This window comes from Oncorhynchus nerka, linkage group LG11 (genome assembly GCF_034236695.1).
Source record: "Oncorhynchus nerka isolate Pitt River linkage group LG11, Oner_Uvic_2.0, whole genome shotgun sequence".
NCBI lineage: Eukaryota > Metazoa > Chordata > Actinopteri > Salmoniformes > Salmonidae > Oncorhynchus > Oncorhynchus nerka.
Window position 1 is genome coordinate 40,180,165 of NC_088406.1, and position 57,487 is coordinate 40,237,651.

Sequence of the window (57,487 nt, forward strand, 5' to 3'; positions counted from 1 at the left end):
ACATTGTAGGACTGCCGGGTTGTTAAGCATATCCCAGTTTAGGTCACCTAACAGAACAAACTCTGAAGCTAGATGGGGGGCGATCAATTCACAAATGGTGTCCAGGGCACAGCTGGGAGCTGAGGGTGGCCGGTAGCAGGCGGCAACAGTGAGAGACTTATTTCTGGAGAGGGTAATTTTCAAAATTAGTAGTTCGAACTGTTTGGGTATGGACCTGGAAAGTATGACATTACTTTGCAGGCTATCTCTGCAGTAGACTGCAACTCCGCCCCCTTTGGTAGTTCTATCTTGACGGAAGATGTTATAGTTGGGTATGGAAATCTCTGAATTTTTGGTGGCCTTCCTGAGCCAGGATTCAGACACGGCAAGGACATCAGGGTTAGCAGAGTGTGCTAAAGCAGTGAGTAAAACAAACTTAGGGAGGAGGCTTCTGATGTTGACATGCATAAAACCAAGGCTTTTTCGATCACAGAAGTCAACAAATGAGGGTACCTGGGGACATGCAGGGCCTGGGTTTACCTCCACATCACCCGCGGAACAGAGAAGGAGTAGTATGAGGGTGCGGCTAAAGGCTATCAAAACTGGTCGCCTAGAGCGTTGGGGGCAGAGGATAAGAGGAGCAGGTTTCTGGGCATGGTAGAATATATTCAGGGCATAATGCGCAGACAGGGGTATGGTGGGGTGCGGGTACAGCGGAGGTAAGCCCAGGCACTGGGTGATGATGAGACAGGTTGTATCTCTGGACATGCTGGTTGTAATGGGTGAGGTCACCGCATGTGTGGGAGGTGGGACAAAGGAGGTAACAGGGGTATGCAGAGTGGGTCTAGGGGCTCCATTGTGAACTAAAACAATTATAACTAACCTGAACAACAGTATACAAGGCATATTGACATCTGAGAGAGACATACAGCGAGGCATACAGTAATCACAGGTGTTGAATTTGGAAAGCTAGCTAAAAACAGTAGGCGAGGCTAATCCGCTAGCACAACAAACAGCAGGTAAAATGGCGTTGACTAGGCAACGGGGCCGACAGGTAAGACAAACAAGCAGAAAGGAGTACCGTGATTAATGGACAGTTCAGCGTGCGTCAGCTATGTAGCCAAGAGATCAGTGTCCAGGGGGCAGCGGTGGATGGGCAGGGGGGCTGGGCTGGCGAGTGTTATCCAGGTTTTTTTTTTTTTTTAAACTAACAATGACTAACTAGCTTGTAGCTAGTTAGCTGGTTAGCGTCTGGAGGTTCTTGAGTGTGTCATAAAAATAAAAATAAGAGTAAAAGTAATAGCGATTCCGTATCACATTGGGTGAGGCAGGTTTCCGGAAGGTATAAACAAATTAAAAATCAAAAAGAGATAGAAAGTAAATGGGGTCAGAGAGTGATTGGGACGCGGTGGTTCAGACGGTTAGCAGGCCTGTGCTAACAAGCTAACAGTTCGTTCTCACTTTGGGCGGTGCATGTTCACAGTTGCCTCAACTCTGGTGCAGAGATGCTATCCAGAGGGGCCCTCTTCCACAGGATGGGAGACTGCACCCCTGGGTGGTAGCCCAGATATGGGAGAGGTTCAGAAGGGCCGACGTAGATCTTTACCCATCGCGCGAAAACACACACTGTCATCTATTTTTCTCGATGAGTGTCCCGATTCCCCCGATGGGAATGGAAGCTTTGGTGCAACAGTGTCCTCTGACCCTCTTTTATGCGTTTGCGCCAGTCGCTCTGACTCATTATCCTTAATTATTGTGGCTCTGTTGGCTCAAGTAGCCTTGGTTAGTGGAGATCATTCGCCTTTTAGGTAGGGCCCGTGGCAACTCCCATTGCACAGCACCCTGTTGACCAAGGTGCACGGACAGGTTTGGCACGAGAGGCCGGTGATTTGGTTCCTATTGGCCTGGCCCCTGAGAGGGCCAATCTGCTGGCTAGGGGTTTACTTCTGAATGTTATTGCTACCATTCAGTCTGCAAGGACGCCCTCCACGAGAGGGCTGTATGCGTATAAGTGATAACCATTTGAGCTTTGGTGCCAAGATAAAGGACTTGTTCCTTTTCAGTGCTCTGTGAATGACATCCTTATGTTTTTACAGGAGCTTTTATAGCAGGAACACGCATTCTCCACGTTAAAAGTATACATGGCCGCTAGCTCAGCATGTCATGTGGGGATTAATGGAGCCTCACTGGGGGCTCGCCCTCTGGTGGTGCGGTTCCTGAAAGGAATACATTGTCTCAGACCAGTATCTAAACCTATTGTGCCCACATGGGACTTGGCGCTGGTTTTTGAAGAGCTGTGTGCAGCTATGGCCTCGGCTAAACATGTTGTGGACCTTCAAGAGTTCACCCTTCCTGTATTCCTGTATTCAGTTTTCCCCGGGCAACATTGCGTCCAAATGCGGCCTTCTCCCCGAAAGTCATGGCTATGTTCTACAGGTCCTTAGCTTTTGAGCTATTTCCCTTTTCACCTCGTCCATTTGCTTCTGAGGAGCAACAGAGGTTAAATACCTTGTGTCTGGTGCAAGCTTTATGCACATACATTGAATGGACCCTTGATATCCGGATATGTGAACAGCTTTTTGTCTGTTTTGCTAATCCAGCTCGTGGCAGGACGCTCTCTAAGCAGCGTCTCTCCAACTGGATTGTAGACTGGACTCCCTGGCGTGTAGCGGCAAGGGGCAGGGGTTACCTAGCGGTGTATGCGTCTACTCCACCAGGGGTCTGGCGGTGTCTTGTTTAAAGGGTTGACTATAGGAGATATTTGTGCTGCGGCGAGTTGGGCATCACCACACACTTTTGTGAGGGTTTATTACTTGAATGTCACTGCTCCCAGTATAGCACACTGTGTGCTTACGGCTGGGAAAGGGGATAGTCACTAGGCAGCGTGCCGTGATCACAATACCCAGACTGCCTCATCTGGTTATTGTGTAAATAGCGTTTTTGTTTTGCTGGTCTTATTATTAAATGCTTTGTGTCACATGTTGTGTCTGTGCCGGTTCTGTTCTTTTTGTGACTTTTTTAGTTTGAGGCTATTGAAGGTTTTTGGTCTCTCTTAAGGCCTACGTTTGATAGTCATGGCTTGCCACTGAGTTTTTAGCACATTCTTCAGACGTTGCGTTATGGTCCCCTGGATGTTTTGTCTAGTTCCATGTTTGTCCCAGGATGTCCCAGAGGACAGTTTTAGGACAATCCTGCTCATGGTCCCTTGGATGTTTTTTTGTAGTTCCTGGTTTGTCATGGGGATGTCACTTGATAGTCGCAAAGAAACGTTGTCTACACAGGGCACGCGTACCCTAGTAGCATTACACATCAACCCTTGTTACTGTTGCCAAGCTCATCAAGTCCCTGATTAGTGAACCACTGGTCCATTCACAGCTCTTTGTTTTTTTGGCAATGTTAGGGACACCCAAACACATTGCTTTTACCATACAATTTTTTCAACGTACATATTTGACATGCTTTGACATACAGTACATGATTACATTGTGCATGTTCAGTTATACAGCAATATTCAGATATCCTAGTAGGTGGTGAGCCCTAGTAGGAAGTCCACTGTGTGCAGCTCACCCTGCACTAACATAAATAACATTAGCATGTCTACCTCTGCTAAGCTTAAACTGACATGCCTCGACAGCCACTGAGCGTTTTGAAGCACAAACACCAGGAGATTTGATTGAAAGTTTACAGCCATTCATATAACAACGCAGCCGCTGACAACTCGTATATAGGGTCTGACCTTTTCGTTTGCGCCTCGGACACCAACACCACCCGCTGGTGGGGGGGTCCTGAGAAACAAAGGGGGGAATAGTAGCCCAGACCCATGATGAGCCTCATCGGGGCCGGTGGGGGGGTCGAGACTACGGACAACACCATACGAGGCCGCCAGAGCATAAATCAAATCTAGTTGTAAACTCCCCTATGAGAACAGTGAGGAGCAGACAGGCCTCTAGACGGGGATTATCTTAGAACACATCTAAGATAGTACTGAGGTGTACCACACTGGTCATAAAGGAAGTGCAGTGGACTTGTCCACCTCCAAAACAAATGGCAACAATAATCAGTCCTTGCCATGTGTAGGTTCAACTACAATACAACTAGTAAAATGCTCCAATCATGTGTTCCGGTAGTATAATATTTCAGAATAAATCGGTAAGATAACTGGTCCCTTTGAGCACCAGTACCAATACCAGCAACAGTCAGTCTAGCTACAATCAGTAAGAAGGTTAGAGACCTAACCAATCAAATTACCCTTGACAACAGCGACATAGGAGTCACGCAGAGTGCAACACGTGGAAGGGAATCTCCAGTGCACTCTTCCAATGGTTAACACTCATGTCACTAATAAATAGAATCCTCCATTCAGGAGGGAAATTAGAAGTCATGAAAAGTCATGAAATTAGAAGTCATGAACCATGATCACACCACGTACGACTGGTCCATTACTTAAAGAGTACTTCCGTCGTGAGGTTAGCTCGTCCGTGAAATAGACTTCATACCTATCACCACTACAATAGTGGAAGACACAGTGACTTGTAGGAAAAAACTACTACAGACTCCCTCGACACCAATTCTGACTGACCTCCAGGCATTGACCTGAAAATGACCTGACTACATCAGACTCATTCTGAACAACTTGTAATCTGCCAGGATACTTGGTTTTCTTCCCTTGACATGCACGCTTGTGTAAGCATAAACGCACATGCACAACGGAACATCCAATTAGGATTTATGCTAGGATCACTTAAGGGTCCAAGCAAAATATCAGCCTTAGTAAAGTTGAACATTTACTTCTAGGCCTTTGACTTTACAGCACTCACCAGTTTTCTTCCCAGAAGTCCATAGGTCATCCCTGTAGACTGCCTAAAACTAGTGCCTTACAGCTGTTGACTTATCATATAGTTATCAACTTAGGATAGTGCCAAAGCAACACACCAAGTAGGAAAACCCCAGATATGGCATTAGAGACAATGCCATGATAGTAATTTTGCCAGAACATTGGACGTACAATAAATACTTATTTTCCACCATAATATGCAAATCAATTCATTAAAAATCCTACAATGTTATTTCTGGATTTCTTTTCCTCATTTTGTCTGTCATAGTTGAAGTCTACCTATGATGAAAATTACAGGCCTCTCTCATCTTTTTAAGTGGGAGAACTTGCACAATTGGTGACTGACTAAATACTTTTTTGCCACACTGTACAGAACGGCAGGCAGTCTCGCGGTCAGGGAAGGCAGAGGTCAATAATCCAGGGTGGTGTGAGAAGGTACAGAACGGTAGGCAGGCTCAGGGTCAGGGAAGGCAGAGGTCAATAATCCAGGGTGGTGTGACAAGGTACAAAACGGTAGGCAGGCTCAGGGTCAGGACAGGCAGAATGGTCAAAACCGGGAAACCTAGAAAACAGGAACAAGAAAAAGACAGGAGCAAGGGGGAAAACGCTGGTAGGCTTCACAAACAAAACGAACTGGAACAGACAAAAAGAGAACACAGGTATAAATACACTGGGGATAATGGGGAAGACGGGCGACACCTGGAGGGGGGTGGAGACAAGCACAAAGACAGGTGAAATAGATCAGGGTATGACACAAATAGGAACCTTTTCATAATGTTCCCTAAGGGACATTAAAATACCTTATTATATCGTTATACTCGGACCAAACTGGAATCTGTACTGAATGTCCTCTTATGCTCCCAAGGTTAACGTCATGTTTTAATGTTTGTAGAGTGGTCTCAGAACATCAGTCCTGGGGACATTCGGTGATGTTCTCATCAGGTCCCTTTAAGACAGCATTTCCCAAACTCGGTCCTGGGGACCCCAATGGTTGCACATTTTCGTTTTTGCCCTAGCACTACACAGGTGATTCAAATCAGCAACTAATCATCAATCTTTGATTATTTGAATCATCTATGTAATGCTAGGGCAAGAAATAAAACATGCAGCCTTGGGGTCCCCAGGACCGAGTTTGGGAAATGCTGTCTTAAAGGGACCTGATGAGAACATCACCGAATGTCCTTAGGACATCCTCAGTTTCCTGGTTAAAACATAAATAGACTGAGTAAAAATAATTAAATGAGTTGCTTGTCATACACTCTATATACTGTAGTTCCATCTCTATGGAATTGTTAATTGTTGACACTGAAACTACAATCCCATGTGATCATACACTATGGTATATTTAGAGGCTACCAGGACAAGATATTGGAGCAGTCTCCCCTGTCAAGCAAGAAGGCATTTCATGGACACAAGTTTCTTTATTTCTTTCACACCTCCGAAGTTTGTTAAGGTACAGATATTATCGGGATATTTAAAAAATAAAAATTGTACGAGTTTGAGGAAGGATGAGAATTTGTTTTGTTAAAACTATTGTGTTTAGTCTGAGCCTAAACAGAATCATATGATTCACTCTTGAATTCATTCACATCCATACACACTCAAGCCTTGTAAGGACTAAGAATTGCTCCATTGACCAGAGAAAGAAAATTAACTAAATCTATGGAGAACTCAACCGAAGTCAAGTTCTTTTATCTCTTTGGCTTACAAGAGACATTTATCAACAAATCGGTCTATTTTACCTTGTCTCTTATCACATACCTTCTCATCATCACTGTGAATTTGACTCTGATCATAACAATCATTCAGGAGAAAGGTCTCCATGAGCCCATGTATATCTTTCTGTGTAGTCTGTGTGTCAATGGATTGTATCGAACTGCTGGTTTCTACCCCAAGTTCTTACTGGACCTTCAGTCAGATGTTCAGGTGATATCTTATGGTGGATGTTTGATTCAAGCCTGTGTAATATACACATCTATCGCGTGTGAAATGTCTACTCTAACAGTGATGTCTTACGACAGGTATGTGGCAATATGCAGACCACTACTATATCATAACATTGTGACATCTTTAACTGTTAGAAAGTTACTCTTATTGTCTTGGTGTTATCCTTTATTTATAGGACTCATAGCACTTAGTTTAACAGTCAGACTTCCGTTGTGTGGATCTCGCATTGATAAGATCTTCTGTGACAATCCGTCTATACTGAAACATGCATGTTTACCCATAACCATCAATCAGATTTGGAGCCGATGTTTAGTAGTGGTTCATGTTTTACAGTTACTTTTCATTGTATTTTCTTACTGTCAGATTGTAAGGACTTGTGTAAAGTCGTCAAAGGGAAGGATTAAGTTCACACAGACATGTGTGCCACATTTATTAACAATTGTTATTTTCATCATAGTGACCCTGTTTGACAATTTGCAAGGGTGGAATAATGTAAATAGTACACTAAATATGCGTAATGCAATGGCTGTACAATTCCTTGTTATACCACCTGTCTTAAACCCTCTCATATATGGACTTAACCTCCAGCAGATTCGAAGGGCAGTTTTAAGAAAGTGTAATACACATAAAATCTTTGTTATGAGACGTTAGTTACATCTTAAACAACAGGGAAACTTACTAAGATCAGAAGTCAACAAAATGAAGGTAAAATCTTCCAAAACTCCTGCAAGGTTAAATGGCCCCTAATTTGTTGATGTCTATCGCCCTCTTCTGGGAAAGTGATTTACAAATATTCCAAGAATAGAGTAATTGTAGTACACCTCCTGAGCATGAAAATGCTTGTCTGGGTCCCAAATGGCACCCTATTCCCTTTATGGTGCACTGCTTTTGACCAGAACCAAAGTAGTGCACTATTTAGGAAATGGGGTCCAATGGATAGCACAAATATGTGACTCCTTATACAGTTAAGAACTTTTTAAAGAAGAACAGCAATATGCAAAGCTACTCCTTCGATCTATATTTTCCCCACTGGGTGCTTTATTCATAATACTGTTAACAAAAATAAATGATGTCATTAATGGTTGTGGTTACAACACAGTAAATATATAGCTTTTTTTAGGTTCTTGAGTTGTGATAATGTATATATGTGCTTATAAACAGGCGTCCACAGTGTATCTCTCAAAATAAATGTGTGTTCACAACCACTTTGGAAGGCAATTCATTGTTTAATTGGTGCAATAACACAAATATGCATGAAACTAGAAAGTAAGGTTGAATGTAGGCTACACATTTGGAGTGATTATAAATGGCATTAACAAGATACAATAAGTAGTGAACAGAAATATCACATTCTGAATTCCCATTGAATTGATTTACTAGACGTAGATTATTCTCCAGCGTATACATATTCTATATTAATATTCAATTTCAAATCATGTATTTTGACTGTCTTCTGGTGGTATTAATATACAAGTTATTGGAGCAGTATCCCTGTGTCAAGCAAGAACACATTTCATAGGCACACGTTTCTTTATATCTTTCACACCTCAGAAATCTGATAATATATATTATCGGGATCTTTTATTTTATTTTAAAAAAATAAGACTTTGATGGAGGATATGAATTTGTTTTGTTAAAACTATTGTGGACACATAATCAAATGATTCACACACATTCATTCACCTCCATACACACTCAAGCCATTTAAGGACTAAGAATTGCTGCATTGACCAGAGAAAGCAAATCAACAAAAGCTATGGAGAACTCAACCCAAGTCAAGTTAATTAATCTATTTGGTTTACAAGAGACATTTAACAACAAATCGGTCTATTTTACCTTGTCTCTTATCACATACCTTCTCATCATCACTGTGAATCTGACTCTGATCATAACAATCATTCAGGAGAAAGGTCTCCATGAGCCCATGTATATCTTTCTGTGTAGTCTGTGTGTCAATGGATTGTATGGAACTGCTGGTTTCTACCCCAAGTTCTTACTGGACCTTCAGTCAGATGTTCAGGTGATATCTTATGGTGGATGTTTCACTCAAGCCTATGTCATATACACATCTGTCCTGTGTGAAATGTCTATTCTAACAGTGATGTCTTACGACAGGTATGTGGCAATATGTAGACCACTACTATATCATACCATTGTGACATCTTTAACTGTTAGAAAGTTACTCTTATTGTCTTGGTGTTATCCTTTATTTATATCACTAATAGCACTTAGTTTAACAGTCAGACTTCCTTTGTGTGGATCTCGCATTGATAAGATCTTCTGTGACATTCCGTCTATACTGAAACATGCATGTTTACCCATTACCATCAATCAGATTTTGAGCTTTTGTATAATAGTGCTTCATGTTTTACAGATACTTCTCGTTGCATTTTCTTATTGTCAGATTGTAAGGACTTGTATAAAGTCAGCTAAGGGAAGGATTAAGTTCACACAGACATGTGTGCCACATTTATTGACAATGGTTATTTTCATCACAGTGACCCTTTGTGACACTTTGCAAGGATGGATTAGTAATAAGTCATCTCAATAAGCGTAGTGCAATGGCTGTACAATTCCTTGTTATACCACCTGTCTTTAACCCTGTCACATACGGACTTAATCAGATTCGAGTGGGCAGTTTTTAGAAAGTGAAATACACATAAAAGCATTGATGTGAGAGGTTAGTTACATGATCTTACACAACAGGGAGACTTCCTGATTGATATCAGAAGTTAACAAAAATAAAGTTAAAATCTGGCAGAACTGTTGCAAGGTTAAATGGCCCCTCATTTTTTTATCTATCACCCTCTTCTGTGAAAATTATTTACAAATATTCCAAGAATAGAGTAATTGTAGCAAATCAAAATGTATTGCTCACATACACATATTTAGCAGATGTTATTGCTGGTGTAGAAAAATGCTTGTGTTCCTAGCTCCAACAGTGCAGTAATATCTAACAATACACACAAATCTAAAATAGTAAAATAATGGAATTAAGAAATACAGAAATATTAGGACGAGCAATGTCGGTGTCTGGAGCATAAATATATATGATTTATACAGTGCATTAGGAAAGTATTCAGACCCCTTCCCTTTTCCACGTTTTGTTACGTTACAGCCTTATTCTAAAATGGATTTTCTTTTTAAATGTCCTCAATCTACACACAATTCTCCATAATAAAAAAGCGACAACAGTTCGAGGAAAGATGAGCAAAGTACAGAGAGATCCTTGATGAAAACCTATTCAGACTTGGTCGAAGGTTCACCTTTCAACAGGACAACGACCCTAAGCACACAGGCAAGACAACGCAGGAGTGGCTTCGGGACAAGTCTCTGAATGTCATTGAGTGGCCCAGCCAGAGCCGGGACTTGAACCCGATCGAACATCTCTGGAGAGACCTGAAAGTACCTGTGCAGCGACGCTCCCCATCCAACCTGAGAAGAATGGGAGAATCTCCCCAAATACAGCTGTGCCAAGCATGTAGCGTCATATCAAAGAAGACTCGAGGCTGTAATCGCGGCCAAAGGTGTTTCAACAAAGTACTGAGTAAACGGTCTGAATACTTATGTGAATGTGATATTTCCGTTTATTTTTTTATGTATATTTACACTTCCTGTCACGCCCTGGTCGAAGTATTTTGTGTTTTTCTTCATGTATTGGGTCAGGCCAGGGTGTGGCATGGAGTTTTTGTATTGTGGTGTGTTTTGTCTTGGGGTTTTGGCGTGTATTGTATTGGGATTGTAGCTAGTGGGGTTATCTAGCAAAGTCTATGGCTGTCTGGGTGGTTCTCAATCAGAGGCAGGTGTTTATCGTTGTCTCTGATTGGGAACCATATTTAGGCAGCCATATTCTTTGAGTTTGTCGTGGGTGATTGTCCTGAGTGTCTTGATGTCCTTGTTTGATGTTAGTTGACACAAGTATAGGCTGTTTTCGGTTTTCGTTTCGTTTCGTTTATTGTTTTGTAGTGTTCGTGTTTCGTCGTGTTTACGTTTGTTTAAATAAACATGGATCGCAATCGACACGCTGCAGTTTGGTCCGACTCTCCTTCACCACACCTAGAAACCCGTGACAGAATCACCCACCACCAACGGACCAAGCAGCGTGTCAACAGGCAGGAGCAGCCCAAAGAGGAGATACGGAATACGGATTTCTGGACATGGGAGGAAATCCTCGACGGGAGAGGACCCTGGGCTAAACCAGGGGAGTGTAGCCGCCCAAAGGTGCAGCAGGAGAGGAGGCAACAGGAGCAGCCCAAAAAGGAGGACAGTATGGACTATACTTCTTGGGAGGAGATAGACCGGTGGGCGGTCGACCCAGGGAATGTGCGGGAGCCCGCCTGGGATTCGATGGAGCAGTGCGCGGAAGGTTATCGGAGAATGGCGGACGGAAGCCCAGGAATCAGCCCCAAAAATGTCTTGGGGGGAGGCTTACAGGGAGTATGGCTACGCCAGGTAGGAGACCTGCGCAAACTCCCTGTGCTTACCGGGGGACTAGAGAGACCGGGCAGGCACCGTGTTATGCAGTGGTGCTCACGGTGTCCCCAGTGCAGGTGCATAGCCCAGTGCGGGCGGGCTAGATTGAGAGTCGAGCCAAATGCCATGAAGCCGGCTCTACGCATCTGGTCCCCAGTGCGTCTCCTTGGGCCGGCTTACATGGCACCAGCCTTGCGCTCAGTGTCTCCGGTTCGCCTACATAGTCCAGTGCGGGCTATTCCACCTCGCCGCACTGGCAGGGTGACCGAGAGTATTCAACCAGGTAAGGTTGGGCAGGCTCGGTGCTCAAGAGCTCCAGTGCGCCTGCACGGTCCTGTCTATCCAGTACCACCTCCACACCCCAGCCCTCCGGTAGCAGCTCCCCGCACCAGGCTTCCTGTGCGTGTCCTCGGCCCAGTACCACCAGTGCCAGCACCACGCATCAGTCCTGCGCTGTCGGAGTCTCCCGCCTCTCCTGCGCTGTCGGAGTATCCCGCCTCTCCAGCGCTGTCGGAGCCTTTCTCCTCTCCTGCGCTACCGGAGTCTCCTGTCTGTCCAGTGCAGCCAGAGCTGCCAGCCTGCATGGAGCAGTCAGAGCTGTCAGCCTGCATGGAGCAGCCAGAGCCGCCAGTCAGCATGGAGCAGTCAGAGCCGCCAGTCAGCATGGGTCAGACAGATTCTTCCAGATCTGCCAGTCAGCCAGATACTTCCAGATCTGCCAGTCAGCCAGAATCTTCCAGATCTGCCAGTCAACCAGGCTCTTCCAGATCTGCCAGTCAGCCAGACTCTTCCAGATCTGCCAGTCAGCCGGGATCTGCCAGAACTGCCAGTCAGCCAGGATCTGCCAGGATCCGCCAGTCAGCCAGGATCTGGTGGATCCATCAACCTGCCTGAGCTTCCTTTCACTCCTGAGCTTCCTTTCACTCCTGAGCTTCCTTTCACTCCTGAGCTTCCTTTCACTCCCGAGCTTCCCCTCAGTCCCGAGCTTCCCCTCAGTCCCGAGCTTCACCTCAGTCCCGATCTGCTCCTCAGTCTGGTGGGGTTCTGGGTGAGGACTACTAGGCCATGGTTGGCGGCGAGGGTGGACTATCTAGGGACGCAAGGAGAGGGGACTAAGACATTTACTGAGTGGGGTCCACGTCCCGCGCCGGAGCCGCCACCATGGACAGACGCCCACCCGGACCCTCCCTATTGATTTGAGGTGCGTTCGGGAGTCGTCCGCACCTTAGGGGGGGGTTCTGTCACGCCCTGGTCGAAGTATTTTGTGTTTTTCTTCATGTATTGGGTCAGGCCAGGGTGTGGCATGGAGTTTTTGTATTGTGGTGTGTTTTGTCTTGGGGTTTTGGCGTGTATTGTATTGGGATTGTAGCTAGTGGGGTTATCTAGCAAAGTCTATGGCTGTCTGGAGTGGTTCTCAATCAGAGGCAGGTGTTTATCGTTGTCTCTGATTGGGAACAATATTTAGGCAGCCATATTCTTTGAGTTTGTCGTGGGTGATTGTCCTGAGTGTCTTGATGTCCTTGTTTGATGTTAGTTGACACAAGTATAGGCTGTTCTCGGTTTTCATTTCGTTTCGTTTCTTGTTTTGTAGTGTTCGTGTTTCGTCGTGTTTACGTTTGTTTAAATAAACATGGATCGCAATCGACACGCTGCAGTTTGGTCCGACTCTCCTTCACCACACCTAGAAAAACGTGACACTTCCAGTCAAAAGTTTTAGAACACCTACTCATTCAAGTGTTTTTACTTTATTTTTTACAATTGTTTTACCATTTATTTTACCACCATATTGTATAATAATAGTGAAGACATCAAAACAATGAAATAACACATATGGAATCATGTAGTAACCAAAAAAATTGTTAAACAAATCAAAGAGAGATTCTTCAAAGTAGCCACCCGTTGCCTTGATGACAGCTTTGCAATCTCTTGGCATTCTCTCAACGAGTTTCATGAGGTAGTCACTTGGAATATATTTCAATTAAGGTGTGCCTTGTTAATTTGTGGGATTTCTTTCCTTCTTAATGCATTTGAGCTAATCAGTTGTGTTGTGACAAGGTAGGGGTGGTATACAGCAGATTTGGTAAAAGACCAAATCCATGTTATGGCAAGAACAGCCCAAATAAGCAAAGAGAAGCGACAGTCCATCTATTTATGTTTAAACAAAAAAAACATTATATTTATTTAACTAGGCATGTCAGTTAATAACAAATTCTTATTACCAGGGAACAATGGGTTAACTACCTTGTTCAGGGGAAGAACAACAGATTTTTGTCTTGTCAGCCTGGGGATTTGATCTAGCAATCTTTCAGTTACAGGTTACCCAACGATCTAACCACTAGGCTACCTGCCGCCGCAAGATGTGAAGGTCAGACAATCTGGAAAATTTCAAGAAGCACTATCGAGCACGATGATGAAACTGGCTCTCATGAGGACCGCCACAGTAAAGGAAGACCCAGAGTTACCTCTGCTGCAGAAGATACGTTCATTAGAGTTAACTGCACCTCATATTGCAGCCAAAATAAATGCTTCACAGAGTTCAAGTAACAGACATCTCAACATCAACTGTTCAGAGGAGACTGCGAGAATCAGGCCTTTATGCTGCAAATAAACTACTACTAAAGGACACCTAAAAGAAGAAGAGACTTGCTTGGGCCAAGAAACATGAGCAATGGAAATTAGACCGGTGGAAAGTTTTGGTTCCAACCGCCGTGTCTTTGTGAGATGCAGAATTAACGGATTATCTCTGCATGTGAGGTCCCACCGTGAAGCATGGAGGAAGAGGTGTGATGGTGTGAGGGTGCTTTGCTGGTGACACTGTCTGTGATTTATATAGAATTCAAGGCACACTTATCCAGCATGGTTACCACAGTATTCTGCAGCGATACACCATCCCATCCTGTTATCACTTAGTAGGACTTTCGTTTGTTTTTCAACAGGACAATGACCCAACACACCTCCAGGCGGTGTAAGGGCTACTTGACCAAGAAGGAGAGTGATGGAGTGCTGCATCAGATGACCTGGCCTCCACAATCACTTGACCTCAACCCAATTGAGAAGGTTTTGGCTGAGTTGGACTGCAGAGAAGGGAAAGCAGCCAACAAGTGCTTAGCATATGTGGGAACTCCTTCAAGACTCTTGGTAAAAGCATTCCAGGTTAAACTGGTTAAGAGAATGCCAAGAGTGTGCAAAGCTGTCGTCAAGGCAAAGGGTGGCAACTTTGAAAAAATCTAAAATCTAAATTATATTTTGATTTGTTTAACACTTTTCTGTATGTATAAAATAGTGAAAATAAATAAAAACCCTTGTATGAGTAGGTGCGTCCAAACTTTTGACTGGTTCTGTATATCACCCTCTTCTGGTAAAGTGATTCACAAATATATCAAGGATAGATTAATTGTAGCACACTTCTTGAGCAAAAAAAATGCTTTTTTAATGAATTTGCAAATGAATGAATTAAAAATCCTACAATGTGAATTTCTGGATTTTTTTCTCATTTTGTCTGTCATAGTTGAAGTGTACCTATGATGAAAATTACAGGCCTCTCTCATCTTTTTAAGTGGGAGAACTTGCACAATTGGTGGCTGACTAAATACTTTTTTGCCACACTGTACAGAATGGCAGGCAGTCTCGCGGTCAGGGAAGGCAGAGGTCAATAATCCAGGGTGGTGTGACAAGGTACAGAACGGTAGGCAGGCTCAGGGTCAGGGCAGACAGAATGGTCAAAACCGTGAAACCTAGAAAACAGGAACAAGAAAAAGACAGGAGCAAGGGGGAAAACGCTGGTAGGCTTCACGAACAAAACGAACTGGAACAGACAAAAAGAGAACACAGGTATAAATCCACTGGGGATAATGGGGAAGACGGGCGACACCTGGAGGGGGGTGGAGACAAGCACAAAGACAGGTGAAATAGATCAGGGTATGACACAAATAGGAACCTTTTCATAATGTTCCCTAAGGGACATTAAAATACCTTATTATATCGTTATACACGGACCAAACTGGAATCTGTACTGAACCCGGTCCTGGGGACCCCAATGGTTGCACATTTTTGTTTTTGCCCTAGCACTACACAGGTGATTCAAATCATCAACTAATCATCAACCTTTGATTATTTGAATGAGCTATGTAATGCTAGGGCAAGAAATAAAACATGCAGCCTTGGGGTCCCCAGGACCGAGTTTGGGAAATGCTGTCTTAAAGGGACCTGACGAGAACATCACCGAATGTCCTTAGGAAATCCTCAGTTTTCCTGGTTAAAACATAAATAGACTGAGTAAATATAATTAAATGAGTTGCTTGTCATACACTCTATATACTGTAGTTCCATCTCTATGGAATTGTTACATGTTGACACTGAAACTACAATCCCATGTGAGCATACACTATGGTATATTTAGAGGCTACCAGGACAAGATATTGGAGCAGTCTCCCCTGTCAAGCAAGAAGACATTTTATGGACACAAGTTTCTTTATTTCTTTCACACCTCCGAAGTCTGATAAGGTACAGATATTATCGGGATATTTAAAAAATAAAAATTGTACGAGTTTGAGGGAGGATGAGAATTTGTTTTGTTAAAACTATTGTGTTTAGTCTGAGCCTAAACAGAATCATATAATTCACTCTTGAATTCATTCACATCCATACACACTGAAGCCTTGTAAGGACTAAGAATAGCTGCATTGACCAGAGGAAGAAAAGTAACAAAAGCAATGGAGAACTCAACCCAAGTCAAGTTCTTTTATCTCTTTGGTTTACAAGAGACATTTAACAACAAATCGGTCTATTTTACCTTGTCTCTTATCACATACCTTCTCATCATCACTGTGAATTTGACTCTGATCATAACAATCATTCAGGAGAAAGGTCTCCATGAGCCCATGTATATCTTTCTGTGTAGTCTGTGTGTCAATGGATTGTATGGAACTGCTGGTTTCTACCCCAAGTTCTTACTGGACCTTCAGTCAGATGTTCAGGTGATATCTTATGGTGGATGTTTGATTCAAGCCTGTGTAATATACACATCTGTCACGTGTGAAATGTCTATTCTAACGGTGATGTCTTACGACAGGTATGTGGCAATATGCAGACCACTACTATATCATACCATTGTGACATCTTTAACTGTTAGAAAGTTACTCTTATTGTCTTGGTGTTATCCTTTATTTATATCACTAATAGCACTTAGTTTAACAGTCAGACTTCCTTTGTGTGGATCTCGCATTGATAAGATCTTCTGTGACAATCCGTCTATACTGAAACATGCATGTTTTTCCATTACCGTTAATCAGATTTGGAGCAAATGCCTCGTATTGGTTCATGTTTTACAGTTACTTTACATTGTATTTTCTTACTGTCAGATTGTAAGGACTTGTGTAAAGTCAGCTAAGGGAAGGATTAAGTTCACACAGACATGTGTGCCACATTTATTAACAATTGTTATTTTCATCACAGTGACCCTGTTTGACAATTTGCAAGGGTGGAATAATGTAAATATTACACTAAATATACGTAATGCAATGGCTGTACAATTCCTTATTATACCACCTGTCTTAAACCCTCTCATATATGGACTTAACCTCCAGCAGATTCGAAGGGCAGTTTTAAGAAAGTGTAATACACATAAAATCTTTGTTATGAGACGTTAGTTACATCTTAAACAACAGGGAGACTTACTAATATCAGAAGTCAACAAAATGAAGGTAAAATCTTCCAAAACTCCTGCAAGGTTAAATGGCCCCTAATTTGTTGATGTCTATCGCCCTCTTCTGGGAAAGTGATTTACAAATATTCCAAGAATAGAGTAATTGTAGTACACCTCCTGAGCATGAAAATGCTTGACTGCATCCCAAATGGCACCCTATTCCCTTTATGGTGCACTGCTTTTGACCAGAACCAAAGTAGTGCACTATTTAGGAAATGGGGTCCAATGGATAGCACAAATATGTGACTCCTTATACAGTTAAGAACTTTTTAAAGAAGAACAGCAATATGCAAAGCTACTCCTTCGATCTATAGTTTCCCCACTGGGTGCTTTATTCATAATACTGTTAACAAAAATAAATGATGTCATTAATGGTTGTGGTTACAACACAGTAAATATATAGCTTTTTTTAGGTTCTTGAGTTGTGATAATGTATATATGTGCTTATAAACAGGCATCCACAGTGTATCTCTCAAAATAAATGTGTGTTCACAACCACTTTGGAAGGCAATTCATTGTTTAATTGGTGCAATAACACAAATATGCATGAAACTAGAAAGTAAGGTTGAATGTAGGCTACACATTTGGAGTGATTATAAATGGCATTAACAAGATACAATAAGTAGTGAACAGAAATATCACATTCTGAATTCCCATTGAATTGATTTACTAGACGTAGATTGTTCTCCAGCGTATACATATTCTATATTAATATTCAATTTCAAATCATGTATTTTGACTGTCTTCTGGTGGTATTAATATACAAGTTATTGGAGCAGTATCCCTGTGTCAAGCAAGAACACATTTCATAGGCACACGTTTCTTTATATCTTTCACACTCAGAAATCTGATAATATATATTATCGGGATCTTTTATTTTATTTTTAAAAATAAGAGTTTGATGGAGGATATGAATTTGTTTTGTTAAAACTATTGTGGACACATAATCAAATGATTCACACATTCATTCACCTCCATACACACTCAAGCCATTTAAGGACTAAGAATTGCTGCATTGACCAGAGAAAGCAAATCAACAAAAGCTATGGAGAACTCAACCCAAGTCAAGTTAATTAATCTATTTGGTTTACAAGAGACATTTAACAACAAATCGGTTTATTTTATATTGCCTCTTATCACATACCTTCTCATCATCACTGTGAATCTGACTCTGATCATAACAATCATTCAGGAGAAAGGTCTCCATGAGCCCATGTATATCTTTCTGTGTAGTCTGTGTGTCAATGGATTGTATGGAACTGCTGGTTTCTACCCCAAGTTCTTACTGGACCTTCAGTCAGATGTTCAGGTGATATCTTATGGTGGATGTTTCACTCAAGCCTATGTCATATACACATCTGTCCTGTGTGAAATGTCTACTTTAACAGTGATGTCTTACGACAGGTATGTGGCAATATGTAGACCACTACTATATCATAACATTGTGACATCTTTAACTGTTAGAAAGTTACTCTTATTGTCTTGGTGTTATCCTTTATTTATAGGACTCATAGTAGTTAGTTTAACAGTCAGACTTCCTTTGTGTGGATCTCGCATTGATAAGATATTCTGTGACATTCCGTCTATACTGAAACATGCATGTTTACCCATAACCATCAATCAGATTTTGAGCTTTTGTATAATAGTGCTTCATGTTTTACAGATACTTTTCATTGTATTTTCTTATTGTCAGATTGTAAGGACTTGTGTAAAGTCAGCTAAGGGAAGGATTAAGTTCACACAGACATGTGTGCCACATTTATTGACAATAGTTATTTTCATCACAGTGACCCTTTGTGACACTTTGCAAGGATGGATTAGTAATAAGTCATCTCAATAAGCGTAGTGCAATGGCTGTACAATTCCTTGTTATACCACCTGTCTTTAACCCTGTCACATACGGACTTAATCAGATTCGAGTGGGCAGTTTTTAGAAAGTGAAATACACATAAAAGCATTGATGTGAGAGGTTAGTTACATGATCTTACACAACAGAGAGACTTCCTGATTGATATCAGAAGTTAACAAAAATAAAGTTAAAATCTGGCAGAACTGTTGCAAGGTTAAATGGCCCCTCATTTGTTTTATCTATCACCCTCTTCTGTGAAAATTATTTACAAATATTCCAAGAATAGAGTAATTGTAGCAAATCAAAATGTATTGCTCACATACACATATTTAGCAGATGTTATTGCTGGTGTAGAAAAATGCTTGTGTTCCTAGCTCCAACAGTGCAGTAATATCTAACAATACACACAAATCTAAAATAGTAAAATAATGGAATTAAGAAATACAGAAATATTAGGACGAGCAATGTCGGTGTCTGGAGCATAAATATATATGATTTATACAGTGCATTAGGAAAGTATTCAGACCCCTTCCCTTTTTCCACGTTTTGTTACGTTACAGCCTTATTCTAAAATGGATTTTTCTTTTTAAATGTCCTCAATCTACACACAATTCTCCATAATAAAAAAGCGACAACAGTTCGAGGGAAAGATGAGCAAAGTACAGAGAGATCCTTGATGAAAACCTATTCAGACTTGGACGAAGGTTCACCTTTCAACAGGACAACGACCCTTAGCACACAGGCAAGACAACGCAGGAGTGGCTTCGGGACAAGTCTCTGAATGTCATTGAGTGGCCCAGCCAGAGCCGGGACTTGAACCCGATCGAACATCTCTGGAGAGACCTGAAAGTACCTGTGCAGCGACGCTCCCCATCCAACCTGAGAAGAATGGGAGAATCTCCCCAAATACAGCTGTGCCAAGCATGTAGCGTCATATCAAAGAAGACTCGAGGTTGTAATCGCGGCCAAAGGTGTTTCAACAAAGTACTGAGTAAACGGTCTGAATACTTATGTGAATGTGATATTTCCGTTTATTTTTTTATGTATATTTACACTTCCTGTCACGCCCTGGTCGAAGTATTTTGTGTTTTTCTTCATGTATTGGGTCAGGCCAGGGTGTGGCATGGAGTTTTTGTATTGTGGTGTGTTTTGTCTTGGGGTTTTGGCGTGTATTGTATTGGGATTGTAGCTAGTGGGGTTATCTAGCAAAGTCTATGGCTGTCTGGAGTGGTTCTCAATCAGAGGCAGGTGTTTATCGTTGTCTCTGATTGGGAACCATATTTAGGCAGCCATATTCTTTGAGTTTGTCGTGGGTGATTGTCCTGAGTGTCTTGATGTCCTTGTTTGATGTTAGTTGACACAAGTATAGGCTGTTTTCGGTTTTCGTTTCGTTTATTGTTTTGTAGTGTTCGTCTTTCGTCGTGTCAGAATCACCCACCACCAACGGACCAAGCAGCGTGTCAACAGGCAGGAGCAGCCCAAAGAGGAGATACGGAATAAGGATTTCTGGACATGGGAGGAAATCCTCGACGGGAGAGGACCCTGGGCTAAACCAGGGGAGTGTAGCCGCCCAAAGGTGCAGCAGGAGAGGAGGCAACAGGGGCAGCCCAAAAAGGAGGACATTATGGACTATACTTCTTGGGAGGAGATAGACCGGTGGGCGGTCGACCCAGGGAATGTGCGGGAGCCCGCCTGGGATTCGATGGAGCAGTGCGTGGAAGGTTATCGGAGAATGGCGGACGGAAGCCCGGGAATCAGCCCCAAAAATGTATTGGGGGGTGCTTACAGGGAGTATGGCTACGCCAGGTAGGAGACCTGCGCAAACTCCCTGTGCTTACCGGGGGGCTAGAGAGACCGGGCAGGCACCGTGTTATGCAGTGGTGCTCACGGTGTCCCCAGTGCGGGTGCATAGCCCGGGCGCTCCGCGTATCGGATATAGATTGAGCGTCGAGCCAAATGCCATGAAGCCGGCTCTACGCATCTGGTCCCCAGTGCGTCTCCTTGGGCCGGCTTACATGGCACCAGCCTTGCGCTCAGTGTCTCCGGTTCGCCTACATAGTCCAGTGCGGGCTATTCCACCTCGCCGCACTGGCAGGGCGACCGAGAGTATTCAACCAGGTAAGGTTGGGCAGGCTCGGTGCTCAAGAGCTCCAGTGCGCCTGCACGGTCTGGTCTATCCAGTACCACCTCCACACCCCAGCCCTCCGGTAGCAGCTCCCCGCACCAGGCTTCCTGTGCGTGTCCTCGGCCCAGTACCACCAGTGCCAGCACCACGCATCAGGCCTACAGTGCGCCTCGCCTCTCCTGCACTGTCGGAGTCTCCCGCCTCTCCTGCGCTGTCGGAGTATCCCGCCTCTCCAGCGCTGTCGGAGCCTTTCTCCTCTCCTGCGCTACCGGAGTCTCCTGTCTGTCCAGTGCAGCCAGAGCTGCCAGCCTGCATGGAGCAGTCAGAGCTGTCAGCCTGCATGGAGCAGCCAGAGCCGCCAGTCAGCATGGAGCAGTCAGAGCCGCCAGTCAGCATGGGTCAGACAGATTCTTCCAGATCTGCCAGTCAGCCAGATTCTTCCAGATCTGCCAGTCAGCCAGAATCTTCCAGATCTGCCAGTCAACCAGGCTCTTCCAGATCTGCCAGTCAGCCAGACTCTTCCAGATCTGCCAGTCAGCCGGGATCTGCCAGAACTGCCAGTCAGCCAGGATCTGCCAGTCGGCCAGGATCCGCCAGTCAGCCAGGATCTGCCAGTCAGCCAGGATCTGGTGGATCCATCAACCTGCCTGAGCTTCCTTTCACTCCTGAGCTTCCTTTCACTCCTGAGCTTCCTTTCACTCCTGAGCTTCCTTTCACTCCTGAGCTTCCTTTCACTCCCGAGCTTCCCTCAGTCCCGAGCTTCCCTCAGTCCCAAGCTTCACCTCAGTCCCGAGCTTCACCTCAGTCCCGATCTGCTCCTCAGTCTGGTGGGGTTCTGGGTGAGGACTACTAGGCCATGGTTGGCGGCGAGGGTGGACTATCTAGGGACGCAAGGAGAGGGGACTAAGACATTTACTGAGTGGGGTCCACGTCCCGCGCCGGAGCCGTCACCATGGACAGACGCGCACCCGGACCCTCCCTATTGATTTGAGGTGCGTTCGGGAGTCCGCACCTTAGGGAGGGGGGTTCTGTCACGCCCTGGTCGAAGTATTTTGTGTTTTTCTTCATGTATTGGGTCAGGCCAGGGTGTGGCATGGAGTTTTTGTATTGTGGTGTGTTTTGTCTTGGGGTTTTGGCGTGTATTGTATTGGGATTGTAGCTAGTGGGGTTATCTAGCAAAGTCTATGGCTGTCTGGAGTGGTTCTCAATCAGAGGCAGGTGTTTATCGTTGTCTCTGATTGGGAACCATATTTAGGCAGCCATATTCTTTGAGTTTGTCGTGGGTGATTGTCCTGAGTGTCTTGATGTCCTTGTTTGATGTTAGTTGACACAAGTATAGGCTGTTTTCGGTTTTCGTTTCGTTTATTGTTTTGTAGTGTTCGTGTTTCGTCGTGTTTTTACGTTTGTTTAAATAAACATGGATCGCAATCGACACGCTGCAGTTTGGTCCGACTCTCCTTCACCACACCTAGAAAACCGTGACACTTCCAGTCAAAAGTTTTAGAACACCTACTCATTCAAGTGTTTTTACTTTATTTTTTACAATTGTTTTACCATTTATTTTACCACCATATTGTATAATAATAGTGAAGACATCAAAACAATGAAATAACACATATGGAATCATGTAGTAACCAAAAAAAGTGTTAAACAAATCAAAGAGAGATTCTTCAAAGTAGCCACCCGTTGCCTTGATGACAGCTTTGCAATCTCTTGGCATTCTCTCAACGAGTTTCATGAGGTAGTCACTTGGAATATATTTCAATTAAGGTGTGCCTTGTTAATTTGTGGGATTTCTTTCCTTCCTGCATTTGAGCTAATCGGTTGTGTTGTGACAAGGTAGGGGTGGTATACAGCAGATTTGGTAAAAGACCAAGTCCATGTTATGGCAAGAACAGCCCAAATAAGCAAAGAGAAGCGACAGTCCATCATCTATTTATGTTTAAACAAAAAAAACATTATATTTATTTAACTAGGCATGTCAGTTAATAACAAATTCTTATTACCAGGGAACAATGGGTTAACTACCTTGTTCAGGGGAAGAACAACAGATTTTTGTCTTGTCAGCTTGGGGATTTGATCTAGCAATCTTTCAGTTACAGGTTACCCAACGATCTAACCACTAGGCTACCTGCCGCCGCAAGATGTGAAGGTCAGACAATCTGGAACATTTCAAGAAGCACTATCGAGCACGATGATGAAACTGGCTCTCATGAGGACCGCCACAGTAAAGGAAGACCCAGAGTTACCTCTGCTGCAGAGGATACGTTCATTAGAGTTAACTGCACCTCATATTGCAGCCAAAATAAATGCTTCACAGAGTTCAAGTAACAGACATCTCAACATCAACTGTTCAGAGGAGACTGTGAGAATCAGGCCTTTATGCTGCAAATAAACTACTACTAAAGGACACCTAAAAGAAGAAGAGACTTGCTTGGGCCAAGAAACATGAGCAATGGACATTAGACCGGTGGAAAGTTTTGGTTCCAACCGCCGTGTCTTTGTGAGATGCAGAATTAACGGATTATCTCTGCATGTGAGGTCCCACCGTGAAGCATGGAGGAAGAGGTGTGATGGTGTGAGGGTGCTTTGCTGGTGACACTGTCTGTGATTTATATAGAATTCAAGGCACACTTATCCAGCATGGTTACCACAGTATTCTGCAGCGATACACCATCCCATCCTGTTATCACTTAGTAGGACTTTCGTTTGTTTTTCAACAGGACAATGACCCAACACACCTCCAGGCGGTGTAAGGGCTACTTGACCAAGAAGGAGAGTGATGGAGTGCTGCATCAGATGACCTGGCCTCCACAATCACTTGACCTCAACCCAATTGAGAAGGTTTTGGCTGAGTTGGACTGCAGAGAAGGGAAAGCAGCCAACAAGTGCCCAGCATATGTGGGAACTCCTTCAAGACTTTTGGTAAAAGCATTCCAGGTTAAACTGGTTAAGAGAATGCCAAGAGTGTGCAAAGCTGTCGTCAAGGCAAAGGGTGGCAACTTTGAAAATCTAAAATCTAAATTATATTTTGATTTGTTTAACACTTTTCTGTATGTATAAAATAGTGAAAATAAATAAAACCCTTGTATGAGTAGGTGCGTCCAAACTTTTGACTGGTTCTGTATATCACCCTCTTCTGGTAAAGTGATTCACAAATATATCAAGAATAGATTAATTGTAGCACACTTCTTGAGCAAAAAAAATGCTTTTTTAATGAATTTGCAAATGAATTAATTAAAAATCCTACAATGTGACTTTCTGGATTTTTTTCTCATTTTGTCTGTCATAGTTGAAGTGTACCTATGATGAAAATTACAGGCCTCTCTCATCTTTTTAAGTGGGAGAACTTGCACAATTGGTGGCTGACTAAATACTTTTTTGCCACACTGTACAGAACGGCAGGCAGTCTCGCGGTCAGGGAAGGCAGAGGTCAATAATCCAGGGTGGTGTGACAAGGTACAGAACGGTAGGCAGGCTCAGGGTCAGGGCAGACAGAATGGTCAAAACCGGGAAACCTAGAAAACAGGAACAAGAAAAAGACAGGAGCAAGGGGGAAAACGCTGGTAGGCTTCACGAACAAAACGAACTGGAACAGACAAAAAGAGAACACAGGTATAAATCCACTGGGGATAATGGGGAAGACGGGCGACACCTGGAGGGGGGTGGAGACAAGCACAAAGACAGGTGAAATAGATCAGGGTATGACACAAATAGGAACCTTTTCATAATGTTCCCTAAGGGACATTAAAATACCTTATTATATCGTTATACACGGACCAAACTGGAATCTGTACTGAACCCGGTCCTGGGGACCCCAATGGTTGCACATTTTTGTTTTTGCCCTAGCACTACACAGGTGATTCAAATCATCAACTAATCATCAACCTTTGATTATTTGAATGAGCTATGTAATGCTAGGGCAAGAAATAAAACATGCAGCCTTGGGGTCCCCAGGACCGAGTTTGGGAAATGCTGTCTTAAAGGGACCTGACGAGAACATCACCGAATGTCCTTAGGAAATCCTCAGTTTTCCTGGTTAAAACATAAATAGACTGAGTAAATATAATTAAATGAGTTGCTTGTCATACACTCTATATACTGTAGTTCCATCTCTATGGAATTGTTACATGTTGACACTGAAACTACAATCCCATTTGAGCATACACTATGGTATATTTAGAGGCTACCAGGACAAGATATTGGAGCAGTCTCCCCTGTCAAGCAAGAAGACATTTTATGGACACAAGTTTCTTTATTTCTTTCACACCTCCGAAGTCTGATAAGGTACAGATATTATCGGGATATTTAAAAAATAAAAATTGTACGAGTTTGAGGGAGGATGAGAATTTGTTTTGTTAAAACTATTGTGTTTAGTCTGAGCCTAAACAGAATCATATGATTCACTCTTGAATTCATTCACATCCATACACACTGAAGCCTTGTAAGGACTAAGAATTGTTGCATTGACCAGAGGAAGAAAAGTAACAAAAGCTATGGAGAACTCAACCCAAGTCAAGTTCTTTTATCTCTTTGGCTTGCAAGAGACATTTAACAACAAATCGGTCTATTTTACCTTGTCTCTTATCACATACCTTCTCATCATCACTGTGAATCTGACTCTGATCATAACAATCATTCAGGAGAAAGGCCTCCATGAGCCCATGTATATCTTTCTGTGTAGTTTGTGTGTCAATGGATTGTATGGAACTGCTGGTTTCTACCCCAAGTTGTTACTGGACCTTCAGTCAGATGTTCAGGTGATATCTTATGGTGGATGTTTCACTCAAGCCTATGTCATATACACATCTGTCATGTGTGAAATTTCTACTCTAACGGTGATGTCTTACGACAGGTATGTGGCAATATGCAGACCACTACTATATCATACAATTGTGACATCTTTAACTGTTAGAAAGTTACTCTTATTGTCTTGGTGTTATCCTTTATTTATATCACTAATAGCACTTATTTTAACAGTCAGACTTCCGTTGTGTGGATCTCGCATTGATAAGATCTTCTGTGACAATCCGTCTATACTGAAACATGCATGTTTACCCATTACCATCAATCAGATTTTGAACAAATGTATGATATTGGTTCATGTTTTACAGATACTTTTCATTGTATTTTCTTACTGTCAGATTGTAAGGACTTGTGTAAAGTCGTCTAAGGGAAGGATTAAGTTCACACAGACATGTGTGCCACATTTAATAACAATATTTATGTTCATCATAGTGACCCTGTTTGACAATTTGCAAGGATGGAATAATGTAAATATTACACTAAATATGCGTAATGCAATGGCCGTACAATTCCTTGTTATACCACCTGTCTTTAACCCTGTCATATATGGACTTAACCTCCAGCAGATTCGAAGGGCAGTTTTTAGAAAGTGTAATGCACATAAAATCATTGATATGAGACATTAGTTACATGATCGTACACACCAGGGAGACTTCCTGATATCAGAAGCAAGGATAAATGGCGCCTTGGTCAAGAGTAGTCTTTTCTTTCGACCAATCGATTTGTCTACATTTTAAAACATGTATTTCTCCATATCCTCATCTCACATCCTAGTTGCCTATTTATCTTACCATTTCTACCAACCTGCGTGCCAGTTAAGATTTTTATCGGGACATATTCGTGGAACATTTTCATTTAATTTATAATAGTCTTTGTATCTAAAAAGCATTGTCTGTTGTTAATCTACATTCTACAATATAAATATAAATTAAAATGATACAAATCTAAAAGGAACTTTTGGTGCCACTGTCAACTATGTAAAAATAGCCGACATAAAGCCAACACATAAAAACAATGCATCCTGCATGCAGAAAATATACTGATACAATTAAATATCCTATAAATCACATTGGCTATCCATGGCCTGTCTGCAACAAACTTGAAACACTGTATCAACTATCAACTGGGTCAGTTATTTTATGACGTTTCCACTGGATCAGAGCATTACATTTTTACCTCTCATGCCGAGTGGTTATCAAAAGAGAGAGTTGGAAATATTGTTCAAAAACTTTGTGGAACTATTGTCTTTCTTAACAGATTCTAATAACAGACTTTATTTACTTGCTGTTTGAGGTTGAGAAACATTTCTTTGAGAAGCTCCACAGCTCATCAGTGGTGGTGAGATAAGACATTCAGAAATAGTTTGGATATATATAATGGGCACATTTATAGGCCTACATTTGCACGCAGGTCAGGTAGATTAGTCGTACTTCTATATGCGTAATCAGGTGTGAGTCCTTACTTAATAAAAACATTGATAGGAGAGTTTCAAACAAAAAACTATGAACAAAATGATAAAACTCGTAAATGGAATTAAATGAACAAAAACTTGTTTCTCACAATATAGCATAGGTTGTGAGTTCTGCAATACAAATATCCACTCCGACATTGAGACGGTAAATTACCGTAACCAAATAAACATAGCAGATTAGAAATATTGTGAATTAACAGTAAATGTAGGCTCCTACTGGTGATATTTGTAATGGGGTATTGATAGAGGTGGCAAACAATGCACACAATGAAGTTATGCAAGAATGAATATGGAGGAAGAGAGCCACAATCCCCATATTCTTGAACGGTGGCCTCCCCGCAGCCTTTTCAATGGATTCATCCACAAATCAGATAGGTGTCTCGTGGTAAAAATCTATATTTTGTGACTGACTTAAAAAAAAAAGTTTTCATTACAGACCCCATTTGTCATACAGTATTCCATTCCATAAGTAACCCAGACCTTATCAAAGTTGCACAGTATACTCTTAATCTTGTAATAAATCAAATCTAGTGATACATAATTTGACATTTCTGCCATCCATTGTGACATTGTGGGAGGATGACCAACTTTCCAATTAATGCCAATGCATTTCTTAGTTGCTATACATGCTATGGTTACATAGTTTCTTATTTTAATATCAACATTTCCAAGCAAACAAAAACAGGGAAAGTGAGAATCTATAGACATTCTGAGACAAAAGAACATAGTCTGCCAGAATGTAGCCAACTCAGATGAGGCATGACAATGAATTGCTTTGGTGTACATTTATACATTATATTATCCAAGAATAGAATCAATGGTTCCATAATTGAAATGACCATTATTCCCAGATCTCAGACTGTAGCCTACCCATAAACTCAAGATGGATCTTTGTATCTATTCACTGATTGTTATAATATACTGCAAAATTCACCTGAGCTCTTTAGACTGGCCTTCCCTCGCTGTCTGATCCTGCTAAGACATGATGAGCATAGTGTTGTGTACTGACTGTGCACTATAACAGTGAAGCCTGTAGAGCTGTTTATACAGTGTCAGTGTGAAAAGTAGGGAATTATATAGGAAAACTGACAGATCAATAACGTAATATTGCTATACTGACTAATAAAAACTCACATTGCGCTCTCAAAAAACATCAGAATATCGGTCTTCCATCCTTTGGCTGCTGGTTCCATTAGATACACATGTTTTAGGTTATTAAGTATTATTAAGCATCTATGTGCTTATGAATTGGCCTCCTCAGTGTGTCTCTCAAAATAAGTGGATATTCACAACCACTTTGGAAGAAAATTCATTGTTGCATTGATGCAATAAGAATAATATGCATGTAGAAAGTATGGTTGAATGTAGGCTACACATTTAGAGTGATATGATGTGCATAAACAAGATACAAGAAATACCGAACAGAAATATCACATCACTACATTTTTAGAAATCCAAGATTAACGTATATTACATATGCATATTCTGACAAGTCGAAATTATGTATTTTTGTTTTTTACAGTTTTATGGTGGTATGAATGATTGTTTTAGAAATGGCACAAAGTAGGCTATGTATAGCTTCAGGCAGTAAATCAAATGATTTACACTTGTTATTGGACAAACCTTGAGTTGGATTGACATATTGACTAGCCAACCATTGATTGTAGCTTTGTGGGCCCTTCCCTCTCTGATGTAGTGTTATGTTTTTTTTCTACTAGCACAACAGGATGTAAAATAGTCTACTATACAGAGCTACATTGTCGACGTATCGGGTTCAACGGAAGTGCAAAATTCAATAACAGACACCTCAAACTAGTTTGAACTATTTTATTTCAGTGCCCGGGGTAGTTACCTCTGTTTTGCAACAATGTTTGTTTTGCAACAATAGTGTCACATAGCTTTCAGTTGTCCTGAATTGTTGATACACCTTAGTTTTCTCAAGATTAAGTGTAGAACTTTATATCAACTACAAATGTATCAAAATACACGTTTTACATGTAATAACAGAATATATACTATATTTAATCAATTGTTTTTCTCCCACTGTAAAATTTGTAAAATAAAAAACGTGTATCGTCCACAATATATAAATATCTTGTTCTGTATTGCAATGACAATCTTTTGTGTTCTATCTTCATAGTTGATTAATTTACAGCAGGTGAAATAATAAAGAAATACAGATCATTTCACCCCAATTTGGTGTGATATATGACTCAACATCAAATCTGCTGTGGAACAGCTCAAATGAACAAGTATAACATTTTTTAAAGTTACTACATGTGGGAAGCATGTTGTCATCGCTTTAGTTCGTCCAGATTTGGTTACATTTAGGCAAACTGCAATGATTATTGTGTAAGAATAGATTCTAATAATCTTTATAGTTGAGGTGTATATGTTAACGTACAAGATATCTGAACATGCCAATTCCCCTATTGCGTATTTGTGACAGAGCTTTTTGATGACACACAGTTCAAGACAAAGTTTAACACATTGGTTGAAATGGTCTCTATTTTTATTCTCCTAGCAGATAGATCAAGCTTGAGAAGCTAACACCACTTTACATATTCTTGACCTTATCATAATTTTCACTCTCAGGTCACAGGTCAACATAGTGTTTGTAGTATCTTTCCGGTGCAGCCAACTTCTTGTTAGGCCCAGTTCAATATTGTTGCATCATTCACATCAGACCAGTCTGAAGGGAGGCCATTAAGACTAATGCCACTGTAAACCTCCCTGGGACCAACCCTTCAATTGGCCTAACAAGAGACAAGAGACAGTAACCAAGGCCTACGTTTGTTGTTGTTTCATTCTCTCTGATCTCACAGGTAGGTGTTGCTGTAAGGTTTTCAAGGGAATTAAGAGACACAATGGACTAATGACCTGTTTTCTGAAGACTGACGGCCAAACAAATACAGTACACATGTTTTCCTGCTCAATTGACCAGCTTCTACATACCCTAAGGCATGTGGATAATGAACAGGCCTCCAAGTCGTTACTTAAAATCCCAATGTCTCTGCGTTTCTATGTGGTATACTTTTTTATGTTATATCGCAAACACACAATAATACATATAATGTTTTACCTTCCCTTGAAGAAATTCCCAGATAAATAGAGTGCATTTCAAAACACTGAAATCACAAATGAGTTGTCTTTGTAATGATTGCAATTTCCAGCAAAACTAAAACAAGTGGCCATCTGTCAAGTTGCAGGCATAATGGTATTGTGTTCCAGTCATCCCGAAGCCTAATATTAGTCAGGCCTGTGTACTTCAGGTGATCTTCAGGTATATGAAAAATAAATATTGACAAATGTAGAATTTGGCCTTTATTACTACAGCCTATTGAAACGCAATTAATAACACATTCATAAATGTCAAAAAAGACAATCCCAAAATAACGAATAACGAATAAAGTTTTGAAGTGTCAGGCATATATCTAGGAGATATAAGAAAGCTAAACTAATATTTATGTTTTTTTGGACACATATTTTAACCCCTTATTTTTGTTGGCACAAAACTACCTCCGTACTTCAATTTGTCTGTATGGGTTACCTTCAGATGAGTCCTGTGACACTGAGAAAAACAGAGAACACCATCGAGTTCATGAGAGTCTCCCCTTTCCATAGTGGGGTATTAAATGTATTTGTAGATAGCTCAAACGGTTTGGGCGGTACAGAAATAATTTGGCACATCAGAGTTTTCGACTTCAGACGAGTTCCGTGACACTTGTGGGTACATTCAAAGATATAGATTTTGCTCATCAGTGCCCCCTCAACATTTTGGGGAGGATGATGTCCCTGGCTGGATGTGTTGTGCCAATCACGAAGTCATCATGAAGTGCTTTGAGACATTAGTCAAGGACCATATTATCTCCACCCTACCTGACACCCTAGACCCACTCCAATTTGATTAGCGCCCCAACAGGGTCCACAGATGACCCTGCCCCAACCAGGTCCACAGATGACGCAATCGCAACCACACTGCACACTGCCCTAACCCATCTGGACAAGAGGAATACCTATGTGAGAATGCTGTTCATCGACTACAGCTCAGCATTTAACACCATAGTATCCTCCAAACTCGTCATCAAGCTCGAGACCCTGGGTCTCAACCCCGCCCTGTGCAACTGGGTACTGGACTTCCTGACGGTCTGCCCCCAGGTGATGAGGGTAGGTAACAACATCTCCACCCCGCTGATCATCAACACTGGGGCCCCACAAGGGTGCGTTCTGAGCCCTCTCCTGTACTCCCTGTTCACTCACGGCTGCATGGTCATGCACGCCTCCAACTCAATCATCAAATTTGCAGACAACACTACAGTGGTAGGCTTGATTACCAACAACGAAGAGACGGCTTACATGGAGGAGGTGAGGGCCCTTGGAGTGTGGTGTCAGGAAAATAAACTCACACTCAATGTCAACAAAACAAAGGAGATGATTATGGACTTCAGGAAACAGTAGAGGGAGCACCCCCCTATCTACATTGACGGGACAGTAGTGGAAAGGGTAGAAAGTTTTAAGTTCCTCGGCGTACACATCACAGACAAACTGAATTGGTTCACCCACACAGACAGCGTGGTGAAGAAGGCACAGCAGCTCCTCTTCAACCTCAGGAGGCTGAAGAAATTCAGCTTGTTACCAAAAACACTCTCAAACTTTTACAGGTGCACAATCGAGAGCATCCTGTCGGGCTGTATCACCGCCTGGTACGGCAACTGCTACGCCCACAACCGTAAGGTTCTCCAGAGGGTAGTGAGGTCTGAACAACGCATCCCTGGGGGCAAACTACCTGCCCTCCAGGACACCTACACCACCCGATGTCACAGGAAGGCCATAAAGATCATCAAGGACAACAACCACCCGAGCCACTGCCTGTTCATCCCGCTATCATCCAGAAGGCGAGGGACCGAGAGACTGAAAGCAGGGACCGAGAGACTGAAAAACAGCTTCTATCTCAAGGCCATCAGACTGTTAAACAGCCACCACTAGCATTGAGTGGCTGCTACCAACATACTGACTCCAGCCACTTTAATAATGGAAAAATTGATGTAAAAAATGTATCACTAGCCACTTTAAATAATGCCACTTAATATAATGTTTACATACCCTACATTACTCATCTCATGTGCATATATTGTAATCTATACCATCTACTGCATCTTGCAATCTTTATGTAATACATGTATCACTGGCCACTTTAAACAATGCCACTTTTATATGTTTACATACCCTACATTAGTCATCTCATATGTTTATATTTGTACTAGATTCCATCTACTGCATCTTGCCTATGCTGTTCTGTACCAACACTCATTCATATCTTTATGTACATATTCTTCATCCCTTTACACTTGTGTGTATAATGTAGTTGTTGTGAAATTGTTAGGTTAGATTACTCGTTGGTTATTACTGCATTGTCGGAACTAGAAGCACAAGCATTTCGCTACACTCGCATTAACATCTGCTAACCATGTGTATGTGACAAATAAAATGATATTTTATGACATACATTGGCTGTATGACACAGATATGTGTCATCTACTCCTATGCTTTCTGTGAATTCACCAGCTGGCATATGACAGGTATGTTGCAAGCTGTTACAATACCACTCTATCATGACTACTCTTGAAGTGTGGACTGCTTCTTTTAATGTGGCTTTTCTAATGGCTAGAAAGTAGCATTGGACTAACATCTAGGTCCCACCTCAACAACAGGCAATGAAAGTGCAGGGCGCCAAATTCAAAACAACAGAAATCTCATAATTAAAATTCCTCAAGCATACTGTACAAGTATTTTACACCATTTTAAAGATGAACTTCTCGTTAATCCAGCCACAGTGTCTGATTTCAAAAAGGCTTTATGGCGAAAGCACACCAAACGATTATGCTAGGTAAGCACCTAGTCACAGAAAAACACAGCCATTTTTCCAGCCAAAGAGAGGAGTCAAAAAAAGCAGAAATGTAGATAAAATTAACCACTAACCTTTGATGATCTTCATCAGATGACACTCATAGGACTTCATGTTACACAATACATGAATGTTTTGTTCGATAAAGTTCATATTTATATCCAAAAATCTGAGTTTACATTGGTGTGTTATGTTAAGTAGTTCCAAAACATCCAGTGATTTTGCAGAGAACTTTAGATAAACTTCTCCTTATTGCAACCGCTGTGTCATATTTCAAAAAAGCTTTACCGAAAAAGCACACCATGCGATAATCTGAGTACAGCGCTCAGACAACAAAACAGCCAAACAGATATCCACCATGTTGTGCAGTCCACAGAAGTCAGAAATAGCATTATAAATATTCACTTACCTTTGATGATCTTCATCAGAATGCACTCCCAGGAATCCCAGTTCCACAATAAATGTTTGCTTTGTTCGATAAAGTCCATAATTTATGTCCAAATACCTCCTTTTTGGAAGTATAGAATCAATCTTTAGGATGTTTTTTATCATAAATCTTCAATAATGTTCCAACCGAGAATTCCTTTGTCTGTAGAATTGCAATGGAACGCAAGCTAACTCTCACGTGAACGCGCGTGGTCAGCTCATGGCACTATGCCAGAGCCCTGACTCAATCCCCTCTCATTCGGCCCCACTTCACAGTAGAATCCTCAAACAAGGTTCTAAAGACTGTTGACATCTAGTGGAAGCCTTAGGAAGTACAATATGACCCCATAGAAACTGTGTATTCGATAGGCAATGAGTTGAAAAGCTACAAACCCCAGATTTCCCACTTCCTGGTTCGATTTTCTCTCAGGTTATTGCCTGCCATATGAGTTATGTTGTACTCAAAGACATCATTCAAACAGTTTTCGAAACTTCAGTGTTTTCTATCCAAATATACTAATAGTATGCACATATTATCAACTGGGCCTGAGTATCAGGCAGTTTACTCTGGGCACCTTATTCATCCAAGCTACTCTATACTGCCCCCAGTCCCAAAGAAGTTAAGAACACATTTGTGTTTACAATGATGGCCTAGGAACAGTGGTTTAACTGCTTTGTTCAGGGGCAGAACAACCGATTTCTACCTTGTTAGCTCTGGGATTCTAACTAGCAACCTTTCGGTTACTGGCCCAACGCACTAACCACTAGGCTACCTGCCGGGTTCATGCTGGGGTTCGTGCAGATTTGAAGTCAACGACGTTCAGAATGACACTGAAGGTATATAATAATTAATGAATTGACTGTGACTGATGTAAGAGATCTGTATATCTTTAAGAGTTCATTCGGAAAACTCATTAAATAAACTTTTCCGTGGTGCCCCAGATTACTACTTAATTCATTGTTATATGGTTATTTTAATAGCGTAATAATTAAACGTAGTTAATTGATTTGATAAAATAACAGTCAAACACATTCATGACAGCAAAGACACTGGTGCGCGTCCTTACTCAACATTGACAGGAGAGTTTCAAACAAAAAACAATGAAAAAAATTGACAATGAAATCAACCAAAACTTGGTTCTCACAAGTTTATCATAGGTTGTGAGTTCTGCAAAACACATGTCCACTCTGACATTGAGAATAGTAGATAACAGTAATAATAATATATTCAAAGCATTAACAGAAATTACTGTAACCATATAAACATTGCGGATGAGCAATTATGATAATTAACAGTAAATATAGGCAACTACTGGTGATATTTGTGATGGGGAATTGATAGACAGAGCCAACCAATGCACACAATGAAGTTATGAAACAATAAACAGCCACGAAATGGCGGGAGAGAGCGCATTCTGGAGAGAGATGTGCCTTGTGCGTCTGAGCTACAATCCCCCATATTCTTGGCATCCCTGCGTGGCATCCCTGCGGCCTCCTCAATGAGACAGGCGCATATCAGTGTCACATGTACCATGAAGAAAATATACATATTTGTGACTATTTGACAAAAAGATATTGAATGATTTCAATATAGACCCCTTTTGTCTTACAATATTCCATATGGCACTCAGAATGTGGAGGGTCACGGCCCCACCATCCCCAGTGAAAGTTGTGCCCCTGCCTATCGGCATCTTCTGTGATTTATAAATATTACAAGAATAGAGTAATTGTAGCACACATCCAGAGCAGGAAAACACATGAAGGCATCCCAAATGGCACCCTATTCCCAGTATAGTTCACTACTTTTGACCAGAGCCAAAGTATTGCACTATAAAGTTTATAGGGTGAAATTGATAGAACAAATCTGTGACTCTTAATGCAGTTAAGAACTTTCTAAAGAAGAACAACAACATGGAAAGCTACTCTTTCAATATACAGTATATTATTCCCACTGGAAGTATAGTCTTAATACTGTAAACAAATAAATTCTGTTAGTAATGCATGTGTTTACACGAATCCCAGATGTTTTTTTGTTGGTTAATAACTTGTGATAACGCATCTATGTGCATATAACCGGGCCTCCTCAGTGTATCTCAAAATAAATGTATATTCACGACCATTTCGGAAGAAAATTAATTGTTTCATTGTTGCAATAACAATAATATGAATGTAGAAAGTATGGTTGAATATAGGCTACACATTTAGAGTGATATAACATGCATAAACAAGATACAAGAAATACTGTAAAGAAAAATCACATGTGAATTTCTATTTAATTTAATTTAAACTACATTTTTTTTAACCCTAGTTTGACATACACTGCTCAAAAAAATAAAGGGAACACTTAAACAACACAATGTAACTCCAAGTCAATCACACTTCTGTGAAATCAAACTGTCCACTTAGGAAGAAACACTGACAATAAATTTCACATGCTGTTGTGCAAATGGAATAGACAACAGGTGGAAATTATAGGCAATTAGCAAGACACCCCCAATAAAGGAGTGGTTCTGTAGGTGGTGACCAGACCACTTCTCAGTTCCTATGCTTCCTGGCTGATGTTTTGGTCACTTTTGAATGCTGGCGGTGCTTTCACTCTAGTGGTAGCATGAGACGGAGTCTACAACCCACACAATGGCTCAGGTAGTGCAGCTCATCCAGGATGGGACATCAATGCGAGCTGTGGCAAGAAGGTTTGCTGTGTCTGTCAGCGTAGTGTCCAGAGCATGGATCCGCTACCAAGAGACAGGCCAGGACATCAGGAAACGTGGAGGAGGCCGTAGGAGGGCAACAACCCAGCAGCAGGACCACTACCTCCGCCTTTGTGCAAGGAGGAGCAGGAGGAGCACTGCCAGAACCTTGCAAAATGACCTCCAGCAGGCCACAAATGTGCATGTGTCTGCTCAAACGGTCAGGTCCACAGGTGGGGGTTGTGCTTACAGCCCAACACCGTGCAGGATGTTTGGCATATGCCAGAGAACACCAAGATTGGCAAATTCGCCACTGGCGCCCTGTGCTCTTCACAGATGAAAGCAGGTTCACACTGAGCACATGTGACAGTCTGGAGACGCCGTGGAGAACGTTCTGCTGCCGGCAACATCCTCAGCATGACCGGTTTGGCGGTGGGTCAGTCATAGTGTGGGGTGGCATTTCTTTGGGGGGCTGCACAGCCCTCCATGTGCTCACCAAAGGTAGCCCGATTGCCATTAGGTACCGAGATGAGATCCTCAGACCCCTTGTGAGACCATATGCTGGTGCGGTTGGCCCTGGGTTCCTCCTAATGCAAGACAAAGCTAGACCTCATGTGGCTGGAGTGTGTCAGCAGTTCCTGCAAGAGGAAGGCATTGATACTATGGACTGGCCCGCCCGTTCCCCAGACCTGAATCCAATTGAGCACATCTGGGACATCATGTCTCGCTCCATCCACCAACGCCACGTTGCACCACAGACTGTCCAGGAGTTGGCGGATGCTTTAGTACAGGTCTGGGAGGAGATCCCTCAGGAGAACATCTGCCACCTCATCAGGAGCATGCCCAGGCGTTGTAGGGAGGTCATACAGGCACGTGGAGGCCACACACACTACTGAGCCTAATTTTGACTTGTTTTAAGGACATTACATCAAAGTTGGATCAGCCTGTAGTGTGGTTTTCCACTTTCATTTTGAGTGTGACTCCAAATCCAGACCTCCATGGGTTGATAAATTCGATTTCCATTGATAAATTTTGTGTGATTTTGTTGTCAGCACATTCAACTATGTAAAGAAAAAAGTATTTAATAAGAATATTTCATTCATTCAGATCTAGGATGTGTTATTTTAGTGTTCCCTTTATTTTTTTGAGGAGTGTACATCCACAGGGACACCTCCAATTGACTCAAATTATGTAAATTAGACTATCAGAAGATTCTAAAGCCATGACATAATTTTCTTGAATTTTACAAGCTGTTTAAAGGCACAGTCAACTTAGTGTATGTAAACTTCTGACCCACTGTAATTGTGATACAGTGAATTATAAGTTAAATTATCTGTAAACAATTGTTGGAAAAATGACTTATGTCATGGACAAAGTAGAGGTCCTAACCAACTTGCCAAAACTATAGTTTGTGGAGTGGTTGAAAAACTAGTTTTAACGACTCCAGCCTAAGTGTATGTAAACTTCCGACTTCTGTATGTACAGATCCTTGCGACATGGAGCTGTGCATTATCATGCTGAAACATGAGGTGTGGCGGCGGATAAATGGCATGACAATGAGATCTCATCATGGTATCTCTGTGCATTAAATTTGGCATTGATAAAATACAATTCTGTTCGTGGCCATAGCTTATGCCTGTCCATACCATAACTTCACTTTCACCATGGGGAACTCTGTTCGACATCTGCAAACACCTCACCCACATGACGCCAAACACGCTGTCTGCAATCTGCCCGGTACAGTTGAAACTGGGATTCGTCCGTGAAGAGCAGACTTCTCCAGCATGCCAGTGGCCATCGAAGATGAGCATTTGCCCACTGAAGTCAGTTACGACGCTAAACTGCAGCCAGGTAAGACCCTGGTGAGCACTACGAGCACGCAGAGGAGCTCTCCTGAGACGTTTTCTGACAGTTTGTGCAAAAATGGTTTAAACCTGCAGTTTCATCAGCTTTCCGGGTGGATGGTCTCAGACGATCCCGCAGGTGAAGTAGCCGGATGTGGAGGTCCTGGGCTGGCATGGTTACACGTAGTCTTGGAGTTGTGAGGTTAGTTGTACGCACTGCTAAATTCTCTAATACAGTGATGGTAGATGGTAGAGAAATTAACATTCAATTATCTGACAACAGCTCTGGTCAGCATGCCTATTGCTCATTCCCTCAAAACTTGAAACATCTGTGGCGTTGTGTTGTGTGACAACACTGCACATTTTAGAGTGGTCTTTTATTGTTCCCAGCACAAGGTGCACCTGCATAATGATCAGTTCCTTGATATGCCACACCTGTCAGGTGGATGGATTATATTGGCAAGTGAGAAATGCTCACTAACAGGGATGTAAACAAATTTGGCCACAAAATTTGTATGGAATATTTCTAGGATATTTTATTTCAGCTCCTGAAACATGGGACCAACATATTACATGTTACATATATATTGTTGTTCAGTATATTTTAAAGTAAAAAATCAGAGTCTCAGCATCACTCTGTTATCAGGGGGAATTGCCCTGTACCAATCCACGCCACTTGTCAGTCAGCATGGCTCAGTATTGAACAGAATGCTGTCATTTCATGCCCAACCCACCTTGTGGAGAGCTATCCTATAATAGGTTTTAATTTCATCCTTTAGCTTCACTACTCATATTGTTTAGCAATGACTATCAAATTCATTCAGTTTAGAACTATCTTTCCAACCAATAGAAAGCAGCTGGTCATCATCTTCTCTTCTTGACAAATGTCCTATGCACAATGCCTTTATATAGCGTCAAAGAAATTAGAGGAACTCTCAGTACAACTAAGGATTTAGTTACGGGGTGATGTCATGGTTACCTGCAAGAAGTGCTTTGCAAAGAGGAGAGCCAAGGTAATTTACTTGGAACAGAATGGACTCCTGTATCTCATGTCTCTGACTGCTGATCAGAGAACAACTTCACCACCACGTATTCGTGACAGTGGACTTGCATGGTAAAATGGATGGAGATAGAGAAAAGGTTTAAGATAGTACTCGTTTATCTTAACTGCACAAAAACTGACACAGTAAAAGTTATCAAAATCGTTATTTCAATCAGATTGTATCTCAAAGTATGTGGTTAGCGGTTTACAATATTGGTAATTATTTGGTTCGAGCCTGACCTCTCTTGGTCCCCTCTTCTTAATCACTGACCTCTTCCCCAGTGATGGACTTCCCTGTCTGTTCTCATCCTGCCTCTCCCCCCCTCTTCTGCCACGCAGTCATACTAGTCTTCCAAGTCCTCCTCCTCTACTAAACCGCTCCTTGGCTCTTAGTTTAACCAAAGACAGTATTGAAAACGAAACCACACTGGCTTTGGTTAAACCCTTATGGTTAAATGTTAGCATCCTAGCTAGCTGACATTAACCTAGCTTTCCTCATCAATAACCTGCTTTAATAACAGAAGATAATATTGAAATCATAGTTGATGAGCTAGCTAGTTGGTCAGCTAGTTGCTCTATTGAAAAACTATTGAACTTACCTCTCCTCCATCGTTCACCTTTCACGTTCCCCTTTCTTCTCTCTGGTCAAAAATCCAGTTTGAGAGCAGTCAAGCCGTGATTGGTCCAAATAACCTGACCAATTGCGTTTCAGTAAACTGCTACAGGTTATGTTCATTGACTAGAATTTCCCCCTGTTATAAAATTATAGTAAGGTGGAAAATTTGTGGGAGAAAAGATATCATTTTGTGAGACGCAGCACATTTGTGAGAGTGCATCATTTCTGAGTCCTGACATGTAGTAAGTATTTCTTCCAGCCCACAAAATTCTCTGCTCTCAATTGATTTTTTACTGCATACGGTTATTCTGTTGTGCTCGCTTAGGCTTCGATCACACCAACTGCGTCATTGCATTTTGGTACACCAGAATTACATTCATTTTCAATGAAATGCTGCATTTGCCTTGCAGAGGCAGTTGCAGTGCCTGTCTGTCATGTATTGTCATATTATGTCTTGTTCCTGTTCTTTCTCTTCACTCCGTCTCCCTCTGCTGGTCGTATTAGGTTACCTTCTCTTCATCTCCTTCCCCCAGCTGTTCCTCATCCTCTCTAACTACCTCGTTCACCCTTTTCCCACCTGTTCCCTTTTTCCCTCTGATTAGGTCTCTATTTCTCTCTCTGTTCCTGCTTCTGTCTTTGTCAGATTCTCGTTTGAGTTTCTCATGCCAGAACCAAACTATCGTCTCGTTTGCTTCACCCTTGTCCCGTCCTGTCGGAATCTGCCTGTTCATCTGATGCTACGTGTGATCAGGTACCTCTGTCCTCTACAACCCGCGCCTACCCAGAGAGACCAGCAGTCTGTCGCCGCTAACCCTGCTATTCTCCTCTGCTGCTAAGAAGGGGACTCTTCTGTAAATATCAGAGGACTTTATGATTTATTTGTCGCCCTCTCTGCGGGTTGTCTATTTTGTCAATCTATACATCTGAAGAGGATCTATGTCTTCCCTGTGTTTTGAAATTAAAGGACTCTGTTTTTGTTAAACCGCTTTTGGGTCCTCACTCACCTGCATAACACTGTCGGTGTGATCGAAGCATTAAAGTCACACTCACAAGCTCTCAAGTTTAATTTGAACACCGGACTGGCTTCATCCTCTCTCAACTCAAGTGTTTGCTCACGCAATGATGTTTCATCTTGCTTGTGCACACCATCTCACGCCCGTTGTACTTTGAATCAGATTTGACACCATAGTAGTCAGTGTGTTGAATTGGCCCCAAACATTATGCTTTTCTATTCAGGACATACAGTGCTTTCTGTAATTATTCAGCCCCCTTGACTTTTTTCAAATGTTGTTACAATACAGCCTTATTCTAAAATTAAATTGTTTTTTCCCTCATCAATCTACACACAATACCCCATAATGACAAAGCAAAAACAGGTTCTTAGATTTTTTGCATATACTGTATATAAAAAAACAGAAATATCACATTTACATAGGTATTCAGACCCTTTACTCAGTACATTGTTGAAGCACTTTGTTGAAGCAGCGATTACAGCCTGGAATCTTCTTATGACGCCACTGCTATTTTCAGGTCTCTCCAGAGATGTTCAATCGGGTTAAAGTCGGGGCTCTGGCTGTGTCACTCAAGGACATTCAGAGACTTGTCCCAAAGCGACTCCTGCGTTTTCTTGGCTGTGTGCTTAGGGTCATTGTCCTGTTGGAAGGTGAACCTTTGCCCCAGTCTGAGGTCCTGAGCACTCTGGAGCAGGTTTTTATTATGGATCTCTCTGTACTTTGCTCCGTTCATCTTTCCCTCGATCCTAACTATTCTCCCAGTCCCTGCCAGTGAAAAACATCCCTACAGCATGATGTTGCCACCACCACGCTTCACCATAGGGATGGTGCCAGGTTTTCTCCAAACATGCGCTAGCATTCAGGTCAAAGAATTAAATCCTGCTTTCATCAGACCAGAGAATCTTGTTTCTCTTGGTCTGTGTCCTTTAGGTGCGTTTTGGCAAACTCGAAGCAGGCTGTCATGTGCCTTGTACTGAGGAGTGGCTTCCGACTGGCCAGTCTACCATAAAGGCCTGATTGGTGGAGTGCTGCAGAGATGGTTGTCCTTCTGGAAGTTTCTCCATCTCCACAGTGGAACTCTGGAGCTCTGTCAAGCGTGACCATCCCACGATTGCTCAGTTTGGCCAGGCGGTTAACTCAACTTATGAGTTGTCGTGGTGGTTCCAAACTTCTTGAATTCATAAGCTGACATATGGAGTTGCTTTAAGATGGTCATACCATGGATCATTTAGCTATTTGATTTTGAATGATATTACCCCTTTAGGTATCAAAAATATATAAAAGAATGATTTGATAAAATATTGAATTTGGCCTTCAGTACCCAAATCCCATAGAAACACATTCATAAATGGAAAAAAGAGAGTCTAAAAATATATCATAAGGAATAAGATTTTGAAGTGTCTGTCCTGTATCTAGGAGATATAAGAAAGCCCTTTTTGGGGTAGGCACAAAACCGCTTCCATTCATTTTTAAACCCAGTTCCGGTGACGCTAAAACAGAAGTTGGCACATCGATTGTACCGACTTCAGACGAGTCCACTGACACTCGTGGGTGTAACGGGGTGAGTGACTGGTTGCCGGGTGTCAGGCGCAGGAGAGCAGAGATGGGTGATAACAGGAGAACTTTAATATACACCCTGGCCCAAAGGCACAGGCAAGGCAGCACAAAGCACAACCACGGTAACATGAACATGATTAAACAAAACAAACAAACCTAGGTTAGAAGACCGGTGACGTCGACTGCCGAACGCCGCCCAAACAAGGAGAGGGGACCGACTTCGGAAGTCGTGACAGTACACCCCCCTTGACACGCGGCTCCAGCAGCGCTCCAACACCGGCCTCAGGGACGACCCGGGGGCGAGGTGCAGGGCGATCCGGACGAAGACGGTGGAACTCCCGCAGCATAGAAGGGTCCAAAGCGTCCTCCACTGGGACCCAGCATCTCTCCTCCGGACCGTGCCCCTCCCAGTCCATGAGGTACTGAAGGCCCCTCACCCGACACCTCGAATCCAGTATGGAGCGAACAGAGTACGCCGGATCCCTCTCGATGTCCAGAGGGGGTGGAGGAACCTCTCGCACCTCAGACTCTTGGAGCGGGCCAGCCACCACCGGCCTGAGGAGAGACAGGCACATGGAACGAGGGGTTAATACAGTAATCGGGGGGAAGCTGTAACTGGTAACTAACTTCGTTCAGTTTCCTCAGGACTTTAAATGGCCCCACAAACCGCGGCCCCAGCATCCGGCAAGGCAGGCGGATGGGCAGGTTTGGTCGAGAGCCAGACCCGTCCCGGTGCAAACACCGGGCCTCACTGCGGTGACGGTCTGCGCTGGCCTTCAGATCTGATAGCTTTGCCTGCTCAGCATACAGTATTTGGATGTCACATACTTCTTCTACAGTGTAAATTACCATGCTAGAGGGTCCCCACACATATTTTATTTTCACAGGATTGGCCACTTACACAGCCTGTCCAATAACATAACATTAAGGATGTCTATTCTTCTGATGTGCTGTACTATCCTACCAATCTACTATTTTTATTTAGGAATGTCACTCTGGCCATGTGTAACAGTGTTGCTTCCGTCCCTCACCTTGCCCCAACCTGGGCTTTAACCAGGGACTCTCTGAACACATCGACAACTGAAATGAACTGTCTAAATTTTGTGTTTAGCGTACTTTACATGTAATAAATGTATTATTTTTGCCTTTGAATGTAATCAGTAATATTTTAAGGAACTGAGCCGATCTTTCAACTTACTCTTGAAAGTTGTAATAGTAGAATGCACAAGGTGCAATTTCGAAATTGGGTAATGCATCAGCAGTTTTCTGCTTGTCATGTCAGTCATTGCAGACCTTATAGAGCTATTTAACTGTTTAGGTTTTTTAGCCCATTGAGTTTGTTGTAATGTTTGAGTCACCAGATATTACATGAACATGCATAAGACATGTTCCCCAATGATGAAGGGAAGCCTGAGTGAAAATTTTGGGGAACCACCACTCTACTGTTTAACCTCTTAAGTCGACCCTCTACTTTTTTGAACATTCTGTTAAAAATCGCGCAACATTTCAGCGCCCTGCTACTCATGCCAGGAATATAGTATATGCATTTGCTTAGTCTGTGTGGATAGAAAACACTCAGACGTTTAAAAAACTGGTTAAATCACTGCTGTGGCTTTACCAGAACGGCATTTACATCGAAAAGCACAGGAAAAACTGATCACTGAAAATGGGAAAATATATCCATGCGCTACTTGAACCCATTGATAAACGTGAACCACAATTAATTGACTGAGGTTGCAGTACCTCCAGCTTCCACACGGTGTCTAGAGTCTTGTCATTTCCCTTCGAGTTTTTTTTGGTCAAACACATACAGGACACCGTATCTCCTCCGGTCTAGGACCGGATATTTTCGTTGAGTTCCTAGCCGGACATTTTTCCAGACGGACAGCTAATGATCTTTACATCGCCTCCTGATGAATTTTATCGCTTATTAACGTTTACTAATACCTAAAGTTGCATTACAAACGTATTTCGAAGTGTTTTGTGAAAGTTTATCGCCGACTTTTTGAATTTAAAAAAAAAAAAAAAAATGACGTTACGTTTTGAAACAATGTTTTTTTCGTTTATCACACAGTCTACATATAACGATATCTAGGCTTTATATGGACCGATTTAATCGAAATAAAGACCCAAATAGTGTTTATGGACATCTAGGAGTGCCAACAAAGAAGATGGTGAAAGGTAATGAATGTTTTCTATTTTATTGTGCGGTTTGTGTAACGCCGAAAATGCTAATTATTTTGTTTACGTCCCCTGTGGGTCTTTTGGGGTGTTGCATGCTATCAGATAATAGCTTCTCATGCTTTCGCCGAAAAGCATTTTAAAAATCTGACTTGTTGCCTGGATTCACAACGAGTGTAGCTTTAATTCGATACCCTGCATGTGTATTTTTAATGAACTTTTGAGTTTTAACTAATACTATTAGCATTTAGCGTAGCGCATTGCATTTCCAGAGCTCTAGTTGGGACGCAAGCGTCCCGAGTAGAAGCAACAGGATAACAATATTATGAAACCTAAAATAATGAATGGCTGGTTGTATTATTTTTGCATGGACGTCATCCCTATCTCCCCCTGAGTTTGCCACTGCAATTTTGTGGTAATGTTATAGACAGAGTGTATTGTGACAACTACTCGGTAGTCAAGCTTGCCTGTTCAAATATTACACGAAAATATAACATGGGGTCTTGTTTTAACTGTGATTTCTTTGGCTTGTACTATATTTCCTAACATATACTCATATGTAAGAATTCTATACATTTTTTAAGTGTTGTAAAGAGACCAAACAGAAAGTGTTTAAGGATCGGACCCTTTTTTCAATCTTCACGACCTAAAATGACCCAAATCTAACTGTCTATAGCTCAGTACCAGAAGCAAGGATATGCATATTATAGATACCATTTGAAAGAAAACACTTTGAACTTTTTGGAAATGTGAAATTAATGTAGGAGAATATAACACATTAGATCTGTTAAAAGATAATACTGTCACTCCCTGACCTTAGAGATTTTTATGTCTCTATTTTTGGTTTGGTCAGGGTGTGATTTGGGTGGCGTTCTTTTTCTATGTTTTTGTATTTCTTTGTTTTGGCCGGGTATGGTTCTCAATCAGGGACAGCTGTCTATCATTGTTTCTGATTGGGAACCATATTTAGGTAGCTTTTAACGTGGTTTTTGTGGGTAGTTGTTAGCCAACTCCTGTGCTTACCGGAAGCAACGTGGTGCTAGTCAGGCACCGTGTTATGCGGTGAAGCGCACGGTGTCTCCAGTGCGTGCTCATAGCCCGGAGCGCTATATGCCAGCCCCCGCAAGTGCCATGCGAGAGTGGGCATCCAGCCAGAGCGGATTGTGCCAGCTCAGCGCGTTTGGTCTCCGGTGCGCCTTTTCGGCCCAGGGTATCCTGCGCCGGCTCTGCATACTGTGTCTCCGGGGGAGCTGGGAGGTTCAGTTCGCCCTATGCCTGCGCTCTGCCCGTGCCGGGCGAATGTGGCATTGAACCTACGGGAGAGGTGCGAGTGTTAACCTGTTGCGGAGCAATCCCGTATCCGGGATCATAATTATAGCCTCAAGCTCATTACCATAACGCAACGTTAACTATTCATGAAAATCGCAAATGAAATGAAATAAATATTGGCTCTCAAGCTTAGCCTTTTGTTAACAACACTGTCATCTCAGATTTTCAAAATATGCTTTTCAACCATAGCAAAACAAGCATTTGTGTAAGTGTATTGATAGCTAGCATAGCATTAAGCCTAGCATTCAGCAGGCAACATTTTCACAAAAACAAGAAAAGCATTCAAATAAAATCATTTTACCTTTGAAGAACCGGATGTTTTCAATGAGGAGACTCTCAGTTAGATAGCAAATGTTCAGTTTTTCCAAAAATATTAATTTGTAAGTCGCTCTGGATAAGAGCGTCTGCTAAATGACTTAAATGTAATGTAATGTAAATGATTTGTGTAGGAGAAATCGCTCCGTTTTATTCATCACGTTTGGCTAAGAAAACCCCCAAAAAATTCAGTCATCAAAATGCCAAACTTTTTTCCAAATTAACTCCATAATATCGACAGAAACATGGCAAACGTTGTTTAGAATCAATCCTCAAGGTGTTTTTCACATATCTATTCGATGATAAGTCATTCGTGGCAGTTTGGTTTCTCCTCTGAATCACATGGAAAAATACATGCAGCTGGAGATTACGCACCAATTTCGACGGAGGACACCAGGCGGACACCTGGTAAATGTAGTCTCTTATGGTCAATCTTCCAATGATATGCCTACAAATACGTCACAATGCTCTAGACACCTTGGGGAAACGACAGAAAGTGTAGGCCCATTCACAGCAATATAAGGAGACATTGGCCATAAGCCACGTACCAGGCTGTCTCTGTGTCTCCTCCTCCAGGCGCCCTTCAGTCCGGAGCGTCAGAGGTGCCCTTCGGTCCGGAGCGTCCAGGCGCGCCCTTCGGTCGGGAGCTTCCCACAGGCGCCCTTCGGTCCGGGCGTCCGCGGCGCCCTTCAGTCCGGAGCGTCAGAGGCGCCCTTCCCGGTCCGGGCGTCCAGAGGTGCCCTTCGGTCGGAGCGTCAGAGGCGCCCTTCGGTCGGAGCGTCAGAGGCGCCCTGGTCCGGAGCGTCAGAGGCGCCCCTTCGGTCGGAGCGTCCAGAGCGCCCTTCTGTCCGGGCTTCCAGAGGCGCCCTTCGGTCGGAGCTTCCAGCGACGTCCTCCAGTCCGGGGCTCTCTCGAGGGTCCCCAGTCCCGGGACGGCGGCGAGGGTCCCTGCTCTAGGCACCACCTAAGTGGGCCAAGCCAGAGGTGGAGGGGGTCCCTCAAGTCCCTCACCAGAGCCGCCACCGCGGAGAAATGCCCACCCAGGCCCTCCCCTACAACCTTTTGGAGGGGGGGTACTGTCATGCCCTGACCTTAGAGCTTTTTATGTCTCTATTTTGGTTTGGTCAGGCTGTGATTTGATTGGTATTCTATGTCCTTTTTCTATGTTTTTGTATTTCTTTGCTTTGGCCGGTATGATTCTCAATCAGGGACAGCTGTCTGTTGTTGTCTCTGATTGGGAACCATACTAGCTAGTAGCTTTTGCCCACATGGTTTTGTGGGTAGTTGTTTTCTGTATGGTTTAGTTTCCTTACAGAACTGTTCGTTTCCTCTTAGTTATTTTTGTTCAAGTGTTTAATAAAATATCATAAACACGTACCACGCCTGCGCTTTGGTCCAGTCATTTACAGGAAGAGGATCGTGACAAATGCAAACAAAAAATATGCGTCTTCTTTTTTCATTATCTTTGAAATGCAAGAGAAAGGCCATACATTAAGATAGGAGACTACGTGTAATTTCGATCTTCCACATATACATTTATTAATTTACTTTCTAATAATGTCTACCACTTTTCAATCCTATTATGTAAAGTTTGGGGTCACTAGAAATGGCCTTGTTTTTTGAAAGACAAGCACATTTTTTGTCTATTAAAATAACATAAAATTGATCATAAATACAGTGTAGACATTGTTAATGTTGTAAATGACTATTGTAGCTGGAAACGGCAGATTTTTATGGAATATCTACATGGGTGTACAGAGGCCCATTATCAGCAAACATCACTCTTGTGTTCCAATGGCACGTTATGTTAGCTAATCCAAGTTTATAATTTTAAAAGGCTAATTGATCATCAGAAAACCCTTTTGAAATTATGTTAGCACAGCTGAAAACTGTTGTTCTGATTAGAGAGGCAATAAAACTGGCCTTCTTTAGACTAGTTGAGAATCTGGAGCATCAGCATTTGTTGGTTTTTGATTATAGGCTCAAATGGCCAGAAACAAAGAACTTTCTTCTGACACTCGTCAGTCTATTCTTGTTCTGAGAAATTAAGGCTATTCCATGCGAGAAATTGCCAAGAAACTGAAGATCTCGTACAACGCTGTAATACTCCTTCACAGAACAGTGCATACTGGCTCTAACTAGAATAGAAAGGAGTGGGAGGCCACGGTGCAGAACTGAGCAAGAGGACAAGTACATTAGAGTGTATAATTTGAGAAACAGATGTCTCACAAGTCCTCAGCTGGCAGCTTCATTAAACCACTGCTTTTAATCAGGGCAAGGTGTCTGGTAATATGTCCGAATATAAACAATGCAGCTATTCCCTCCGCAAGGCTATTAAACAAGCTAAGCGTCAGTACAGAGACAAAGTGGAATCTCAATTCAATGGCTCAGACACAAGAGGCATGTGGCAGGGTCTACAGTCAATCACGGACTACAAGAAGAAACCCAGCCCAGTCACGGACCAGGATGTCTTGCTCCCAGGCAGACTAAATAACTTTTTTGCCCGCTTTGAGGACAATACAGTGCCACTGACACGGCCTGCAATGAAAACATGCGGTCTCTCCTTCACTGCAGCCGAGGTGAGTAAGACATTTAAACGTGTTAACCCTCGCAAGGCTGCAGGCCCAGACGGCATCCCCAGCCGCGCCCTCAGAGCATGCAGACCAGCTGGCGGTGTGTTTACGGACATATTCAATCAATCCCTATACCAGTCTGCTGTTCCCACATGCTTCAAGAGGGCCACCATTGTTCCTGTTCCCAAAGCTAAGGTAACTAAGCTAAACGACTACCGCCCGTAGCACTCACTTCCGTCATCATGAAGTGCTTTGAGAGACTAGTCAAGGACCATATCACCTCCACCCTACCTGACACCTAGACCCACTCCAATTTGCTTACCGCCCAAATAGGTCCACAGACGATGCAATCTCAACCACACTGCACACTGCCCTAACCCACCTGGACAAGAGGAATACCTATGTGAGAATGCTGTTCATCGACTACAGCTCGGCATTCAACACCATAGTACCCTCCAAGCTCGTCATCAAGCTCGAGACCCTGGGTCTCGACCCCCTGTGCAACTGGGTACTGGACTTCCTGACGGGCCGCCCCCTTTTTGTCACCAAAAGCACTCACAAACTTCTACAGATGCACAATCGAGAGCATCCTGGCGGGCTGTACCACCGCCTGGTACGGCAACTGCTCCGCCCTCAACCGTAAGGCTCTCCAGAGGGTAGTGAGGTCTGCACAACGCATCACCGGGGGCAAACTACCTGCCCTCCAGGACACCTACACCACCCGATGTTACAGGAAGGCCATAAAGATCATCAAGGACATCAACCACCCGAACCCTGCCTGTTCACCCCGCTATCATCCAGAAGGCGAGGTCAGTACAGGTGCATCAAAGCTGGGACCGAGAGACTGAAAAACAGCTTCTATCTCAAGGCCATCAGACTGTTAAACAGCCACCACTAACATTGAGTGGCTGCTGCCAACACACTGTCATTGACACTGACCCAACTCCAGCCACTTTAATAATGGGAATTGATGGGAAATGATGTAAATATATCACTAGCCACTTTAAACAATGCTACCTTATATAATGTTACTTACCCTACATTATTCATCTCATATGCATATGTATATACTGTACTCTAGATCATCGACTGCATCCTTATGTCACTAGCCACTTTAACTATGCCACTTTGTTTACTTTGTCTACATACTCATCTCATATGTATATACTGTACTCGATACCATCTACTGTATGCTGCTCTGTACCATCACTCATTCATATATCCTTATGTACATATTCCTTATCCCCTTACACTGTGTATAAGACAGTAGTTTTGGAATTGTTAGTTAGATTACTTGTTGGTTATCACTGCATTGTCGGAACTAGAAGCACAAGCATTTCGCTACACTCGCATTAACATCTGCTAACCATGTGTATGTGACAAATACAATTTGATTTGATTTGATTTGATTTGATAGTACCCGCCAAACAACAGTCTCAACGTCAACAGTGAAGAGGCGACTCCGGGATGCTGGCCTTCTAGGCAGAGTTCCTCTGTCCAGTGTCTGTGTTCTTTTGCCCATCTTAATATTTTCTTTTTATTGGCCTGTCTGAGATATGGCTTTTTCTTTGAACGGTAGCGTATGTCCAACCGACCTCACATCTGCAGACCACGTGTATGGCATCGTGTGGAAGAGCGGTTTGCGGATGTTAACGTTGTCAACACAGTGGTGGTGGGGGGGGGTGGGGGTTATGGTATAAGCTATGGACAATGAACACAATTGCATTTTATTGATGGCAAATTGAATGCACAGAGATGCTGTAATGAGATCCTGGGGTCAATAGTCGTGCCATTCATCTGCCGCCATCACCTCAGGTTTGAGCATAATAATGCACAGCCTCATGTTGCAAGGACCTGGACACCGTTACTGGAAGCTGAAAATGTCCAAGTTCTCCCATGGTCTGCATACTCACCAGGCTTGTTTGGGATAATCTGGATTGATCGGTGCGACAGTGTGTACCTACATCCAGCTAATCTCCAGCAATTTTGCACAGCCATTGAAGAGGAGTGGGAAAATATTCACAATCAACAGCCTGATCAACTCTGTGCAAAGGAGATGTGTCGGCCCTGGATGAGGCAAATAGAAGTCACACCAAATACTGACTGGTTTTCTGATCCACACCCCTATCTTTTTTCAAGGTACTGTATCTGTGACCAACAGATGCATATCTGTATTCCCAGTCATGTGAAATCCATAGATTAGGGCCTAATTCATTTATTTCAATTGATTGATTTCCTTATATGAACTGTAACTAGGCAAAATATTTTAAATTGATGCATGATACGTTTACATTTTTGTTCAGTATATCTTATCATAACGTTATACTGCAACCAAACCAGTATCTGTACTGAACACCCTCTTATGGTCCCGATGTTAATGTCATGTTTTAATGTTCCTACAATGTTCTCAGAACATCAGTGGGATAACATCTCGCTGAAACCCTTAAAGCAGCATTTCCCAAATTTTGACCTGGTGACCCCAAGGGGTGAACGTTTTGTTTTTGCCCTAGCACTACACAGCTGATTCAAATCATCAACTAATCATCAATCTTTGATATTTTGAATTAGCTATGTAGTGCTCGGGCAAAAAAATGTTTGTGCACCCCTTGGGGTCCCCAGGACAGAGTTTGGTAAACGCTGCTTAAAATGGACCTAATGGGAACGTTGCTGAATGTCCTTAGGACAGCCGCTGTTTGCTGGGTTAATACATAAATAGAGTAAATAGAATCTAATGAGTTGCTTGTCATAAACTCAATATAGATCCATCTCTATGGAGGGGTTACATGTTGACACTGAAACTACAATCCCATGTGATCATACACTATGATATATTTAGAGGCTACCAGGACAAGTTATTGAAGCAGTATCCCTCTCTCAAGCAAGAAGACACATGGACACAAGATTCTGAGCCTACACAGAATCAAATGATTCACTCTTGAATTCATTCACATTCATACACACTGAAGCCTTGTAAGGACTAAGAATTGCTGCATTGACCAGAGGAAGAAAATTAACAAAAGCTATGGAGAACTCAACCCAAGTCAAGTTATTTTATCTCTTTGGCTTACAAGAGACATTTAACAACAAATCGGTTTATTTTATATTGCCTCTTATCACATACCTTCTCATCATCACTGTGAATCTGACTATGATCATAACAATCATTCAGGAGAAAGGTCTCCATGAGCCCATGTATATCTTTCTGTGTAGTTTATGTGTCAATGGATTGTATGGAACTGCTGGTTTCTACCCCAAGTTGTTACTGGACCTTCAGTCAGATGTTCAGGTGATATCTTATGGTGGATGTTTCACTCAAGCCTGTGTAATATACACATCTGTCATGTGTGAAATTTCTACTCTAACAGTGATGTCTTACGACAGGTATGTGGCAATATGCAGACCACTACTATATCATACCATTGTGACATCTTTAACTGTTAGAAAGTTACTCTTATTGTCTTGGTGTTGTCCTTTATTTATAGGACTCATAGCACTTAGTTTAGCCGTCAGAGTTCCTTTGTGTGGATCTCGCATTGATAAGATATTCTGTGACATTCCGTCTATACTGAAACATGCATGTTTACCCATAACCATCAATCAGAATTTGAACAAATTTGTAATAGTGGTTAATGTTTTACAGATACTTTTCATTGTATTTTCTTACTGTATGATTGTCAGGACTTGTGTAAAGTCGTCTAAGGGAAGGATTAAGTTCACACAGACATGTGTGCCACATTTAATAACAATATTTATTTTCGTCACAGTGACCCTGTTTGACACGTTGCAAGGATGGAATAGTAATGTAAATATTACACTAAATATGCGTAATGCAATGGCCGTACAATTCCTTGTTATACCACCTGTCTTTAACCCTGTCATATATGGACTTAACCTCCAGAAGATTCGAAGGGCAGTTTTTAGAAAGTGTAATGCACATAAAACCATTGATATGAAACGTTAGTTACATGATCTTACACAACAGAGATACTGCTTTATATCAGAAGCAAGGATAACATGGGCCTTGGTCAACCAAAAGTGGTCTTTTCTATCAACCAATCGATTTGTCTAAATTTTAAAACATATATTTTTCATATATAGACACATCTAACGTGCCTATTTATCTTCTACCAACCTGCGTGCCAGTTATGATTTTCATATTATTATTAATAGTCTTTGTATCTCAATCATTGTCTGTGGTTAATCAACATTCTACAATATTAATCTAAATGAAAATGATACAAGTCTAAAAGTAACTGTTATTGCCACTGCCAACCATGTAAAAAAAAAGCTGACATAAAGCCAACACAGAAAATATCCTGATACAAATAAATATCCTATAAATCACATTTGCTATCCATGGCCTGTCTGCAACCATCTCGAAACACAGTATCAACTATCAACTGGGTCAGTTATTTTATGACATTTGCACTGGATCAGAGCATTACATTTTTACCTCTCATGCCGAGTGGTTATCAAAAAGGAGAGAGCTGGAAATATTGTTCAAATACTATTGTCATTCTTAACGGATTCTAAAAACACTGTTTACTTGCTGTTTGAGGTGTTGAAAAATTACTTTGAGAAGCTCCACAGTTCATTAGTGGTGATGCGTTAAGACAATCAGAAATACTATCAGACATCCCTAAATGGGCACATTTATAGGCCTAAATTTGCACGCAAGCCAGGTAGACTAGTCATACTTCTATATGCATAATAAGAGCATAGGTTGTGAGTTCTGCAAAACACATATCCACTCCGACATTGAGAACAGTAAATCACCGTAACCAAGTAAACATTGCAGATTCCAAATTATGTGAATTAACTGTAAATGTAGGCTACTACTGGTGATATTTGTAATGGGGAATTGATAGAGATAGCAAACAATGCACACAATGAAGTTATGAAACAATGAATACTCATGAAATAAGAGAGAGAGCCACAATCCCCATATTTCTGGACCGTGGCATCCCGCTGCCTCCTCAGTGGATTAGTCCACTGAGACAGGCGCAAATCAGATGTGTCATAAATATATACAGTGGGGCAAAAAAGTATTTAGTCAGCCACCAATTGTGTAAGTTCTCCCACTTCAAAAGATGAGCGAGGCCTGTAATTTTCATCATAGGTCCTACAAATCACATTGTAGGATTTTTTATGAATTTAATTTGCAAATTATGGTGGAAAATAAGTATTTGGTCACCTACAAACAAGCAAGATTTCTGGCTCTCACAGACCTGTAACTTCTTCATTAAGAGGCTCCTCTGTCCTCCACTCTTTACCTGTATTAATGGCACCTGTTTGAACTTGTTATCAGTATAAAAGACACCTGTTCACAACCTCAAACAGTCACACTCCAAACTCCACTATGGCCAAGACCAAAGAGCTGTCAAAGGACACCAGAAACAAAATTGTAGACCTGCACCAGGCTGGGAAGACTGAATCTGCAATAGGTAAGCAGCTTGGTTTGAAGAAATCAACTGTGGGAGCAATTATTAGGGAAATGGAAGACATACAAGACCACTGATAATCTCCCTCGATCTGGGGCTCCACGCAAGATCTCACCCCTTGGGGTCAAAATGATCACAAGAACGGTGAGCAAAAATCCCAGAACCACACAGGGGGACCTAGTGAATGACCAGCAGAGAGCTGGGACCAAAGTAACAAAGCCTACCATCAGTAACACACTACGCCGCCAGGGACTCAAATCCTGCAGTGCCAGACGTGTCCCCCCTGCTTAAGCCAGTACATGTCCAGGCCCGTCTGAAGTTTGCTAGAGAGCATTTGGATGATCCAGAAGAAGATTGGGAGAATGTCATATGGTCAGATGAAACCAAAATATAACTTTTTTATAAAAACTCAACTCGTCGTGTTTGGAGGACAAAGAATGCTGAGTTGCATCCAAAGAACACCATACATACTGTGAAGCATGGGGGTGGAAACATCATGCTTTGGGGCTGTTTTTCTGCAAAGGGACCAGGACGACTGATCCGTGTAAAGGAAAGAATGAATGGGGCCATGTATCGTGAGATTTTGAGTGAAAACCTCCTTCCATCAGCAAGGGCATTGAAGAGGAAACCTGGCTGCGTCTTTCAGCATGACAATGATCCCAAACACACCACCCGGGCAACGAAGGAGTGGCTTCGTAAGAAGCATTTCAAGGAAACTTGAAAATAGGTGTAAAAACTTTACTTTAAAACTTTACTTTTCCAGTTGCGGCCCACTTCTTGGAGGCAGGCCACTCGATTTCGTCTCTGCGTTATATTGGCATCGAACATGTCACCCTCCCTAGGAGAGGGGGTGACCTTGATAATTTATTGTTAAAACGAGAGGCTGCCTGGATCTTTAATTTAAAGACCCTTGCGCCCTTCAGTCTCAACGTAGACTTTGATCTGAAGCCATTCTCGTGATTATTGTGACTTTGCCATTGTAATTGTGTGTAAACTTGTATAGTCAAATTAATCTATGATCGTATGCTATCCATTTGTTTGTATGCTGTTCTTTGTATGACATTTTAATATTTGATTATTAACCAATGATATTAGGCCACTCCTGGCCATGATTACAGACACGTGTGTCTTTTGACACTATATAAACGAGTCATCCCGCAGTGTTTGTGATTATACCCTGATGAAGACAGCTTGGCTGTCGAAACGTTGGTATTACATTTTTTGCATCTGAGCTCCAAGAGTGTGCGGCTTTCTTTTATTTTCAATAATTGAAATGACCATTATTCCCAGATCTCAGACTGTAGCCTACCCATAAACTCAAGATGGATCTTTATATCTATTCACTCATTATTATAATAGACTGCAAAATTCACCTGCGCTCTAAAGACTGGCCTTCCCTCGCTGTCTGACCCTGCTGGGACACCGGTCACCATCTGATCCTGCTAAGACGAGCATAATGTTTATGACAACATTATGATGAGCATAGTGTTGTGTACTGACTGTGCACTATAACAGTGAAGCCTGTAGAGCTGTTTAAACCATGTCAGTGTGAAAAGTAGGGAATTATATAGGAAAACTGACAGATCAATAACGTTACATTGCTATAATGACTCTAATAAAAACTCACATTGCGCTTTCAAAAAACATCAGAATATCGGTCTTCCATCCTTTAGCCTCTGGTTCCATTTCATACACAAATCCCAAAAGAAAGTTTTTTTTAGGTTATTAAGTTGTGATAACGCATCTATGTGCTTATAACCAAGTTTAACATGTACAGCGAGGGAAAAAAGTATTTGATCCCCTGCTGATTTGTATGTTTGCCCACTGACAAAGAAATGATCAGTCTATACTTTTAATGGTAGGTTTATTTGAACAGTGAGAGACAGAATAACAACGATGATTGTTTTAGAAATGGCACAAAGTAGGCTATGTATAGCTTCAGGCAGTAAACCAAATGATTTACACTTGTCATTGGACAAACCTTGAGTTGGATTGACATATTGACTAGCCAACCATTGATTGTAGCTTTGTGGGCCCTTCCCTCCCTGATGTAGTGTTAGGATTTTTTCTACTAGCACAACAGGATGTAAAATAGTCTACTATACAGAGCTACATTGTTGCAGTTTCGGGTTCAACGGAAGTGCAAAATTCAATACCAGACACCTCAAATTAGATTTTAACTATTTTATTTCAGTGCCAGAGCCAAAAACGGTCTGTTTTTCAACAATAGAGTAGAACATACAAGTGCAAGTAAAATAAAAAAGGTTCGCCAGTTCTCTGTATTGAGTTTCTTGTTGAAGTTACATATTTTGTAGTAATTCATCTGTATTCAGCCACCCTGATCTGGCCTTGAATGGATCCTCTAACAAAGATTGAATTCTATATGTAAAATACTCACCTGCAATGTAAGTTCACCAAGTTTGAAAGTGTAACTTTGTGGGGGCAGTGCAGCTTTGAGAAAATAAGTTCAACCACAAAGTTAATTGTAAATGTCAAATAGCATGTTTAGTTGACATCCAAAGAGGTGTGTGTATTGGAGTCGTGCTTTGATGTAAGTATTTATTGTGTGTGTCTTTGCAAGTGGGAAGCATTTGTACGTCCAAAACAGTAACACAGTTAATAAGCTGTGTTCGAATACTCATACTAACCACACTAACTGTACTATTTGTGACGTGTTTTGAGTATGTAGTATGCTTATTGGTTATAGTATTGTATTGTTAGTATAGTTAGTTAGTACTTCCAAATGTTATAACAGGAATGGCCAATCCTCCTCCTGGTGAGACACTGGGTAACCTAACATATACTGTAGGCTTTATGAACAACAATATGCAACAATATGCAAGCTACTCTGTCAAGTGTGCTTTATTCTTAATACTCTCAGAAAATAAATGTCAATGATGCTAATGGGGACAATACTGTCAAATAATTTATGTTTTTATAGGTTATTGAGTCCTAAAACACATCTTTCTATGTTCTTAACCAGGCCTCTTCCTCTGTGTATTTCTCAAAATTAAATCGATCATCACGACTGCTTTTGAAGGCAATTCCTTGTTTCATTAATGCAATAACACCAATATGCATGTAACTAGAATGTATGGTTGAATGTAGGCTACAGATTTTTGTGATATAAATTGAGTAAACAAGATAAAATAATACTGAACAGAAATATCACATTCTGAATTTCAGTTTAATTTAATGGTTATTTTCAACGAAATCGTGTTTTTTTTCATCTTTTAGGGTTTAACAAGTGATCTCACCTATGACCTGTGGATTGACTTTAGATGCGGCGACTTCGATTACCCTGCAGACTATAAGAATGTCTTCAGAATATGGCCATTTGACATGAATTTTTAAAAATGCCTCAGAT

At 42.0% G+C, this 57,487-nt stretch overlaps 4 protein-coding genes and 2 pseudogenes across 4 annotated transcripts; all 6 read left to right on the forward strand.

Moving 5' to 3' along the window:
* The first annotated feature begins 6,197 nt into the window (after positions 1-6,197).
* Positions 6,198-8,050, forward strand: LOC115125174 (olfactory receptor 6N1-like). The gene has a single exon (XM_029654673.2). The coding sequence runs from the start codon at positions 6,476-6,478 to the stop codon at positions 7,409-7,411; it is 936 nt and encodes a 311-aa protein (XP_029510533.2). The 5' UTR covers positions 6,198-6,475; the 3' UTR covers positions 7,412-8,050.
* A 466-nt stretch (positions 8,051-8,516) lies between these two features.
* LOC135573877 (olfactory receptor-like protein DTMT) lies at positions 8,517-9,405 on the forward strand (annotated as a pseudogene).
* Positions 9,406-15,690: 6,285 nt separating this feature from the next.
* LOC135573918 (olfactory receptor 6N1-like) lies at positions 15,691-17,424 on the forward strand. Its single transcript, XM_065024124.1, has one exon. The coding sequence runs from the start codon at positions 15,946-15,948 to the stop codon at positions 16,879-16,881; it is 936 nt and encodes a 311-aa protein (XP_064880196.1). The 5' UTR covers positions 15,691-15,945; the 3' UTR covers positions 16,882-17,424.
* Positions 17,425-17,982: 558 nt separating this feature from the next.
* Positions 17,983-18,871, forward strand: LOC115125173 (olfactory receptor 1D2-like; annotated as a pseudogene).
* Positions 18,872-25,752: 6,881 nt separating this feature from the next.
* On the forward strand, positions 25,753-32,764 carry LOC135573878 (olfactory receptor 2G6-like). Its single transcript, XM_065024072.1, has 4 exons — positions 25,753-26,256; positions 30,133-30,149; positions 31,850-32,004; positions 32,754-32,764. The coding sequence occupies exons 1-4, from the start codon at positions 25,753-25,755 to the stop codon at positions 32,762-32,764; spliced, it is 687 nt and encodes a 228-aa protein (XP_064880144.1).
* Positions 32,765-51,553: 18,789 nt separating this feature from the next.
* Positions 51,554-53,067, forward strand: LOC135573919 (olfactory receptor 6N1-like). Its single transcript, XM_065024125.1, has one exon. It carries the CDS (start codon positions 51,702-51,704, stop codon positions 52,638-52,640), a length of 939 nt encoding a protein of 312 aa, XP_064880197.1. The 5' UTR covers positions 51,554-51,701; the 3' UTR covers positions 52,641-53,067.
* The last annotated feature ends 4,420 nt before the right edge of the window (positions 53,068-57,487 follow it).

What these genes read in the sequence shown, in the direction of transcription:
- LOC135573918 (XM_065024124.1), top strand. Translation starts at nt 15,946, where the DNA reads ATGGAGAACTCAACCCAAGTCAAGTTCTTTTATCTCTTTGGTTTACAA.
- LOC115125174 (XM_029654673.2), top strand. Translation starts at nt 6,476, where the DNA reads ATGGAGAACTCAACCGAAGTCAAGTTCTTTTATCTCTTTGGCTTACAA.
- LOC135573878 (XM_065024072.1), top strand. Translation starts at nt 25,753, where the DNA reads ATGTCTTACGACAGGTATGTGGCAATATGCAGACCACTACTATATCAT.
- LOC135573919 (XM_065024125.1), top strand. Translation starts at nt 51,702, where the DNA reads ATGGAGAACTCAACCCAAGTCAAGTTATTTTATCTCTTTGGCTTACAA.